Below are 72,089 nucleotides of genomic sequence, written 5' to 3'. Positions count from 1 at the left end.
CTTCTTTATTGCTCCTTACTGCTCCATCATTAGTTTAACGATTTATTGCATTTTTAATTAAAAATTATAAATTTCATAATTTATACCGACGCCATCTATTGACTGTCTACGAAAACTTATTAATTAATTGTTTAAAGATATTTCTCAAGGTTTTCTACAATTATATTACTATTGAACGATTGCTCCTTGTTGCTTCATCATTATTTTAACGATTTAATGCATTTTTAATTAAAAATTAGTATTTTTATTAAGCCCGTATCAGACTACACGCATTGAAGATTAAGGACCTTATGGCCAATTTTTAACCTTTGGATAACTTCCAGATAAGTATATCTGTAAGATATCTCTCAGAATCGGTTTTCTTCACCTCTAGATAGTTCCTATCCCGCGGATAAAGTTATCTTTTAAAAAGTAACGGAAATCTGGCAGATTGGATATTTGCACTAGCTGTATACCACAAACTTCGATTATATATGTCAAATCTTTCTTGACATAACATAAAATAAATAAAAATAAATAATAAAATAAAAATAAATAATAATAATAATAAAATAATAATAATAATAATAAAAATAAATCCATTTTTGTTTTTGTAAAATTAGCTCCTCTCTTTTCCATTTTATAATAAAAGTAAAAAATCACAATAGCACAAATAGTACAATAGAAAAAAGAGATAAAAAACAGAAATAAAATATCGTGCTTAATGCAAGGGTTAACTAAGGAGATGTAATAATTTCTAGTAAAATTTTAGTACCTTTTGTGTCAAAAGTTAGTATTATGAAGAATAGCTATCTGTCAGATACGTAATCAAATGTTTCAGTGAAGAAAACGAATTAAAAAATATCTGGCGGATATCTTTATTCGGAGGATAATTATCCGAAGGTGAAGAAATCAGTCATTAGCAGAATAGCTGTCTTATATTCTTAAGGCATGTTTTTATGGGTTAAGTCTTCGTCTTAAAGTAACGCACAATGGTCTGGTTTCCACCGAGCGCTTCATCTGGTTTCAATTCAAACCAAATTAAATATAGCAACCAGTTTCCATCGGAAGTGGAAATAAAGTGAATTGGATTTTTTTCAGAGTTACCAACTTTTAAATTGACATGTACATAACCTATTATAAAATACGTCAGAGTGTGTTATTATAAAAATTAATTTTTTAAATTTATTATGATAAAAATGGAAACTAACAAACAGTTATTATTGTTACATTATTATTTTAATGTGTTGCAAATAATAATTAATTGTTATACTGTGACAATTATTCATACATATGAAACATTTTGGCAAATTATGTTAAATTTACAAATTAACAATTTAAATAAACAATTATATATATATACAGGGTGTCCGGTAATAATAGCCCCACTTCTCTAGGGTAGATAGAGCAGGTTAAATTGAACATAAAAGTCCTCTACCATTTTGCGATCTTCGTAATAATCATCGAGAAATTAATTAACAAAGATTGACAAATCCGCGGGAGTATAAGCGCGCGACGAGAAGGCCCATCCCACTGCTACGCGATTACTAGGCGCGCTATTCATACACATCCATTGCCAGTAGATTGCTTTTCCTATCATTCAATGAACGCCTAGTAACCGCGTAACAGTTGATGGGCCTTCTCGCCGCGCGCTTGTACTCGCCCGGATTTGTCAAACTTTGTTAATTATTTTCTCGATAATAATTATTACGAAGATCGCAAAATGGTAGAGGATTTTTATGTTCAGTTTGACCTGCTCCATTTACCCTAGAAAAGTGGGGCGATTATTACCGGACACCCTGTATATACAGGGTGATTCAAAACAACCTAACCTGATGTCCTTAAAATGACATATTCTTGAGTGAACTTTAAGACAATTTTTTCTTAGCTACTGTCACCTCACATGCGTAATGGCTCTTCAAAAGTATAACGACGGTGTTATCGACTTAAAAGGCGTGAAAACAACAAAAGAAGCGCGGGAAAAATTGGAGGCTCTTATTGCTAATCGAAATATTATTTTTAAGGTTCAGACAGTGAGTCTGCAGCTTTCTCAAGCTATAAATCAATTAAATATTCATCAAAAAAAAGAAAACCGAAAAGATCCAGACAAAATCAAAGCTTATCCACGATTTGAAACTGATGATGTCAGTGACTCTTAGACTTGGTCCGAAACCGGCAGCTTACTCAATGTTTAGTTAGAAGACCTCGTTACAAAGGCCAAGGAAACTTTGCATGAGGGAAAAGATTTAAATGCATTTTACCAGCCATTGTTTGTTGAGCTCCTCGTGAAGTTATGCAAAGAATTCCCGTTGTGAAGTAACGTTGGATTGGGACATATTTTCCACGCTACCTCGAGTCATGTGGAAGGATATTTCAATGATCTAAAAACAAGAGTTTTTAGCGGTTCTCTTCCTCTCCGCGTCGACAAATTTATAAAACGTCATGCAGAAGATATAAAAGGATCAACGCTGCTTTTTGTCTCAAATATTATTGCTTCTCGTAATATGCAAAACGTTGAAGATTACAAGACGTGTCTGTACTACGCGGAATAACATTGACAACAATGCTAGAATTGAGACAAATAAAATCAAGTGCAGTCGTAAATCGAAAATTAGCGATAATATCAGTAAAAATTGTAAACTAGAAAGCATTGAGAGGATTTTTTCTGATTTGCATTCCTCTGAAAACATTTTGTGCAATATTGAAATTGAAGAAAACATCAACAAACATGAGGACTCCGATTTGATGTCAATGGAGAATTGGAAGGGAAAAGCATCAGAAGTGTTATATATTGGTCATGAAAGTATATTTGCAAAAGTTAATGAGACTCTCACTGTTGGACAACTAAACGAAAACAATTTCAGCCCGGTGCTGGAAGAGAATGATGATGATCATGATGACGATAACGCTAGCGCTAATGAAATAACTGATTTGCAAAGAAGTGATCACTCTTATTGCAAATCAATAGAACTCGACAATGTAAATACAATGAACGCCACAAGGAATGATTTGTATGAAAAATTTATGTTAGAAGTAAAAGAACATATAACATCGACTCCGAATATAGAGGAAAACAAATGCTTAAAAGAAACAATTATAATGAAACATAATGAAGATAATTTTAAACTACCAAAGAAAGGCAAATATTTTGAAAATTACCCAGAAATCCGACAACGAAATCAACTTCTTAAACTATCGAAGAAACCGTCGCTGTTATTAAATGGTCTTATTTGCGCTCAAGTTAGGCTAGACGGAAAATCATACTTTCCACAAAATACTTGTGCTTTCGATGCGATAATGCATATCTTAATGACAGGTGGAATGGATAATATCAAATATGCTAACTTTTTACAAAGTTCTGAAAACAGTACTCTACAATTCATTTATCAATTAATTAAAGTTGGGATAAAACCAACAACATTCGTAAATAGAGTACAAATTCTCAAACAATTTTCTCCAATCGATACATGCATGGCAACAAAAGAGCGAATTATTTCATATAAAATAGATGCAACAATCAATGTTGTAAATATGTTGAAACATATATTGACATCTGTTCCTAGTGTTATTAACACAGAAGTATGTTCTCACTGCCCTAGTCGAACATATTCAAACGTTTCAATCGCACCTAATCATTGGGTTATAGCGAGACAAGGATTTAAAGCTTTACAAAAGGCATTGAACTTTCATTCGTTTATTTTTAATATTCGCTGTCGCAATAGATGTCCAGGAAAGTTTATATTAACAAGAAAACTGAATACACATATTTTTATTGAGCTGGATATACGTCTCAATGTTAATTCTAATACAGGTTTACGCTGTAAACTTGATCAACTACCATTAACGCTACAATTTGGACAGACAGAAGAAAATATATATTCTAACTACAGGTGAATTGATTAATGTTTTTATTGAATATTAATTATTTTTTCAAATGAGTTACTAATCGTTTCTTTCCAGACTTATTGGAGTAGTAGCTTTTATACCTGGCCATTATATAGTTTGCTGTTTGCGATCCAATGGACATTGGGAATTATTCGATGACATGAACAAAAGTAGCAAACGTATCGTATGCAAATCAAATACAGAAGTTGCACCACATCTGGCTATATATATTTGTACAAGCAATCAATATTAATAGTAATCAATGGAAAAGCCTGTATCAGACTACGCATTGAAAACTGAGATTTAAGATTGAAAATTGAAATTTGATCAATCAGGATAAAGAAACTCTTGTTTCTTTTATTTTGATTTGCCAAATTCTAATTTTTAATGTTCAATCTTCAATTTTCAATACGTGGTCCGGTACGAGCCATACGATTTAGATTAAGTGATATTAATTACTTTTACATGTGATATATTGAAATGTGATATTGTTAACATTGATAGATGTTTATTGCTCAAATCTGTAATGATAGATTTAGTGAATGTGTGATAGTGAATGTAATAATAGATTTAATATAGAATTATATTATCTATTTTACTTATAATCATTTTATTTAAGGAAAGATTTACTCAAACTTTCTGTTCAATATGTGGTTTTTATGCCAATTGTATAATGCTGAGCTTGTTCTTGTCCAACTGAAACAGATGTTGCGCTAAATAAAAGATACGCAAATGTTTGAATATTACATATTCAATATAGAAATAATTACTTGTGTAACAACCCAGTGAAAAAAGACCTATCAAATCGATATCAAATTGACGTCGAATTAATGTAAATTGCATCAATTCAACGTCAATTTGATGTCAATTCGATAGGTCTTTTTCACTGGGAATATATCAGATGCTTGTGTGTAGAACAAAATAAATGTACAAGCTTAAAGAGATGTTAAGGATTCACTTTTTTTCATTGAATTGCGATAAGTATCTCTGAACTATTGAAACAAAAAATGTTGCGATCATCAGTAGAGTAGATTTATTTCCCTCAATTTTTTTGGATCCTACAAATTGTATATAGCATCAGTAAATTATCTTTTTAATAAACTTTTAGCACGTTTTAAATAAATAAATGAAAATGTCAGGATAAAGGTTAGATAGGATAAATATCGTGATAATACAACTTAAGCCGTGATGACACTATAGGTTGCGGGTTCGGTTGTGGTTGGAGTTACTGTTGGACATTAGGAACCAACCAATCATAGCAAAGGTTGCTTTGATCTATAGTGTAATCACGGCTTTATATTCACTTACGATGTAAATTAAACCGTCAAAAAATTAAGAGAAAGCACTGAAAAATTCAGCCTTTCCGATAATTAATAAATTTTAAATTAAAAAAATAAAAACTGATCCGGATACATGATGTAAGAATACATATGTTCTTACATTATGACCAGATAGATTTAAAATGGTGAAAGTAAAAAGTCAGACAGGATATAGTTATAAAGTATACATATATATATATATATATATATATATATATATAGTCTGAATTATATGAAAAATAAAGCGTTATTTTCATCGCAAAATAAATTCAGTCGATAAAGTAGAAAATGTTTTTCGAATATAGTAAAACTAGATAAATAAACTCTGTTTATTTATGATTGGTCTAGAAAATTTAGGTCTGCGAATCATCGATCGAACGCGGAGGCGCATGCGCGCACGAATCACCGCTAAGTAAATTTCTTTTTTATTTATTTTATAAAAAACCGAGAACCGACAAACGTTTTAATTATGATAATCGTAACCGATAAACGATTGCGCTTGGATTGAGCTATAGATCAATTAAAAATAATCAAAATTTAAAAAATTACCGCTAACTTCACCTTGAATTTTTTTTTTTTTATTTCTCCTAAACGAAAATCCGACAAACGTTGGAATTAATCCAACAAACACAGACAAACAACCGACAAACGATATAATAAGAGAAATTATTAAAAAATCAATTTCGGGGAGCCAACTTCACGGAGGTCTGTTTTCATCGACTTCGATTCACTCCTAAACTATTGCCACTCTCATGAAAGAAACGGACTAAAGTAAGGCCCGAATTTATAGTCGTTTCTCAAATCTTAGCATAGAGATATTATATATAGAGCACGGGAGTGCTATGCATGCCCGTGAGTGGATGCGATAGCGAAATAGAAGGAGAACACTGCATATGGGCAGAGAGAAGCCTGAGAGGCGCCATGAAGCCGTTTTTGAGGGAACCCATTCTCACCGCCGTACAATGGCGCTAACTGGATCGATTTTAGAGCCGGTGGAACTACGTAGCTAAATCGACTTTCCAGCGGTTCGCGTCCGTGCTAGATCCACAAATTATGGTTCGTGTCCGTGCTAGATCCATAATTGTGGATCTCTAAAGTACGAAACATATACATTCATTAATATTTTATTACATATTATTAACTGCAACTGCGCGTGATCTTTTTTCACTTTAACATATATTATAAAGTAACCCTGTATATATATACACGTATATATATTATACGTGTATACACATATATACAGGGTGTCTCATAACTAACGAGCCAACGCTCGTGAACGGATAGAGTACAGTGAACTGAACAAAAAAGTATTAGATCATTTTGCGATTTTCGCAATAATTATTAAAATATTAATTAAAAACGTTTAGCGAACAATATTATACATATGTAAAAGATGTCCGGTAATAATCGCCCCACCTCTCTAGGGCTGATAGAGCAGATCAAACTGAACATAAAAGTCCTGTATCATTTTCCGATTTTCGCGATAATTATTAAAATATTAATTAAAAACGCTCAGCATAGGAACGTGCGCCGCATATAGCGCTCAGCATACCCTGAACGTTTTTAACTAATAGTTCAATAATTATTGCGCTAATCGCAAAATGATACAGGACTTTTATGTTCAAATTGACTTGCTCTATCTGCCCTACAGAGTTGTGGCGATTATTACCGGACATCTTATAGATATGTATAATATTGTTCGCTAAGCGTTTTTAATTAATATTTCAATAATTATTGCGAAAATCGCAAAATGACTTAATACTTTTTTGTTTAGTTCATTGTACTCTACCCACTCACAAGCGTTGGCTTATTAGTTATGAGATACCCTGTATATACAAGGTGGACAATTTTAATCCATCCAGTCGAATATCTCGAAAACCAAGCCCAGGAGAGAAAAATGTTTCAGACAAAAGTTGTACGGTTTCAAGTTTTTTAAATGGAGCACCCTATATATTTTTACATATTCTTGTAGCTCATCTCGAGAGCTTTCCAAAACACTTATGACAAAGTATTTTTCATTAAGTATTTTTTGAGTTATAAGGCTTCAAAGTTGCAGTATTTTGACATAAAATACAAGATATCTCGTAAAATATTCATTTTTTGATTATCTTACTCTAATACTTTTATGCACAGAATAATGAGACGAATCAATTGGTGTAAAGAAAACACATAATTATGTTAAAGTAAAATTGTGTAACTGTTAGTTACAAATTCAGAGTTTTACTTTAACATAATTATGTGTTTTAATTATGCCAATTGATTCGTCTCGTTATTCTGTGCATAAAAGTATTAGAGTAAGATAATAAAAAAATGAATATTTTATGAGATATCTTGTATTTTATATCAAAATACTGCAACTTTGAAGCCTTATAACTCAAAAAATACTTAATGAAAAATACTTTGTCATAAGTGTTTTGGAAAGTTCTCGAGATGAGCTACAAGAATATGTAAAAATATATAGGGTGCTCTATTTAAAAAACTTGAAGTGACCTTCACGTGACCTTCAAATGACTTTTCAAGGTCAAACCAATGGTACCATCTTATGGCCCCCCTCGAAACCATACAACTTTTGTCTGAAACATTTTTCTCTCCCGGGCTTGGTTTTCGAGATATTCGATTGGATGGATTAAAATAATTCACCCTATATATATATATATATATATATATATATATATATATGTATAGATAGATAGATAGATGAATATATTTATTGCATTCCCTCAGGTTTACAACCTATTTTTACAAAAAACTTATTCTACTTACATCCTATGCACCTTAAAACTACTTAAAACTATTCGCCTCATCTTACCCCTACCTATACACACACACACACACTTCATGGACTTCCGTTTCCGTTTACAAACGCCTTCAAATCTGCCAATTGCGCCTCATTCTCTCAATCATTCCCTTTCCCTTCCCTGATCTTTTCCAAACCCCTCAACCACTCCTGCCCCTGCCCCCCCTCGCACAACACTTCTCTCACTACTTCCTGCCACCTCCTCCCGTCCCCCCAACCTCCACATTCCTCCCATGCATGTTCCCATATTTCTTCACCCCATCCACACATTCTACATTTTTCCCTGACTCATCTTCCCAATATCTGCCCCCCTTCATCTCATTCCCCAATCTATACCTCGCCAATCTCATCCATCTACTTCTCCCCAATTTTTCTTTAAATATTCCGGTACCCCCTTCCCTTTAACCACCCCGTATCATTTATTAAATTTTGATTCCCTAATCCTTTCCCAGATTTCCTCCCTTTGCTTCCTTATTTCCCTCTCATATATGTCTTTCCCTCTCAGACCTCTCTCGTCTCTCAAACTTTCCGCCTCCTCCATTCTCCATGCTCTTTCTTCCCAAAATTCTTTTCTTTCCTCTTCTCATCCATTCCCTGCTCTTCCCCTTCTTGTCCTCTCCCTCATTTCCTTCAAACATTCTCCTGCCAAGACTCTCCCCTCCCCTCCTCTAGCCTTCTTTCGTACTTCCAAGCTCTCATACCTGCCCTTCCCCTTAGCAAATCCCTCTAAAATTCCTCTCTTACCATATACCACGGTACACTCCTTCCTACCCCTATCATCCACCTCAGATATCTATCCTGTATTCTTTCAATTTCCTTCCTTTCCCCTCACCCCCATATCTCTACCCCATAACTCACCACCGGCCATACCAACCTGTCAAATAACCATAACCTCCTCCTCCAATCTTTCCCAAACTTCCTTTTCCCTAACCCCCAAACTTGTCCTAAAATTGCCGCCGCCTTCCTCACTCTCTCCCTCACCTGTCTATCCTGTTTCCCATTACCCCTTATTACATACCCCAAGTAACTGAATTCCCTCACCTCCTCTACTTTCTTCCCTTTCCATTTCAATTCTATTTTTTCCATCTTCCTCCTCCCTTTCTACACCTCATAATCTTTGTCTTCCCCACGTTCAGCTCCAAGCCCTTCCTATCCAGATACTTTTCTAACTCCTTCATCATTCTTTTCATTTTTTCTTCACTCTCCGCCAGCATTACAATATCATCCGCGTACGCCAGCGAACATACCCTCCTTCTTCCTAGCCTCACCCCTTCCCATCCCTTACTTCCTAACTCTTCGTCTAAGTCCGCCAGAAGAATTGTGAACAACGTCGGACTCAACGGACATCCCTGCCTCACCCCCCTTACTGTCCAAAATCTCTCACCCTCTCTGTCTCCCACCTTCACCCTGCTAATTGTTTCCCTCAACACCTCGTCACACCTCTCTATCAAACCCTCCCTTACTCCTCTTTTTCTCATCATATCCACTAGAATACTTCTATCCACCGAATCAAACACTGCCTTCATATCCACAAACAATAATACTAACCCCATATCTCAAATATCCACTCTTCTACTTCCTCTCCTCCATATCTCCATATCTCATTTGGAATCCCATCACCCCCTGTCGCTTTCCCATCCTTCAGTTTTTTGATTACTCTCCTTACCTCCTCCCTATTCATTTCCTCCTCCATCCCCTCCTCTCCCCTTCTCCCCATCCCTCTCATTACCCTCCATTCTACTCCTCCCAGTAGTTCTCTAAAATACCTATCCCATTCTCTTATCTCTATGCTATCATTCACCCTCATTCTTCTTTTTCTTTCTCTATTCAATATGTTCCACACCTGTCCTTCCGATCTCACCCCTTCTATCTCCTTCATCCACCTTTCTTTCTCGTACCTTTTCTTCTCCTCACATAATAATGCATACCTCCTCTTTTCTTCTCTATATCTACTCCCATCCTCTCTCCCTTTCCTCCATCTCCTAAGTTCCTTCCACACCTTCCTCTTTCTCTCTCTACATTCCTCATCCCACCAACCTCTTTTTTTCTTCTCCTTCCCCATCTTCTCCAGTGTCTCTTTCACTTTTTCTCTCAATTCCTCCCAATTTCCCTCCATCCCTTTTCCCTGTCCTCCTTTCTCCCCAAACATTCTTCTAAAATCCCTCGTCCCCTCTTCTGTCCAAACTCCCCTTCCTCCTTCTCTTCCTTCCCCTTCCTCTTTTCTCCTTTCCTGAACCTTCCTTCCTTTCTCTATCCCTACCACTGGCTGATGATCCAAATCTACTTTTTCTTCCACTACCAACCTTCTCACTTCCTCCCTTGTCCTCTCGTCTCCTTTCACATAGTCAATAACCGACTCACCTCTCCCCCTTGTATACGTTAACTCCCCTTCCTCATCCCCTCTCATATCTCCATTAAAAATCCCTGCTCTTCAAGAAACCTACACAAAATTTTTCCATCTTTATCAATTGTTTTATCTTTCGACTTTCTCCTATCCCCCTCATCCTCCTGCCCTTCCTCCTCCCTCACCCTTCCTCCCTCCCTGCTCGTCTTTGAATTAAAGTCCCCCCTATCAACACCCTTATTCCTTCTCCTCCCTCTTCCATCCATTCTCTTAAATACTCCATTTTTTTCTCTAAATCCTTATTAACATATACCCCTATTACTCTCCACCACATCCCTTTCAACCATACCTTAACCATCATTATCCCCTCCTTTCTTTCCTCTTCCTTCCTCTCCTCTCTTTTAATTCCTTTTCTCACCCCTACTATCATTCCCCCTTTCGCCCTTTCTTTTTTATGCTCTTTAACTGCCTCTTGTATCTCCCAAACGTAATCCTTAGGCATCCTGCCCTTTATCCTCTCCCATCCTTTTTTATCCATCCACATCTCACATAACACCATTATATCCCAACCACTTAATGCTCTCCAAAAATCCTCATCCTTATTCATCAGACCTGCCACATTCCAAAAAGCTAACTTATACACCTCCTCTCCCTTCTTTTTCACCTCCTTCCTTTCTTCCCTCTCTCCTCTCCCTCCTCCATTTCATCCACACCATCCCCTCTCACTTCTACCCCTACTTCCTCCCTCCTACCCTTCTCCTTTCCTCCTTTTCCACCCTCTACTGCCCTTTCCTTTCTTCCCCCTTCTCTCCCTCCCAAAACCTCCCGCTACACTCTCTCAACTTTTCTTCCTCATCATCCCAATACCACCAAGCCTTATCAATCCAAATTTTATCAAATCTAATTCTCACTATTTTCCCTTCTTTTTCCTCCTTCATCGCGATCTGTCTTAAATTCCATTTCATCTTTCTCTCTCTAAACGTCAGATCCTCATCTATCCATACATCCGTCACTCGTAATACTACGTCTACTTTTATTCTCCATAATTCTCCTTTTTATTTCCTCTGTCTTCAAAGTCACCACTATCATCTCACCTTTATCTTCCCTTTTCGTATTAATCCTCTTCATCTCCTCAATTTCTACTTCCTCCCTAAATCGCTTCCTAACTTACTTAACTTCTCTTTCACATCCCCTCTCCCTTTATTCCCTTTATAATGTTTCTCCTCCTCCTTTCTTTTTCTCTTCTCTCCCTGTCCCTATCTAGCTCTCTCACCCTTTCTCTCAGCCACCCTTCCTCTTTTACTCCCTCACTCATCCCTCTCCCCTGTCCTCTCCAACTACCTCACTCTTTTCTCTACTACCTCTCTCCAGCCTCCTTTCTTTCTCTCCTCTCTTTCACTCCACCTCTTCTCTAATTTCTCTATCCTCCCTATTAGCTCCTCTTTCTCTTTCCTCCACTCCATTTCTTTTGCTCTCATCTCCTCTTTTATTCCATCTCCCTTTTCAATTCCTCTATTCCTCCCTTTAACTCCTCTCTATCTTTCCTCTCTTCTAACCTCAAGGCTCTAATTTCCTGCAATATTAACCCTATATTCCCCTCCTCCCTTTTCGCTATTAGTGGCGATCTCTGCACTTTCTTATTCCTTTGAAAGGCTTTTACCCCTTCCCTTTCCTCTTCTTCCCCGTCCTCTTCCCCGTCTGATTCATCTCTTTTCCTCTTAAACCATTCATCTATCATTCTCACACTTCCCGCCCTTTCCCTTCTCACTTTTGCCATTTGATCTTGTTCCTTTTCTCCCCTCTTCTTTTCTTCCCCTAATCCCATGTCTAGTTCTAGACCTACTTGCGAACCCGCCAATATCTTTTCCCCGTCCGCCATTTCCTACTGCTCCTATACTTTCTCCTGGTTCCTTCTAGGTAGCGCCTCCCTACTCTCTCCTTTCTATACTCAATACCCTGCCCGAAATTCTCACCTGTCAAAACCGCCTGTCATCCACACTTACCCTCTTTTTATCCCTTTTCCCCCTTTCCCCGCTCTTTACCCCTTCACCCTCATTTCTCACCTATCTCTCTATCGCTCCCTCTCACTTCTTTTCACAACTCTTTCCTCACACACTCTTTTCTCTAACAATAAATCTCTCTTCACACTACAACATTTCATTCACCTATCCTACCGGAAACAGAAGTTATATATATGTATATATATATATATATATATGTGTGTGTATGTATAAAAATGCTCATTTTATTTCACATAAAATTTAATGTTTTAATGATTTCAATAAAAGGTATTTTAATAAAATATACAGGGTGTCCCCGAATTGCCGGATCAACTCTCGTGGGTAGATAGAGCGTGTTAAACTAAAGAGAAAATTCTTATGTCATTTTGCTAAATTCGCAATAATTAATGAAATATAAACTAATAAAGGTCGGCCAATCCGAACCAGTATAAGCGCGCGACGCGAAGAAACCTCCTCTTGTCACTTGATACTAAGCGCGCGACGCGAAGACGCCTCCCACTTGTTATCTGATACTAGGCGCGCGACGAGACAGAGGCGGAGTACTCTACAAAGGACATACAAAGGACGTACTGAAAGAGACACATACAGTGCGCGCTGCGTTTATATGCATGTGATTCTTTCAGTTATCATACACGGCAAAAAATTAATATGACTTGATTACTCGAATAATCAGTAATCAATTATCTAAAATTTTTTTATTACTGTTGGAATAATTAACGTCGAAAATTATTTGATTACTTGGATAATTACAGTCGAAAATTATTTGATTACTTGGATAATTATAGTCGAAAATTATTTGATTACTTGGATAATTATAGTCGAAAATTATTTGATTACTTGGATAATCAGTAAATAAAGTAGAAAATTTTAGTAATCGAATCTAAAAATTTTTCTATTCAGTCATTTTCTATTAAGGTCAGATGCTTCTTATTTAGTTAATTGAAAAAATTTTAGGTTTGATTACAAAAATTTTCTACTTTAATTACTGATTATCCAAGCAATCAAATAATTTTTTTCTCGCATCGAACTATTCTCTCTCAACTTCTCTCTCTCTCTCTCTCTCTCTCTCACGAGAGCGCGACATATGAAATGTGCTATCGTTTCCACACCACCTTACGGTAGATAGCATAGCGCATTTTTTTTATAGTGATATTCTCAATTGTTCTAATCCACTCTCATAATTTAATGTAACAATTGTTCGAAGTGCCTTCCTCTTTCTTGTACACAGAGTTCGGCCCTTCGAATAATATTGCGCGTTGCACGATACGCCATTTCCGGCGTGATAGTATGAAAAGCTGCGAGAATTGCTTCTCGTACTTCAGCTTCTGTACCATCACGCCTCTGTTCAACTAAATTTTTAATATAGCCCCACACAAAATAATCAAGAACATTTAAATCTGGCGATCGTGCCGACCAGATGATTGGGCCACCTCGACCTATCCACCTGTCCGGATAATGCGCGTTTAAAAAATCGCGTACCTGCCGCGAAAAATGCGCAGGAGCCCCATCGTGTTGATAAATTAATTGCGCCCGTGCGCGTAGAGGAATATCCTCGAGAAGTGTGGGCAAAATATTTTCTAAAAAATTATAATATATTTGCCCATTTAATCGGGGCGGTAGAAAATAGGAGCCAATCTGAAAATTGCCGAAAAAAGTAATTTATTGAAGCTGTAAGAGAAAATTTCTTGAGTTACTTAGTAAAGTTATTACTTACGATTTGGTTTGCAGTTATCCCTGCCCATACATTTATTGCCCAGCGATATTGGAAGGCCTGTTCTCGTATGGCGTGCGGATTTTCATCACTCCATATCAAAAAATTATGCCTATTAAATATCCCATTTGGCGTAAAAGTGGCTTCGTCGGTCCACAAAATCCGGTCGGGAAAAGAATTATCCCGCCGACATTGTGCAAGAAACCCTGTGTATGTTTCGCCGATTATTATAATATTTATTAAAAATAACAAAAATATTAAATAAATTATTAAAAATACCTTCACAAAAAGAGATGGAAATTTAATATCCTTGCATTCGGCCGCGAGTCTCTTACATCTACGGAATCGGTCGGCGAAGAGATAAGCCGCGGCACAAACGTTTGAAAAAAATTAATTTACCGTTCACTTTTTCAATTTATTATTTAATCCACATCAGTAGATGCCCAGCAGTCTGCATGTACGTTTCGTGAAAAAGTTATTGAGAAATGGAGTACACTGCAATAGAATACACGGATATGATTATTGCATATGGAATGGCCGGCGAAAACGCTCGCGCAGCGGCTCGTTTATACGCGGAGTGATTTCCTGATCGCAAACATCCTAATTATAATGTCATCTTAAGATGCATACGACGCGCAAGGGAGTCAGGAACTCTGATGCCAGATCATTACACTGCTGGTGTACCAATGCGTATTGGTGTAAATGAAGAGGAGAGAATTTTAAGAAGAATAGAAGGAAATCCTCAAGACAGTGTGCGCGGTGTGGCAAGGATGCTCGGTTTATCGCGACGCGTGGTACACCGTACATTACGTTTAAATGGTTTGCATCTTTATCATTTTCAGCGCGTTCAACAACTTTTGCCAAGAGATGAAGAACCACGCATCTCTTTTTGTGAAGGTATTTTTAATTTATTTAATATTTTTCTGTTATTTTTAATAAATATTATAATAATCGGCGAAACATACACAGGTGTTACGTCCAGACTCGAAAAAAAAAGAAAAGAAAGAGATAATGAAAGGACAGAACTTACCCTTGTCGAAACGCGTAAAACCTTAACGCTCTCGACTCAAACGAACTGTACAAGGCCGGACCTGGTCAAAGACCTCGAGGGTCTCTTTTACTAGGTCAGCAGGCCGTTCGTTCGGTGGTCCCTTTTTGGTAAAGGAAGTTATAATCCCTGTTACGCGGGACCGGACCTTGTGCGATCTGGGAGTCAGGGAATGTGTTAGAAAGGATTAATAAATTTGATTAAAATTTTTAATATTTTAAATTTTTAATCATTTATTAAGTAAAAATCAAATATATATATGTATAAGATTCAAAAAATTGGCATTTTAATTAAATTAATTAATCTTATTAATTACTTAAGTGTGTGTGTGTTCGCGGGTGTTACATTAGTTCGGAGGGACGTCAGTCAGGTAAATTGGAAATGGAAAAATAAAAGGACTTGTTACTTGACTGGTATTTATACAATAGTATTTAAATTCTAAGGGAAAGGGCAGGAAAAGAATTATGCTTCCTCGAAGGTAATCATGGAAGAAGGGAATTTCTTCCAGAAAGCCTCTATCGGAACGGCGAGGGGATATCTAAGACCAGGGAGGAACCATGGGATAACGGATCCCGACGGGTTGGTTGCAAGGATAGAGTGCAATGTTGTCAAATCAACAGGACCAGGCCCGATTGTATACGAGCCTTTTGGGAGGGGATGTCGGATCCTTAGGAGATTATTTATTAAATATTGGATAGGATCTTGAGACGGAGAACGAGGAGATTGTTGATGTTTAGAATTTTCAGCTTGACTCGCGTTTTCTTTCTCGAGGTCTACGACGACCTCGGCAATGTCACGAAGGGCCTCCCAAATTTCATCCGATTCCTCTTGAAAATCAGGTGAATTGCGGGGGGAAGATGGGGGTGAATCTCCCAGGACGATGGTAGAGGCTGGTGATGGTGGACGCGGAGGGGGTTCGGAAGTAGAGCGAGTTTTGTTAGAAGGCCCCAGTAAATCGAGAGACAATGGGTAGGGTTGCTCGTGCGAGGATGATACTACTGGATGTGAAAGGGGAGGGGGGTCGATGGGGGTGCGAGGAGAAGGGTCAGGTGAGAAGGGTGGTTTCAGCTCTTTTGAATGAGGAAGGGGGGGTGGGACTCTGCGTGTGTGTGTGATGACTGTTCGCGGAAAATTTGACCCTTTAATTCTATCTTAAGATTAGAAATATCGTTCTTAAAATTATAATTTGCTGTCGCCTGAGCCAAAACTCTTCGGACACGTCGGTTCTTACGGTTGCGGAGACGTTTCGCTTTAGCCTTTAGGCGTTTCGGATGAACGGGCTCCACTATGAACCCACGCAAATGTTTCAGAAAACTTATCGTTTATTTTCGGCGAGACAGTTCTAATTAGTACAATTTATAGTGTTCTTAATATAATTTAAGTCAGGAAATTATATTCTTTAAAATGCATAATATAGAGAGGAGAGAGGAGGGAGAAGGAGAAAGAAATGGAGAGAAAAGAAGGAAAGAAAGGAAATAAATAAAAAATAAAAAAAGGAATAGCACAAAAAGAAAGAGGTAATGAATAAATTGTAATAAATAATTAAAGGACCAGAGAAAAAATGGAATTCAGGAGAAATTTGCTTCCGTAGAGAAAATTGAAGGAATTTGCAGGTTCTGCCTAATTATATTTTGTACCAGTACACGAGATACCGGTTCCGCAAAATACATAGATATCCGCAGAGAAATAGAAAGAATTTGCAAGTTCGACCTAGTTATATTTTTGTACCAGTACACGAGATACCGGTTCCGCAAAATACACAGATACTTGCAGAGAAAATAAAAGGAATTTGCAAGTTCGACTTAGTTATATTTTGTACCAGTACACGAGATACCGGTTCCGCGAAATACACAGGTACTTGCAGAGAAAATAAAAAGAATTTGCAAGTTCGACCTAGTTATATTTTGTACCAGTACACGAGATACCGGTTCCGCAAAATGCACAGGTACTTGCAGAGAAAATAAAAGGAATTTGCAAGTTCGACCTAGTTATATTTTGTACCAGTACACGAGATACTGGTTCCGTAAAATACACAGGTACTTGCAGAGAAAATTGAAAGGCTACGTGAAAATGAAGAGGATGGGAAATAAACATAAACAACGAAAAGGGGAGTTAATTATAATGACAAAGGTAAAATGAGAAGTATCTGGTCAAACAGTAATAATAAAATGAAGAACAACAAAAATAAAGAACTGTTTCACTATAATTACTATAACCGAATTTTAAATGGGGGAGGTGAAATCAACAGAATAGGTTATTTGGTCGGTACTCACTACTTATTGCATACGCTGTTGGTTTTAAAAGGACCTCGGCAGTGGCTTTAGCGGCGTCGGGTTGAATTTCACAGGTGCCCCTGGTTAGCGATAGAATTTTTCGTGTTGAATGGCACAATCACTTACAATGTTCAACACTCTTTATTGTTTTAAACTTTTAATTCGCACGCAACCACTTACAATGTTTGACGTCTTTTATTGTTTAAATTTTTAATTCGCACTACACAGAGAGTCTGTGTTAAATATTAACCACTCGTCGCGAAATCGGAAGTATTAATATTCGAACTTGTTAACACCCGAAGGGTTAAACGTTGAGATCGAGCGTCTCGAAGCCGAGGTAGAAGAAAATAGTTTGTACCGTACGAATAATAGTGATGGAGATGATGATGAATATACTGATACTGATTCTGATATCGAAAAGAACTGAAAAACTGATGTCGCGGCGTATTGCTTCCGCATTATATACTAGGATTCGTACCTCCTCTCCATTGGACAATTGGACGAATTAGAATTTTAATTAACGCCCCCTTATGCTTAGGGGGTGTTTCCTTCGACTTCGAGTCTCAAAAATTTCTTCTCTATTGGTTCAAGAGATTTTTCCATTTGGCCAATGAGGAGTTTGGTACCGTTAGAGTCGCTTATCGCTATTTAGAAATTTATAATAAACAGCTGTCACTTTAGATGGTCCGTCAGGCGAGCTCTCTTATCAAATGCTTCTTAAGTTTTCGTCGCCGTTTCAAATTTATGATTGCAGTTCTAAACAACTGCCTCGAGTTACGGCGACTCTGTTTTATTTAAAATTCTTTTGAAATTTAGAGAGCCGTTCGAATGTTTATTCTTTATTTGATTTCTAAGACTTCTTGGGTTGTCTTATTTATAGTTGGTCTCGCCTTTACGGAAGTTTATTAAAATTTTTATTATCCACGTAACGTAATATTCGTGGAGTGCGACTAAAGTGACGGCTCTCACGGTTTGATATTTCCCGTAGAGTTCTTAGAATCATTATCTCTGATTGTTTATACATTCCTCTCGAAAAGAACGAATCGTGAAGTATACCGGACGTAACACAGGGTTTCTTGCACAATGTCGGCGGGATAATTCTTTTCCCGACCGGATTTTGTGGACCGACGAAGTCACTTTTACGCCAAATGGGATATTTAATAGGCATAATTTTTTGATATGGAGTGATGAAAATTCGCACGCCATACGAGAACAGGCCTTCCAATATCGCTGGGCAATAAGTGTATGGGCAGGAATAACTGCAAACCAAATCGTAAGTAATAACTTTACTGAGTAACTCAAGAAATTTTCTCTCACAGCTTCAATAAATTACTTTTTTCGGCAATTTTCAGATTGGCCCCTATTTTCTACCGCCCCGATTAAATGGGCAAATATATTATAATTTCTTAGAAAATATTTTGCCCACACTTCTCGAGGATATTTCTCTACGCGCATGGGCGCAATTAATTTATCAACACGATGGGGCTCCTGCGCATTTTTCGCGGCAGGTACGCGATTTTTTAAACGCGCATTATCCGGACAGGTGGATAGGTCGAGGTGGCCCAATCATCTGGCCGGCACGATCGCCAGATTTAAATGTTCTTGATTATTTTGTGTGGGGCTATATTAAAAATTTAGTTGAACAGAGGCGTGATGGTACAGAAGCTGAAGTACAAGAAGCAATTCTCACAGCTTTTCGTACTATCACGCCGGAAATAGCGAAAATTTTTTCAATTAACTAAATAAGAAGCATCTGACCTTAATATTGAATAGAAAAATTTTTAGATTTGATTACTAAAATTTTCTACTTTAATTACTCTATTTGATTATCCAAGTAATCAAATAATTTTCGACTATAATTATCCAAGTAATCAAATAATTTTTGACTATAATTATCCAAGTAATCAAATAATTTTCGACGTTAATTATTCCAACAGTAATAAAAAAATTTTAGATAATTGATTACTGATTATTCGAGTAATCAAGTCATATTAATTTTTTACCGTGTATGATAACTGAAAGAATCACATGCATATAAACGCAGCGCGCACTGTATGTGTCTCTTTCAGTACGTCCTTTGTATATCCTTTGTAGAGTACTCCGCCTCTGTCTCGTCGCGCGCCTAGTATCAGATAACAAGTGGGAGGCGTCTTCGTGCCGCGCGCTTAGTATCAAGTGACAAGAGGAGGTTTCTTCGTGTCGCGCGCTTATACTGACTCGGATTGGCCGATCTTTATTAGTTTATATTTCATTAATTATTGCGAATTTAGCAAAATGACATAAGAATTTTCTCTTTAGTTTAACACGCTCTATCTACCCACGAGAGTTGATCCGGCAATTCGGGGACACCCTATATATGTGTATATTACTCCAATAATAAATATTAAAATGAAAAAAAGATCATACGCAATAATGTGTTGTACTTTATTGAGATTTACAATAATTAATATGGATCTAGTATGGACATATACATACGGTCGTTTGATATACCAATAAAATATAACATATATCGGACATTTTTTTCTAAACCGGTTCACCCTTTGTTCCAAAATTGTATTCGACGTAAAAAAATCTCCTTGCATACAAATGTAGTTGCAGGCATATAAAGCTATCGAAAGCCACGTGGGATTTTGAAAAATTCAAGACGACAGATCTAATACAGCGGGTTCAATATCATTGTATAAAATTGAATCTTGTTAAAATCAGCTGATTTTCTCATATATTTATGATATACCGAATAAAAAAATGTAATAACGAGATTTAATTTTATACAATGATATTGGACCCGTTGTATTTTAGATTTGTCATTTTGAATGTTTCAAAAGCTCACATAGCTTTCGATATAGCTTATGCCTGCAACTACGTTTGTGTGCAAGCAGATTTTTTTACGTCGAAGACAATTTTGTAACAAAGAGTGATTCGGTTTAGAAAAAAATGTCCGATATATGTTATATTTTATATATAAAACGACCGTATGTCCATACTAGATCCATATTAATTATTGTAAATCTCAATAAAGTACGACACATTATTGCGTATGATCTTTTTTCACTTTTTCATTTTAATATTTATTATTAAAATGAAAAAATGAAAAAAAGATCATACGCAATAATGTCCTTCCCACCGAACAACTTACTGACGTTTTTAATAACAAACAATAAGTTATTGTTACACTTGACACTTTTACACATAGCTAATTAACATTATCGATATTCTTATCAACATTAACACATTTATTGACCTTCCATTTGACGGCTAATTGAACAGATGGCATTCTTAGTCATAATACAACAATACACTCCATACTGACATAATAATAGATTTTTAGTCCTAACTATAATTATCTCAGTCCCACGGGTTTTACTTATATGCATGTCTCTCTGAAATGATCGTGAAAAATTACAATTTTGTTTCTAATTATACTTTTACTAGCAGTCTGTAAGAATTACTCTTTTAAATTTCTTAAATCATTTGCCTCTTATTCTTATGGACGCGTTTTACATTTTTACTATTTGACAACCTTCATTGGAATCTACGTTGCACGCGTGTTGGTTTTTGCGGCAGTCAACCGTCACAGTTTTCAACTTTAGGCCTTTTAACTTCAAAGTGGAAAATGGTTTAACATTGTATTGATCGAACCATGAAATTACCAACGCCGCTTACTATCCACCGACTTCTTTGACTGTTCTCAAAAATATGTTTCTGAAATTAACTCAACGCACACCGATTAATTAAATTAAGACCCGACCGACCTAAATAATATCCTTACGTATAATTTGCGAGTTACACATGTCACTTCTTTTCTATTTATATTTGTAATTTCATTTTTGTTGCTATTATTGCGCTGAAGACGACTTAAAAAAGGAGTCGAAACGTCCGCACACTCTTTTATACACACTATCATCAATTTTTTTGTTATCCAATTATAATTTTCATGTTACTCGATTGAGCAAAATATACACTCTTCTAGTATTAGACTAACTCGTTAACTCCTAAGTTATTAACATTATTCCGCTTTATCGTTCGAAAATTTTTTACTGCTTTTATAAATTTAATTTAATCTAATTATGTTTATTTTTACCAATCTGTTGTTCTTTCAGTTTTTTTTTTTTTTTATTTTGTATCGTATAGTTAATAATGCCAATAAGCTCTTATGGCTTTGTTTTTTCTTATTAATTATTAATATTTATTATTGAAGTAATATACATATATATTTTATTAAAATACCTTTTATTGAAATCATTAAAACATTAAATTTTATGTGAAATAAAATAGTAACCGCATAGCGGTGGGACGGCCTTCTCGCCGCACGCGCTTTACTCGCGCGGATTTGCCAATTTTTTAAATTAATTTCTCGATAATTATTTCAAAAATCGAAAAATGGTAGAGGACTTTTCTACTCAGTTTGACCTGCTCTACCTGTATATGAGTGGTGAGGCGATTATTACCGGACACCCTGTATATATATATATATATATATATATATATATATATATATATATATATATATATATACACACGTATATATGTTACTTCATAATATATGTTAAAGTGAAAAAAGATCACGCGCAGTTGCAGTTAATAATATGTAATAAAATATTAATGAATGTATATGTTTCGTACTTTAGAGATCCACAATTATGGATCTAGCATGGACACGAACCATAATTTGTGGATCTAGCACGGACGCGAACCGCTGGAAAGTCGATCCAGCTACGTAGTTCCACCGGCTCTGATTGATTATATTATCATTCTTATCCACTTCGAAATAGTTCGCCGAGCATCATTCCTTCGTCTTTTATATTAATAAATATAGTTACGACTTGACGCTACCAATCGATAATATAAAACTGTAATTTTTTATTTTCTTCATTTCTAACTGAAAATTTAACACCGTATACGTAATCCATCTCGTTATTTACATCTTGGCCCAAAATTGCTCCGATATATCTTTGTCCGAGCGGACCAAGATGTTCTCGCAACATATTCTGACCCTCGGATGTTTGTAATTGACGTTGAACCGACGTCACAACCGCTTCGGGTGTAGTCTCAAAAATTTGTTCGACGAAAGGAGACGAGATTATTTGAAGTTGTTGTACAGCTTTTATCGGAGTCGATTGTTTCATTCGCTTTGATTGATTTGGTGTAGAAGTTATCAATGAATCGTTTGATCGTTTCCGTCCCCCATTTGATATTTTTTCATAAGTCAGTGAAATATTTGATCGTTTTTGCTTTATGCTCTCTTGTTCTTCTCTGGGTATACCAAACGACTCCACTTTCCATGCATCAGATTCTACATCGATGGTATTCTCAACAATTTGTTTTAGAGGTTCAGTGATTGGCTTAAAATGTCTCTCCAAAGCGACATCTTCCTCAATTTTACCAGTTTTTAAAGCGTGATATTTTTTGCGAATTGATTCGCTCATTTTTGCAATCTTTCTCACAATCTTCTCACGTTCATCATCAGCATCATTGTTGTTTATCATGATGGATATTTTGTAGACGTTGTTAGACTGATGTGTCGACAGCGACTAACCTCTCTATGGTATCGCAAACTCATTAAATCCTTTTCTATATTGTCCATTGGTCAGCGAGCTGTCTTTATCAATAACTACGAATCCATACTTGTGCTGCCAGCATTTCTGGCATAATGCGTGAAAATCGTTGTATGACATGTCAGTATTTACATGATCGTTGTACACATGTTTCAGGTTTGTACTATCTTGTTGAAATAAAATCAACAGATTTGCATTGTCGCGTATAAGATGCTTGGGTATCTTGGCATACATTTGACAAAAATAAAAAAAGTCGACGCTCGAGTGTCGACCCATTGCAAAGTACTCTCTTATCGTATCTTGTTTATCGCACGCCACGTCATCAAAGATAAAAATGGAATTCAGAAGCGCCTCGCTTGGAGCAACGACTTCACTATTATTAGAGAATGTTAAATAACCAATTTCGTCTATCGGTGTCAATAAATTTTCCAAATATTGATATTTCGGTTGTTGAAGCGATTTTGAGTATACGTACAGGTTCTCAAGCGAACACCGCGTACGGACTTTCAATTAGACTTATCAATACATTAGTCTTACCACAATTTGAAGGACCGCAAATAATACCGCGTATAGTAATTGGTAACATGTTTCCATGCTTGCGTATTTCTTTTTCAAGCATTAGTCTATTATCAAAGTTTATAACTTTGATTATCGTCGCTTGCCGCACAAACCGCATTTTGAGAATGAGTCATAGGAGGACCTATTTATAGATGTGCATCGAATCGAAACTGCTCAGTATTGAAAATGTTTTTTCATCTGTCGGACGACTGTCATATTCTTGAGCTTACCTCTGAACAGTTGCAATATATACCAAAGATTATTTTATTGAGACAATTTAGCCGCTACGTGGAACGACTGTGGGACAAACTTCCCGAACATATAAAGGCTGATTCTGAAGTACAACGGTATCGTAGATGTTTGCGATATTATAATGTACCGTGGCAGCAAACACATATCGATGGTCCAACACCATTTATTAAAGATTGCTACGAATGTCAGCGAGAATTATAAGAGGTAGCGGTCTATTGAATCGTGCGATAAACGCGCTTCCTATCGAATTACATATTCCTGGATATCAGTTTTGCGGACCGGGAACTCGTTTAAAAGAACGATTGGCTAGAGGCGATCGAAGTATTAATCCATTGGACGCTGCGTGTCGCGAGCACGATATAGCTTACTCGCGAAGCAACGACCTCGGCGAACGAAACGTTGCGGATCGTATACTAGCTGTGAAGGCGCGGGAACGTATTACCGCGAGGGATTCGACTCTTGGTGAAAGAGCGGCTGCTACGGCTGTTTGGACGGTCATGAAGGCAAAAACGAAATTTGGTATGGGAATGAAGATGAAAAAATCACCGAAAAAGAAAAAGATGTTGAAAAAACGAATACTTCCAGTAGCGAAGCGTGGTGGTATTTTACCGATTTTACCATTGTTGGGAGTAGTCGGTTCTTTGGCTGGTGGAGCAGCGGGAATCGCAAAGGCTGTAAACGATAACAAGGCTGCGCAACGCCAATTCGAAGAAATGCAACGTCACAATCGTGCTATGGAAGGTCGTGGACTTTATCTCGTTCCATACAAACGTGGACAGGGGTTCTCAACGACTGCTAAGAAAAAAAACGTTAAAAAAATGTTAAAAATGCCGGCGGATGTAACAACTAACGTACAATTGGAACAACTTGCAAGACGTATGTGCATACCTTTCTTTAGAGGCGTTTTCATGCGCAATAATTTACCGATAAGCGGCGTGCGACGAAACGAGAGCTGCATTGTCAATTTGGACGACGTTGAGGGTCCTGGTACTCATTGAGTAGCATACGCAAAGAGGGGAGATAATGTTGTGTATTTTGACAGTTTTGGAAATCTTCGACCGCCCGAGGAATTGGTATAAATATTTTGGACAGAATGTAACAAAAATTGAATATAATCATGCTTCTTATCAAAATTATAATCAGAGTATTTGCGGACAATTGTGTCTACAATTTCTTCAAACGATTAAATTTAAAGCTTAACACTCTACTGTCGTGACTCAGTATTCAACATGTCACTGACACTTACGTTGACTGGTAAGAGTAGCATTCTGCCGTAAGCTACTTTCCAGCCATAGATTTGAACGATGATGATGACGAACTTGGTTTAACGGATTTTGAAACTTATCATACGATAGCGAACGTGAATTCCTCGAATAATAAATTTTACTTTGACAACGACGACAAGGAAATTACGATTCCCGAAGGATCGTACGAATTGCATGGTATAAATGAATATCTAACGCATGCAATTTTACAATACGATTCCCACAATATTGTTAATAACAATGATGAGAAATATCCAATAGTGATTCGCGCTAATCATAATACGTTGAAAAGTGAAATTAAATGCATATAAAGAATAAATTTTAATAAGCCCAACAACATAGGATCGTTGTTAGGATTCTCGAATCGTGTATTGCAGCCGCGGAAATGGTACGAATCGGATGTGCCGATAAATATTATTAACATAAACATTATTCGTATAAAATGCAGTGTGACCGCAGGTGCATATAGCAATAGTAAGCGCGTACACACGATACATGAATTTTCTCCGAGCGTACCACCGAGATATAAGATATCGGAAACGCCCGCGCAAATCATTTATCTACCGATCATCGTGCGAAGCATTACTGATTTAACGATACGTGTTGTGGATCAGGAGGGTCGATTGCTCGATTTTCGAGGAGAGGAAATTACCGTATGATTGCACGTACGACGACGTCAAAAATAGTATGCTCGTGTTGAATGAAACGGAGCACGCGAGAGACAATATTTCTTTACAATAATCTTTACAAGGGACAATACTTTTGCGAGGAAGCGAGCGGTGTCTGGTGACAATAATCAGGTGTCTGGTTACGCTAAAAAGAAACTCAGCGCGTTGAATCGTGAATTTTTAAAGTCTTTGGGATTTGTCGTACGAAATAATTGAAAGAATGATTGACATTTTGAACATTAAAAGCGAACCGATCTCTGACGACCGTATAGTAAAGATTGAAACTCATACGTACAATCCACATGCAAATACAACACTTGGATATAGCGAGATACGGATACCTATACAGCATCAGGATTTATACACGTTGCCGTGCGAAAGCTTCCTTTACGTCGAAGGAAAATTGACGATAAGAAAAAAGGATGAACTAATGATATTGGGAAATAATTGTGTTGCATTCATGTTTGATGAACTTTGATATGAACTCAACGGTGTGGAAATTGATCGTAACAAAAACGTTGGAATAACTTGCACGATTAAAAACTACATTTCCCTTACACACGAGAGAAGTAAAATCTTGCATAATGCTGCGTGGAATATAGTTGTAAATAATGGTGGCGAAAGTTACTTCAATTTTTGCGTGCCGCTCAACATGTTGCTTGGATTTTGCGAGGATTATAAGCGCGTTGTGAAAAACGCTCGTCATGAATTGATTCTAATACGTTCACGCAACGACAACAATTGTCTATTTGGAGCTCAGGCTGCTGAAGCTGAGATTGAATTACACAAAATACAATGGCGTATGCCTCACATAATATTGAACGAAATTAGTAAACTGTCCTTGCTACGAGCGTTGGAGAGCGGTAGATACTTGAACATGAGTTTCCGTTCGTGGGATCTATACGAATTTCCTTTGCTACACAGTACGACCAAGCATTTGTGGACTGTGAAAACTGCCTCTCAGCTGGAGAAACCACGATACGTAATCTTTGCACTACAGACTGATAAAAAAAATGTTGCGTCGAAAGATATTACCAAATCCGACGACTGCAAATTGACAAACGTTAAACTCTATCTAAACTCTGATTTTTATCCGTATGATGATTTAAATTTGGATTTTGATAAAAAGAGACACTATCCTATTCGACATGTATACGCGTTTTCATAAATCTTATTACGGATGCAATAATGATAATGTATTATTTATGGCAAAATTTCTAGAGTGCGGTCCTCTTACGGTCATTGACTGCTCGCGACAAAACGAGTCTGTCAAAAATGCTACCGTGGACGTAAGAATAGAATTTGAATGTAAACTAGATGTACCCGCAAATAATACCGCATATTGCCTCATCTTACACGATCGCATTGTCGAATATAACCCGTTGACAAATGTTGTCCGCAAAATTACATGAATCAGGAATAATCCCCTCCAATGTTATAACATTATAACATTATAAAACTAGCGATACTCGATGATTGACATTAGTCGTCCGTCGTAGTTCTCGCCAATATCATTTCATTATGGTTGTGCCAACGTTTGTGGATCTGCAAGGAATTATTATCGATAAAAAATTTATCGTGAAAGAAATTGCGATTCTGACAAAGAGCTCTGTATTCTCTCATTATATTTTTACGAGTCTTACACCATTCCGTTTGCTCACGAGATCTGAGAGATCTCAAGTTGCATGGTTGATTGGGAAACATCACAATCTGCAATGGGAAGATGGAAACATTCCGTACTACAGGGCCAAACGTTTAATCACTGACGCCGTGACGTTGAAAGATGCTTCTTCTCGAGTGTACGTCAAAGGACATGAAAAACGAGAATGGTTGGCAAATTTACTGCAAGACGATGAGAGAATCGGTCTTATTATCGAGATATTGGATAACGACTATGATGACGTTCCTGCTTTAGATAAATTAGATGCTACTCTGCGTTGCGATAGACATGTACGAAATTATACTTTACAAAATGTATTTAAATTATTCAATTGGTGGTCGAATCATCATCATAAAGATTTGATCAATCCATATTTATAATAAACTATTGTTACAATACATGTGTGTTATTATTATTATCTTTTTTTTATCCTCTCCTTGTAGCATGTATTATATTACAGTACGTGATGCATTTTTCTATTAATCTGCATTTCAGCAGACAATGAACATGGAATATTTGACATCTTTAAACGTAAAAAATATCAAAATTCATGTTGTTCTTGGTTCACTTGATGTTGATCGACGTTCGCTTGATGTTGATCGACGTTCGTTTGATGTACGATAGTGGTTCGATAGTGGTTCGATAGACGTTCGTTTGATGTACGATAGTGGTTCGATAGATGTTGATCGACGTTCGTTTGATGTACGATAGTGGTTCGATAGATGTTCATCGCGGTTCGATAGTGGTTGAATCAATCTGTAGCAAGTATTATATCTCTTAGCCATGTATACATCTATGTGGTGAATATTACATTTCATGATGCAGCTGCATCTGGTATTTCAAGTCATGATATTAAGATATTTATTTGATGTATAATAAGGTTTAAACATGTTTAGATCGATGTTGATCAATGTTTAGATCCATGTTGATCAATGTTTCAATAGATGTCTGATGCTTATTTGATTGTGTTGCTATTCAATTATAATATTATCTGTATGAATGCTGTGTGGAGCGACAGTCTGCGTCAGCTTTTAATTCTTTATCAGCTATAAAGAGTAAGCATTTGTTGCTAACTCTTTGTCATGCACATCCCCTACCCTATTTTATTTCACCGAGACGTTACCTAGCTCTCGCTGGAGTTAGCATAAAGTGTTAGACTGTGATCCAGTACAGTAAGAACATTTGTGATTTGTGAAGTGAAGATTTTAAAATGTCACAAATTATGGCATTTCTCGACGCGATGTTCGAGACAGGGTACCGTCGCCTTCAGCTTTCCGAAAGGGTTGGCAGGCGAAGCCATCGCCGTGCACTTCGCTGGGTTAAGAATTTGGCTCGCAACCTATTCCGACCGTTGTTGGATGTACTGTTCGAGGATGTAAGTAGTTTTTATTATTTTTATACGCTTTTTTATTTATAATATATTTATATTTATATGTTACGTCCTGTCGGCTCCACGTTTTTCCTCCCACGAAATGAACAATAATCGTCCGATTGGTCACAAAAACAACGGGTTGCGCAATAGAAAAGAACCGTTATTATCAAATAATGTTTAGACCTACTAAAAACGATATCTAAACAAATACCGGAAGGGATCAATAACGAAATTCTCTAAACAACGAAACAGACAAACACAGCTGCATAATCTTAAGAAAGAAACAAATAATGCCGCTACGCACTGTCGGCTCCACGTTTTTCCTCCCACGAAAATGAAGCAAAAATCGCCCGACTAATCATAAAAGGGATCGCGCGACGAAAAATATTTTAAAACATTGAAATCGATGTTCAAAGGAAACGACCGGAAAGGATCGATAGTGAGATCCTCTAAATGAATAAATCAACAAACACAGTTGCATAATCCTAAGAAAGAAACAAATAATGCTGCTACGCACTGTCGGCTCCACGTCTTTACCTTCTATAAAGATAAAGCAATAATTGCCCGACCAGTCATAAGAGGGCCGCGGAACGAAAAATATGTTTTAAACATTGAAATCGATGTTCAAAGAAATGACCGAAAAGGACCGAAAGCGAGATCCCCTAAATAAATAATGGATAAAAACAGCCGCATAATCCCAGGAGATAACCAAATGAAGAATCTCCAAATTTCCTAAGAGGCCGTACAGAGCCCACCAATCAGCAACAATCAAAAATAAGGAGGAGAAGGATCTCACCGAACGACAGCTTTTACACGTCAAAATCTCAAAAATATTCCCGCCCAAATTGTTAACACGCCCTCAAGATTTAATATAAAAAGGGAAGACTCGCGCATTACCATGATTCCAAAATTTAAAATCAGTTGACAGTACATCAGATTCATTTCGGTCGCTCGCTGACTCAAGCAATTCATCTACACTACGGGAGTTCCGTTTACGTCTCAAAACTATTAGAATCAGTGCTCAACAAGACGACCCGCCGAGTAAGACCACAACTACACCAGCAGCTAGGACGCAACCAATCTGCCTAAGTAGTAAGTTTAATTTCCTTCTCTTTTGTTTTTTTTTTCCTCTCATTGTCTCCTTTCCCCTTTATTCAACCTTATTCTTTATTTAAAATGCCTAAAATCGCGCCGACCCCCCTGATTCTCGCGAGCCAACCGAGACCATAGATCGGACGACACGACCGTGTGCGAAATCGCGCCGTAACACATATTACATGTTCGTAAATCTTTATTATTATTTTTTTTTCTTATTATAAACTATTGTACAAATACCAACCAGAATAAAATCTTTAGACTCGCACTCGTTCCCCTTCTTTTCTGGTTGATGACCTCCGTACTTTTATAACACCCGCGATCCACACACACAAACACACACACACTCATACAAATAATTTTAAGGCGGATTTGATAATATCAATAAAGTTATATGTATAATGGTAGGGATCAATTGAATAAATGTTAATTTAAAAATTAAATGATCGGTAAACTTATTTAACTCCCTCACTCCCTCCACGCGAAAGATCACACAAGGTCCCGTCCCGCGTAAAAGAGATTCGATTCTCTTACCAAAAAGGGACCACCGAGAGAGAGCGTTCGCATAACAGAGTAATAACGACACCCGTCGTTTACCTGTTTGCTAACCTGCAGCTCGCTCGACCGAGTCACTCGTCGATAAGACTTTTGACATCGGAACAGTTCCTGTTACGCCCTTCCTCTGACCCATCCTTTCTACGGGCCTGGACGTAACATATATTTATAATATATTTATATTTATATTTATGCGCTTTTATTTTTTACAGTGTTACCAATATCGGTACTACCACATCCCACTTGGTGATGTAAGTAATTTTTATTATGATTATTATACGCTTTTTTTATTTATAATATATTTATGTTTTTTCTTTTACAGGAATATCTATGTTACCACAACCTCATCCCGGGGTATATCAACATCGCGCACATAAAAGAGGTGCGTCGGTGGCGGACCTTCAACCGCGAATATGTGGAATATGAGGATTTGTGGGGCGATGGCCCCCGTGCTCGCCTCTTAGACGGGTTCTTCCCTTACCTGTACGTGGACATTTTCTGTCTCCGCAGGCTGTTCGGAGAGAAGCCCCTCGTACTGTAAGTATCTCTATATAATACGCTCAAATTTTAGATATTTTTTTAAGGTACTAATAAAAATGTTCATTTTTCTGTTACAGAAGCAGCCGTCACGAGTTCCCCCTCCGCCTCTCTCCGACTAATTTTTAATTTTTTCTTTTTTATATATTATAATTTTATATTTTAAATTTTATATATATATATATTATATTTTATATCTTTTTATATTTTATCTTTTTATATTTTATATTATATTTTAGACTTTTTATATCTTTTTATATTTTATATTATATTTTATATCTTTTTATATTTCTATATTATATTTTACATTTTTATATTTTATCTTTTATATTTTTTAAAACGCGCACACACACACGCACGCACGCACGCACGCACGCACGCACACACACTATATGTATACACATACACATTTTTTATGATTAAAAATTTTATTAATGTTAAAATACGTGTATTGAGTTTTGCGCCTTCTTCGTCAATCCCATCCTTCTTCCTCCTCCACTTAGTATTAATTAGAAAATATTTAATATATAAAAATAAGATATAATAATAATAATAATATATGTAATAATATAAAAAAAAATTTAATGTGCGTTCTCGCGTACGCCTTAGCCTCCGTCTTATCGCGCTCCCGCTATCCTTTCCCCTCATCCTCCTTCTTTTTCTCTCACACTATCTTCCTATTGTAATCTTCTCCTTTTCCCACCACATCATGCTCTCATTGTCCTACGCTATGTACAATGCACCTAGCGCTCTCCTTATCCTATCCTATACCAAGCGTCTCCGTCTACCGCGTTGCGAACGCCTATCGCTCTGTCTCCGTCTACCGCGTTGCGAACGCCTATCGCGCCGTCTCTCTCTACCGCGTTGCGAACGTCTATCGCGCTGTCTCTCTCTATCCATCTCCCTACTCGCGGACCCATCGGTTACGCCGCGGACCTCTTCCCCTCCCTGCATATCTCTCGTCAACGACCGTGTCGCGGACCTCTCTCTCCTCTCCGCAAACCCCTCGCTTATCGACCGCGTCGCGGACCTCTCCTCTCCGCGTACCCCTCGTCAACAAACCGCGCCGCGGATCTCTTCCCCTCCCCGCGTACCCCTCGTTTACAAACCGCGTCGCGGACCTGCGTGACATCATCCCCCCCGCGCCCGCGGTTTCCTCACCCCTCCCCCACTCTCCTCTCGAGCACCAGGGTTAGAACCCTCATATACACACTACTGATGTCTAATAAAAATAATTTCAGTCTAGTACACTTTCGTGCATATGTATCATACGAAATCGAGGATAAATAAGTAAAAAAGAGCAATAGATTAGTACACCAGCAGATTGACTGGTGTCGCGATAGTCAGAGCTATAATCTTTTTCTGTGACAAGGAAACACAATAGTACTATCCTTGTCTGTTTCATGCGTTCAGAGTAACAAACATACACGCCGGTGGTGCCGAACCGGCTCATGGCCCGTATGACGCACACACAAGCGTGAGCCGTTTACATATGAGCTTGGCACATGCGCGGCGCCACATATACACGACTCGCGCTTGTGTGTGCGTCATACGGAAAGTGAGCCATGCATCTGATTCGGCATCACTGATGCATGCTCTAATATCGTTTAGTGTAGTTTTGTGTAGTGAAGTTATTTGTGTAGTGTTAGTTATTTGTCTCTAAAAATGGGTCAACAGTACGATTGGAAACATTTGTCTCTCTGTCAACGTAGAGTTTCCTTCAAGAAAGGCTGGATGAAAAGGTTAGTATTTTCATTTATATAAAAGGAATTGTTTTAATGTTGTTATGTCATATGTTGTTTATTATATTGTTACCCAATTATGTTATGGCATATCGTTTTCGAATGAAAGATTTCATTACTCAAAGGGCGACCTTATTTTCCAATAAATTTATATTTTTTGTCAAAAATGAATTTTGATTCATAAGTTATATATAAATAATATATACATATAAAATATAACAATATATAATATTATTTAAATAATATAATATATATAGAAAGAGTTACGATGTCCCATTTGACACTTTCACTTTTATAAAGCACATACTTTATTCTCTAATAATCAAATTATCAAAATAATAAAATAATATTATAATGTTCTTGAAATTGTCCATTGATTTAAAAATTCAAATATTTCTATTAACACAAGACGGATTTTTGACGTCATTAATCACACTTTTTGAGTGATGACTCGCATCATTTGAAAACGATAATATTTGATAATTTGGCTTCCATAAAGTCCATTAAAACATTAGTATTATGAAAATTATTCTACATTTTTTTTCAAATTATATCTTTAAAACAATTTCTAAATAAAAAATATAAATAGTACATAAAATTTATTATTAAAATGCGGTTTGCATGTACGCATTTGTTAAAAAATAACCCCAGAGACGATTTATTCGTAAGCTGGTTGTAATATTTCGTACTAGATGCGGTTTGCATGTGCGCACTGGTTAAAAAATTATCCCAGAAGCGATTTAGTCGAAATCTGGTTGCAATATTTTATGCTAGATGCGGTTTGCAAGGCGCACTGGTTAAAAAATTATCCCAGAGGCGATTTAGTCGTAATCTGGTTGCAATATTTCGTACTAGATGCGGTTTGCATGTGCGCTTTAGTTAAAAAATAATCCCAGAGGTGATTTATTCGTGAGCTGGTTATAATATTTCGTACCAGATGTGGTTTGCATGTGCGCACTGGTTAAAAAATTATCCCAGAGGCGATTTAATCGTAATCTGGTTGCAATATTTTATGCCAGATGCGGTTTGCATGTGCGCTTTAGTTAAAAAATAATCCCAGAGGTGATTTATTCGTGAGCTGGTTATAATATTTCGTACCAGATGTGGTTTGCATGTGCGCACTGGTTAAAAAATTATCCCAGAGGCGATTTAGTCGTAATCTGGTTGCAATATTTTATGCCAGATGCGATTTGCAAGGCGCACTGGTTAAAAAATTATCCCAGAGGCGATTTATTCGTAAGCTGGTTGTAATATTTCGTACCAGATGCGGTTTGCATGTGACATTTTGCGCTGCAATTGTAAAGAACATTTTATTTCCTCTCTCTATCGATACCGCGGCTATGAAATATACTTGCGAGAGGAAAAAATAGCAAAAAAGGAATTGGACAAAAAAAAAAAAAAGAAAAAGGAGAATAAACTTGCGGATTATTCATTAATGTTAAAAATCCATGCTTGGGTGCTTCTCCTGATGGGATAAGATAAAGATGCTCATAGATAAAGATGGCCTGGTAGAAATAAAATGTCCTCTATCAGCTGAACATTTAACAGCGGAAGAGGCTATAAAGACGCTGCCTCAATTAAAAAGATTTTTGATAAGAAAAATCTAGATAAGATGAATCCAAAACATCGATTTTTCTATCAAGTTCAAGGCCAGTTAAGTGTAACGCAGCGAGAATATTGTATTTTCACTGTGTGGATGCCAAGAAGCTTAAAAATAGCACGTGCTAATAGGGACAATGTATTTTGAAATACTCAAATGCTGCCCTTTTTAACACGTTTCTATTATGATTGCTTGCTGCCCGAAATCTTGGATAGTCGACATAATCTCGAAAATGGTCATTTGGATCGCAAAATTGTTTAAATGAAAGTTGTAGAGCACTAAATTGCAAATAAATTGCGTTTTTTTTATTCCTATGCGATCAATATTTGCGGAGATACGAATATTTAAAAATTTTTTGAGTACGCTGTTTGTGGCTAAAACTACAATTTTCGTGTGAAAAAGTCGATTATAACTCAAAAAGTACTGTTCGTACGCATATAGCATGTATTATAAAAGTAATAGGGAATAAAATTTTGAAACTTTTTATGTATATTTAAATTCATTTTGGTAATGAGTGTATGAGATAAAGGCAAAAAAGTTGCAAAATTTGTATTTTGAAAGGTATTTTGCAAAATAGCTCACTTTCGGTTAGCTGTAGGTAATAATAACATTTACATTAATTAAAGACAATTAAATTATCTTTAAAATGAGCCGTGGCAGACCCTTCTACGATAAGTCGTTTATGAGTTATAGGTGTTTAAAGATAAAGGCCAATATACATTTTTATTAAAAATTATATTGCAAAAACGTATGCGTAACAATTTTTTAAAAATTAGTTTTAACCTATTTTTATTAGTTCATATACATATGAAAATGGTCCAGCTGCGTAAGTCCATCACGAGATGTGTTTTACTAAAAAAACAGACATTGGAGAAATGCTGTATTTCGGATAAATTATGCCAATTTAGATCCTGTGCATTTTCTTCGTAAAGTTGACAGAAATTTTGTTGAAGGTAACAAAATTTCCTACAATTTAGGTCCTGTGCATTTTCTTCGTAAAGTTGACAGAAATTTTGTTGAAGGTATCAAAATTTCCTACAATTTAGGTCCTGTGCATTTTCTTCGTAAAGTTGACAGAAATGAAGATATAGACAAGAAAAGGAATAAAAATGCAATTTTGGCATAATTTATCCGAAATACAACATTTCTCCAATGTCTGTTTTTTTAGTAAAATACATCTCGTGATGGACTTACCAGCTGGACCATTTTCATATGTATATGAACTAATAAAAATAGGTTAAAATTAATTTTTAAAAAATTGTTACGCATACGTTTTTGCACTATAACTGTAATTTTTAATAAAAAGGTATATTGGCCTTTATCTTTAAACACCTATAACTCATAAACGATTTATCGTAGAAGGGTCTGCCATGGCTCATATTAAAGATAATTTAATTGTCTTTAATTAATGTATATGTTATTATAGCCTACAGTCAACTGGAAGTGAGATATTTTGCAAAATATCTTTCAAAATTCAAATTTTGCAACTTTCTTGCCTTTATCTCATACACTCATTACCAAAATGAATTTAAATATACATGAAAAGTTTCAAAATTTTATTTCCTATTACTTTTATAATACATGCTATATGCGTACGAACAGTACTTTTTGAGTTATAATCGACTTTTTCACACGAAAATTGTAGTTTTAGCCACAAACAGCGTACTCAAAAAATTTTTAAATATTCGTATCTCCGCAAATATTGATCGCATAGGAATAAAAAAAACGCAATTTATTTGCAATTTAGTGCTCTACAACTTTCATTTAAACAATTTTGCGATCCAAATGACCATTTTCGAGATATTAATGAAAAATGCACGACGCGTGGGCGCGTCGCCAAATGACCCATATTTTAAAAAATTCTATCTCGGCTTCTATTGGTCGTACGGAGTTCTATAAAAAACCAAATTGTGCGGAATTTTATTAACTACAATTTTGATATTCATGTTTTTGTTCGTAAACTTGATACTTTTCGAATTATTTACGAAAAACCGTTTTTTTGAACCTTTTTGTCACCACTGTGAGTTTTCCGTAGCTTCCACGCATGGGGATTTTTGATATATCAAAAAGCACCCCAAAACACACCTCCACGAAATTGCAGCATTTGTTCAATTATTTTTTCCAAATCGTGAAATATCGAGCAATTTTACTGGACTATAAAAGGAATAACCTGTTTATCGAGAAATTCTTTATATCTCGCTATATCATCTTCAGTTAGTTCTTCTTTATTTTGTGAATAACTAACAATGATGCAATCGTCATCTTGTTCCGCATTTGTCAGAACAGTAACAGTAGTATTAGTTGCTTTCATTGGAAAAATATTGGATTTGCAACATTGACTTTCTTTGATAATATTTTCGTCTAAATTATATTGTCGATGACTTTTTCGACCAATAAATTTTGGACTGCTTCTTGAGCTCATATTATATATTTAGGATTTCTAATAGGCATATGTCTATTATGTCGACTATCCAAGATTTCGGGCAGCATGCAATCATAATAGAAACGTGTTAAAAAGGGCAGCATTTGAGTATTTCAAAATACATTGTCCCTATTAGCACGTGCTATTTTTAAGCTTCTTGGCATCCACAAAGTGAAAATACAATATTCTCGCTGCGATACACTTAACTGGCCTTGAACTTGATAAAAAAATCGATGTTTTGGATTCATCTTATCTAGATTTTTCTTATCAAAAACGCTTTTTAATTGAGGCAGCGTCTTCATAGCCTCTTTTGCTGTTAAATGTTCAGCTGATAGAGGACATTTTATTTCTACCAGGCCATCTTTATCTATGAGCCCATCAGGAGAAGCACCCAAGCATGGATTTTTAACATTAATGAATAATCCGCAAGTTTTAATCTCCTTTTTCTTTTTTTTTTGTCCAATTCTTTTTTTGCAATTTTTTCCTCTCGCAAGTATATTTCATAGCCGCGGTATTGATAGAGGGAGGGAACAAAATGTTCTTTACAATTGCAGCGCAAAATGTCACATGCAAACCGCATCTGGTATGAAATATTACAACCAGCTCACGAATAAATCGCCTCTGGGATTATTTTTTAACTAATGCGCACATGCAAACCGCATCTAGTACGAAATATTACAACCAGCTTACGAATAAATCGCCTCTGGAATAATTTTTTTACCAGTGCGCACATGCAAATCACATCTGGCATAAAATGCAACCAGCTCACGAATAAATTGCCTCTAGGATAATTTTTTAACCAGTGCGCCGTGCAAACCGCATCTGGCATAAAATATTGCAATCAGATTACAACTAAATCGCCTCTGGGATAATTTTTTAACCAGTGCGCACATACAAACCACATCTGGTACAAAATATTATAACCAGCTATCGAATAAATCGCATCTGAGATTATTTTTTAACTAATGCGCACATGCAAACCACATCTAGTACGAAATATTACAACCAGCTCACGAATAAATCGCCTCTGGGATAATTTTTTTACCAGTGCGCACATGCAAATCACATCTGGCATAAAATGCAACCAGCTCACGAATAAATCGCCTCTAGGATAATTTTTTAACCAGTGCGCCGTGCAAACCGCATCTGGCATAAAATATTGCAATCAGATTACGACTAAATCGCCTCTGGGATAATTTTTTTACCAGTGCGCACATGCAAACCACATCTGGTATGAAATATTATAACCAGCTCACGAATAAATCGCTTCTGGGATTATTTTTTAACTAAAGCGCACATGCAAACCGCATCTAGTACGAAATATTACAATCAGCTCACGAATAAATCGCCTCTGGGATAATTTTTTAACCAGTGCGCCTTGCAAACCGCATCTAGCATAAAATATTGCAACCAGATTACGACTAAATCGCTTCTGGGATAATTTTTTAACCAGTGCGCACATGCAAACCGCATCTAGTACGAAATATTACAACCAGCTTACGAATAAATCGTCTCTGGGGTTATTTTTTAACAAATGCGTACATGCAAACCGCATTTTAATAATAAACTTTATGTACTATTTATATTTTTTATTTAGAAATCGTTTTAAAGATATAATTTGAAAAAATGTAGAACAATTTTCATAATACTAATGTTTTAATGGACTTTATGGAAGCCAAATTATCAAATATTATCGTTTTCAAATGATACAAGTCATCACTCAAAAAGTGTGATTAATGACGTCAAAAATCCGTCTTGTGTTAATAGAAATATTTCAATTTTTAAATCAATGGACAATTTCAAGAACATTATAATATTATTTTATTATTTTGATAATTTGATTATTAGAGAATAAAGTATGTGCTTTATAAAAGTGAAAGTGTCAAATGGGACATCGTAACTCTTTCTATATATATTATATTATTTAAATAATATTATATATTGTTATATTTTATATGTACATATTATTTATATATAACTTATAAATCAAAATTCATTTTTGACAAAAAATATAAATTTATTGGAAAATAAGATCGCTCTTTGAGTAATGAAATCTTTCATTCGAAAACGATATGCCATAACATAATTGGGTAACAATATAATAAACAACATATGACATAACAACATTAAAACAATTCCTTTTATATAAATGAAAATACTAACCTTTTCATCCAGCCTTTCTTGAAGGAAACTCTACGTTGACAGAGAGACAAATGTTTCCAATCGTACTGTTGACCCATTTTTAGAGACAAATAACTAACACTACACAAATAACTTCACTACACAAAACTACACTAAACGATATTAGAGCATGCATCAGTGATGCCGAATCAGATGCATGGCTCACTTTCCGTATGACGCACACACAAGCGCGAGTCGTGTATATGTGGCGCCGCGCATGTGCCAAGCTCACATGTAAACGGCTCACGCTTGTGTGTGCGTCATACGGGCCATGAGCCGGTTCGGCACCACCGGCGTGTATATTTGTTACTCTGAACGCATGAAACAGACAAGGATAGTACTATTGTCTTTCCTTGTCACAGAAAAAGATTATAGCTCTGACTATCGCGACACCAGTCAATCTGCTGGTGCACTAATCTATTGCTCTTTTTTACCTATTTATCCTCGATTTTGTATGATACATATGCACGAAAGTGTACTAGACCGAAATTATTTTTATTAGACATCAAATTCATTTCTACAAGTTTACATATATTCTGTCATGCATTTCCTTACACAAAGTGAACTTATTTTGTACGTGCAAATTGCAAAACTTTTATATTAATAAATATAGTTACGACTTGACGCTACCAATCGATAATATAAAACTGTAATTTCTTATTTTCCTCATTTTTAACTGAAAATTATACTACTTCGTCGATCGTTGCTGTATATACTTTAATCATGGAGAGGCATTTTTCATTCTGTACAACCAATAAAATAATTTTGGTCTAGTATTAAACAATCGTTTTGATCGGTAAGGTAGGAGGGTACGACATCCCCTTACGTCTTACGGTTAAGTTTTTTATGTGCCCAGGCCTTTAAACAGTTATTGGTCTAGCTTCCACCGACTACTTAATCTGGTTTCAATTTGGAGCAAAATAAGATTGAAATCGATGGAAACTCGCCTAATTGCACTGAATACGCTCTTAGGTCTGAATTCATAGTTATTTGTCAAATCTTAAGACTTGAGAATTTCTTAAATTTATCCTAATACAATCATTTCATTGATTGAATAGAATAGCTCAACCAATGAAGTGGTCGTATTAGGATAGATTTAAGAAATTCTAAAGTTTTGAGATCATAAAGATATTAGATATAGAGCACGGGAGGGGGCTGAGAACGCGATAGCGAAATAGAAAGAGAACGCGCGTTATAAAAATATTACTCTTGTTATTCTGTGAGCAAAGGAGAGAGGCACTCGTATCAGCTTGCACATGCGCGATAGACAAGGACAGCAGGGGCCCATATCAGAGAGAAGCCTGAGAGGCGCCATGAAGCCGTTTTTGAAGGAACCCATTACTACCGCCGTACAGTGGCGCTAACTGGATCGATTTTAGAGCCTGTGGAACTACGTAGCTGGATCGACTTTCCAGCGGTTCGCGTCCGTACTAGATCCACAAATTATGGTTCGTGTCCGTGCTAGATCCATAATTGTGGATCTCTAAAGTACGAAACATATATATTCATTAATATTTTATTACATATTATTAACTGCAACTGCGCGTGATCTTTTTTCACTTTAATATATATTATGAAGTAACATATATACGTGTATATACAGGGTGGACCATTTTAATCCATCCAGTCGAATATCTCAAAAACCAAGCCCAAGAGAGAAAAATGTTTCAGACAAAAGTTGTATGGTTTCGAGGGGGGGATAAGATGGTACCATTGGTTTGAGCTTGAAAAGTCATTTGAAGGTCACGTGAAGGTCACTTCAAGTTTTTTAAATGGAATACCCTATATATTTTTACATATTCTTGTAGCTCATCTCGAGAGCTTTCCAAACCACTTATGACAAAGTATTTTTTATTAAGTATTTTTTAAGTTATAAGGCTTCAAAATTGCAGTATTTTGACATAAAATACAAGATATCTCGTAAAATATTCATTTTTTGATTATCTTACTCTAATACTTTTATGCACAGAATAATGAGACAAATCAATTGGTGTAAAGAAAACACATAATTATGTTAAAGTAAAAATGTGTAACTGTTAGTTGCAAATTCAGATTTTTATGTATATACATATATACAGGGTGTCCGGTAATAACCGCCTCACCGCTCATGTACAGGTAGAGCAGGTCAAACTGAGTAGAAAAGTCCTCTACCATTTTTCGATTTTCGAAATAATGATCGAGAAATTAATTAAAAAAGATCGGCGAATCCACGCGAGTAAAGCGCGCGCGGCGAGAAGGCCGTCCCACCGCTACGCGGTTACTAGGTGCGCTACTCATACGCATCCATTTTCAGTCGTAGACCGCTGCTCCTATCATTCAATGAGCGCCTAGTAACCGCATAGCAGTAGGATGGGCCTTCTCGCCGCGCGCTTGCACTCGCCCAGATTTGTCAATCTTTGGTAATTAATTTTGCGATAATTATTTCGAAAATCGCAAAATGGTAGAGGACTTTTTTACTCAGTTTGACCTGCTCTACCTGTATATGAGCGGTGAGGCGGTTATTACCGGACACCCTGTATATATAGATATACAGGGTGTCCCAGAACAACCTTCCGTCCGTAAAATGACGTATTTCTGACACAATTCTAAGACAATTTTTCCTTTACCAAAATTTTATTTGAAGCTTAGTTTTTGAGTTATAAGTAAAAATAGTTAGCAAATTACACGTCGAGTACAAAAGGCAGATAGGAACGGCGCAGCACACCGCGAGCGCGGGCGCAGCTGACCGTTCGACGAGTGATTACCGCCGCATGAGTCGCTAACTATTTTATCTTATAACATAAAATTATGCTTTAAATAAAATTTTGGTAAAGAAGAAAATGTCTTATAATTACGTCAGGAATAAGTGTTCCTTAAAATAACGTTGGACGCTGCGATCAGCTGATTGCTACACGCGATGTGTCTCTCAGCTGAGCCGGAAAATCAATATATCGATCAGTCTAAAGTCGTTGACGACAATATCGATGACAATCAAAGGAGCGTCGCCGTCGCGGAGGCGGTTATTTCTCTCTCTCTCTTTCTTTCACTCACTCTGTTCCTTCCTTTTACGCACACACTCAGACATACACACATCGCGTGTATGCTGAGTAAGCAATCAGCTGATCGCAGCGTCCGACGGCCGGCGATTCGGAACAACTTTTGGTCATTAAAGTAATGTTATTTTAAGGAACACGCATTCCTGACGTAATTATAAGACATTTTCTTCTTTACCAAAATTTTATTTAAAGCATAATTTTATGCTATAAGATAAAATAGTTAGCGACTCATGCGGCGGTAATCACCCGTCGGACGGTCACCTGCGCCCGCGGTGCGCCGCGCCGCTCCTGCCTGCTTTCTATACTCGACGCGTGATTTGCTAATTATTTTTGCTTATAACACAAAAACTACGCTTCAAATCAAATTTTTGTAAAGGAAAAATTGTCTTAGAATTGTGTCAGAAATTCGTCATTTTACGGACGGAAGGTTGTTCTGGGACACCCTGTATACACGTATATATGTTACTTCATAATATATGTTAAAGTGAAAAAAGATCATGTGCAGTTGCAGTTAATAATATGTAATAAAATATTAATGAATGTATATGTTTCGTACTTTAGAGATCTACAATTGTGGATCTAGCACGGACGCGAACCGCTGGAAAGTCGATCCAGTTACGTAGTTCCACCGGCTCTAAAATCGATCCAGTTAGCGCCACTGTACGGCGGTGAGAATGGGTTCCCTCAAAAACGGCTTCATGGCGCCTCTCAGGCTTCTCTCTGATAATACTAGACTGCTAACTCCTTATGAACTACGTTTACACGGCCCGATTTAAGCCGAAGTTATAACATCGATGTTATAACTACTGACGTTAGATGCCGTATAAACGCTCTTTTATGATGAAGTTATTACATCGATGTAATAACTCAAAGTCATTTGGTGAAGAGGTTACTACATCGACGTAAAAAGGAACGGTCGCAGAGTAATGATGGCAATAATGCCAACCATATAAAAATTAAACATTAACTCTCCATTACGGAGTTGGTTATTCTGTATTCCATACTATAGTACAGAAGGCAAAGAAAAAGTAAAAAAAATGGAAATAAAAAAGCGTGAAGGTTGGGAAATCGAAGAAACTCAATATTTTTTCAAATTGATGAGAGAACGGCAAGTGATGAAAAGTTTAGATGGAAAAAGGTTTCGAGCAGATGAAATTTTTAAATATTTAGAATCGCCCATGAAAGATAAAGATTATATCAAGACGTCAAAGCAAATGCAGACTAGATTTAGAACTTTGAGGCGTAAGTAAAAATATATTTTATGCGAAGTAAATATATGTAACGTTAATAATGCTTTTGATTTATTGAATGATAATTATAAAGAATCTTTGAATACTTGAACATTTTAAATTCTGCGAGTCTTGCAACGTTACGATGAATAATGATTGTACGAGAATAGGCTTTTTATTTCAATTTGTAGATATTTCTTTACAGTAATAGTTTGTTGAACACTTGCAGCTGTTGCTCTCACCGAAACTGGACTTTTTAAACTTAGTAATACTTTAGGAAAAGAGCTTGAAAACTTAGTTTCATATTGTAACGTTACTTGCAATTTTCAGTTCAATATAACAAAATCCGAAGACAAATGGGAAAAAGTGGATCTGGTAACTGCATGTCTTCATTTCCATATACTGAAGAAATGAGCCAACTTTTGGATTTCCGTCCCATTGCTATAGGGGATGTTGTAGACAGCATACCATTACAAGATTTCCCTGAGAGCAATAATAATAGTTGTAAGTGATTTTCTTACAAATGTAATTTTATGAAGTGTAGTAGATAAGAATCTATATAATGACAGTATATATTTAAGATAATATAAACAAATTATTCTATACTAGATTCAAGCAACAGCATCTATGAAGATGAACCAGATCCACGAGACGGCGCAATCCCAGGATGTTCGTCGACATCGGACAATTCGACAACAGACTGCCTGTTACAAGAAGATTCGTCAAGTGAATCGAATACCGTAAATCTAGTACAGTTAATAGTGCTATTCCAGTAAAAAAGAAACGTAAACTGAGCAGATCAAATGAAGCTATTACCTTGAGATACGCGGACAAATTAAAGGAAAAATGAAGAAATTCAAAGTAAGATTATGACAGAGAATCGATGCTTCATTGAACGGTTAATGGAATCTGAAAAAAAAATAGAAAAAGAAATAGTTAATAATATGCTTGAAAGCCAAAGAAGTATATTAAAAGAAACAACTAATCAATTATTAAATGGCTTGCAAAACATTTTTGCTTCTAAGAGCTCAACTGTTTACCCGGCTCAACTGTCCACAATTTCAGTTCCTACAGTCAATCCAATCTCTCAAAGTCTCTTTGTAATGTCCTTAGTTCATCATTCCCCTTCATTTTCATCATCTAATCTTGATTCGCAAGCCTTTCGTTTTTCAAGTCTTTTCCCTAAAGTATTATTAAATATGAAAAGTCCAGCTCCGGAGAGAGCCACAGCTGCAAGTGTTCAACAAACTATTACTGTAAAGAAATATCCACAAGCTGAAAATGAAAAATCTATTCCCGTACAATCACTACTCAACGTAACGTTGCAAGACTCGCCGAATTTAAAATGTTCAAAAACTCAGGATTTCTTACAATTTCAAGACATTAAGGATTCTGATCAAATTTGAAAATCATTTAGTGCCATCAAACTGTATTTGTATCACTTCATTTCCGTGAACAAAGTGCAATTACTAATTTAACTTAAGTATTAAATAGTATTTAAATAGTATTTTAAATAGTACTTTAAATAGTATTCTTTAATGTGCAATTAAAATGAATACATTATTATTGATTAAAAGCTAAAAGCTAAAAAAAGTTAAAAGCTAATATTTGGTTAAAATTTTAAAGATTTTTACTTACTTATTTTTATTATTATTATTATTATTATTATGGATCTATAAAATATTTTGTTTTTATTTATCGCAGTTAATTCAAATGTCATTCCTGCATAAACTGACATTCATATCTTTTTGTGATGCTTAAAAATTATTTTGTTATCTCATTATCTTTCTTTTTTTGCGATATATTTTAAGTTGTATTGACTGTACTGTGAATTTGATAGGATTATAGATAATAAGTTGTGATTGTACTGTGATTATCATAGATATATATATATATATATATATATATATATATATATATATATATATATATAATAATTGTACTGATTGTATTATGTGATTACTATAATAAAAATAAATAAAAAAAAGTAAATTATAAATTAATTTAAAAATTACAAATGAAAATTATTTTATAAATTATAAATTACTTTAAATACCGATAATCACATATGAATAACATTGTACAATTTTTTAATAATTATTTTATTATATTATAATTTGTGCTATAAGATAGGCAGCGAAAAAATAACTCATGAAGTGTACAAAATTTTTTTATATTATATAAAAATTAAATAAGTAATACAAGTATTTACATATAGTTATTATTAGTTATATTATCAATTATACATTATTAGTTATTATTAGTTATTTACATTTTATTATACAAGTTATTTTTATATATATTATATTATTTATGTTATAAATGTTCTTCGGAGCTCAAAATTTTCATTTAAATAGTTTTTTAGGGTATCCCTTATCTGACTGGCAACAAAGTTATCTAAGTTTCGAGTTCTTGTTAGTTCTGGTTGCTGAATTTCGGTTTGTACATCTGTTACTGCATGTTCGCAGATAAAAATGTTTCGTTTCGCGTCTCGACTATATTATGTAAAATGCAGGCAGCTGATATTATATGTGGTACATAAGTATAATGTACGTCAATTCGTTTAAGTAATCGTCGCCATCGAGCTTTCAGTCTTCCAAAAGCTATTTCAACACATACACAGGCAGAATTCAGATATACATTGAAGGATTCTTCCTCAGGAGTGAGACGAGCACTTTTAGTGTATCCTTTGATGAGCCATTCCAGTAACGGATAAGCAGGATCTTCTATTATAAGATAAGGCACTGACACATTTAATACCGTTTTCGTTTCCTGAAATATAAGTTTTACGTAAATTTTATGAAATTATAATATCAACTTTAGTAAGGAATGAAACATTTGTTACCAATTTTGGGAATTAATAAATTATAGTTTTTGTACAATTTTGAAGTTTGAAAAACCGCAGCATCATGACATGATCCTGGTGAACCACAATAAATATTACGAAACCTGAAAAATAATAGCGTTAATCAATCATTCTATTAAAGACAAAAATAGTGAGATGATATACTTGCACATACCTATAGTTGTTATCTACAATCGCTTGCAATATCATAGAGGGCCATCCTTTTCTATTAATATAGTCTCTGTATCCATCGCTAGGAGGAAGAATAGGAATATATGTTCCATCAATTGCTCCAATTAATTGTGGAACATGCGTTTTTTTCTCAAAAGCCGCAGCTATTTCATGGCACTCATCATTGCCAGGCATGGTTATCCACGAACTCATTAGTTCTGCATTAATTGCATCAATTACTTTATGAATACACTTCCACACAGTTGCCTTATGAATCCCAAAATTATTTCTGACTATGCGATATTCACAGCAGCTAGATAAGAAATACAGACAAACAGTCACAAATACAGACCTAACCTGCTTTTCCACCGATACTGGTTCTTGGGTTCCTATCTGGTTTAAATTTGGAGCGAGTTTTTCTCGTAATTGATCACATAACCAGAGAAAAGTTGCTTTTGTCATCCGAAATGTTTCTACCCAGTTTTCCTTAAAATGACCATTAACAATTCGATGCTACCAATCAAAACTTCGTTCTTTCATCCATATTTCTTTTTCTCGTGAAAATTATAATATAGGTCCGAGGTCAAGCAAATGATTTGGTGGCGTTGAATTCAACAAGTGTTGTAATATAATTTCTTTCAGATGTCTTCGCCGTTTAATCAAATTATTTCGGACATGTAATGTACATTGCACGATCATGTTTTCTACAGTTGTCAAATACACGGCAACAAACGAGTGAATGCTTTCCATCCTCTCCCCGATTAATTGTTTCCAAAATTGATAACCTAAAATTTTAATTTCACTTGTTAGTTATATTACATTTTACTAGACAAATAAATATTTAATGATTTCCAAATTCATAATGTAACCTAAAAGTTCACTTCGTTTACAAACATTCTTTTCAATTCAGATTCTTTTACATTTAGATCACAATCTTACTACAAGCAAGCATTTAATTTTTCGTACTTTTATATTGGTACTCATGGATATCCTTGACTCATTTCACTCGAAAGTTATTAAGCCTGAACGTGTAAACGCAACTCATCTTAAGTAGGAGTTATAACATCAGCGTTACTAAGTCGAAGTTGGAAGCCATGTAAACGTAGTCTATGACATTCCTTTCTGCGCATGCGCTGTGAAGGCGCGTGTTGCACGCATACATATACATACTAAGTATGATAAACAAGCTTATATAAAAGATATAAAATAACTGCACATTTGTATCTCATAATTTAATATTTATATTTCTTACTTTTTTTACTAACACGACATGTGTTCTGACAAGAATTAAAGACCAAAAGCAGGTTAGAAGTACATGTACTGATCATAATGACGTCGGCACATGTCAGCGCATGCGCAGAAAGGATCACCTTAGCGCTAATAGTATCTCCCCGAACGCGCTCTTAGTACATAAAATTCGAGGACACTTTATGGACGTTTTCCAGCAAGCGACACAAACGACACGGTGTCTATTAGTGTGAGGAACATTCGTTGTGTCTCACTTACACTAATGGACACTGTGTTACACTCATATATGTAATACTACTATATTGCTAACACCCATAAGAGGAAAAGAGAAAAAAGATACGCTGAAAAGAGACAAGTATAGCAGGAATTTCTGCCGTGCTACGCATGCGTGACGTCTATAGAGGCGTGGTTTATTATACGCGGCTTGTTCGAGAGATATGAATAGGGGATACAAAATTTTTTATTAAGTATTATAAAACAGCAAAAAAAATTACAACTGAAGAAAACAACCTTATCACATTCTAATTAACGATATATAATATAATTTAAACCAAAATTATGAATAATTATGAATTATGAAATTTATAAGACTGAATTTTGAAAACTTGCGAAAAAAGTTTTAGAAATGTCAACATTTTTTTTAGCAGCAAGGATGTAAATATTTTAAAGGAATTATCAGAATTATTACAGTAAATTACAATCAAATGAAGATTTAAACAATGTTTTTATTTGAAAATATATTATAATGTTATAAACCTATTTAAATATATTATAATTATTACGTACTACTTATGATTAATATAATATAATTATATATTAGTTATGATTATATATTTATATATACTTATATATTATGAATTATATAATTTGTTTAATAATCAATAGTATTAAATAGTATAATATATTACTGATTATTAAACAAAATTAACTTTGTATACTTAGCGCGAAGGTAAGTATCTTTTTCAGACATTTTTTTGTTTCATCAAATAATTTTGTGTTAACATATAATTCAATTGTATATTTACATAATTGGTTTTGATGATTATCAAATATATCTTGGCTCAAAACATGTTCGTTCATAATTTTATTATCAAATGGATTGGTTATTTGATTTAATATCTTACTAATTAAAATTGTTTTAATATTTGGGCTGAACAATGTGTGGGAATACTGACGGATTATTCTTTCTAAAATTTTGCAAATTGAAATAACATCTTTTGATGGTGAAATAAATGGACCTCTATTTTTCAATTTTGACAAAAGTGGCATACTTGTACCTAGTAATTGTTTTTTGCATATGGAGCAATCTATGATGGCCATAAGCTTATGTGATATAACCCCGAAATATAAGAAACAACTTCTTCTATAAATGTTGATAATGCAAAACATGTGGAGACATAATCATGATCAAATTCTGCTGTACTTTGCAGCATATCGAAGTTACCAATCGGACATTTAAAATTTTCCTTTCTTGAAGATACGCTTAAAATCTCGACATTATCAAAAAGACAATTGCCATTTTCAAATTCCTTATGTTCATGTCTTATTAACAAACGTTTGTAAGACGTTTGAAATTGAAAAGTGTTTGGATTGTTGTTAAAACCGTTACGGCTTCTAATAGCTGAAAAAAACGTTTCTAAATAGTCTTGCGATAACTTATAAGTAAGTAAATATGTTAAGCCTAACGATTTGAATTTTTGAAAAAGAGGAAAAATATTTCTCAAGCATACAATCATACCCAAAAAGCCAGTTTTACGTTGTGTGTTCAAAATAGGCTTTCCTGTACTATCAGTCAAATTAATGATTTATTTTTCAAAGTTTTCGGCATGCGCTTTCAATCTTGAATAATTGCTATCGGTCAATGGGCAATTAAATTCTTGTTTTGAAAATTTATTTTTACAGTTAAGCATATCGGCCATATCATTAAAATTTTGACAGAATTGCGCAGTAGGAATAGATTTAGAAAATTTTTCTTGAATTTCTTTATCTGGCAATTGACTTAAGAAAATTAAAGACTTGCTAACGCTTTCACTAAGAGTTTGCATCGCTAACTTAACATTCATTTTATTATTTTTATAGTATGTGTTTCTTCGTTAATTTATTGCCCGCTCTAAGATCTTCGCTACACTGCAATTTATATGATTCTTGAATATAATACCATTTAATTTTTTCGTCGTTTTCTAAATCTGTAATCCCTAAAATTTCGCAATCTCCTAATACGTTTCTAATTAATTTAATTATATGACATAAATCTAAAAACACATAACAAGACTCTGTTGTAATCGGATTTATAAAATATGGTTTAAAACTCGTTCCATATTTGAAATTTGTACCTAGTATTTCGCACATTCCAAGATTGGTTGCTGCTCCATCAAAAGTAATAGAATACACGCAGCAATTATGTGAATGCAAAGTTTCAAGTGCTAATTTCAATACATTTGCACGTTCAAAACTGCTCAATCCTCGAACAAGGAAATACCCTATCTTCCAGCTTTCAGTTTGTGAAACTGTCATGAAAACTAGTGCATTTGTGGCCATTATTGGGTTATCATTTTTGCATGACTTGTTTCCCTCTACATCTTCAAAATTGCCTAAATCGATGCCACCATAATACTGTCCACTATATTTATTGTATATAACTTCCTGCTTAATAGACATTTCGTCGATAACAAGATTTACTATGACCTTTTTTTTGCGAAGCTCGCGTAATAATTGCTATTAATGCTTCTTTTGTAAAACCAGGTGATCCATTAATCACTTGATACCACTTTCTTATGGTTGATGAATGTGGAAGAAATTGCTTTCCCCACGTTTTTCTTATATAATTATATGCTTTAGGAGAATAAAAGTGTAACGTCAAGGCAAAGCTACGAATCTCTTCGGAATACTTTCCTATACGTTTCTTTAATAGTTTCACCAATTTATTATTTGTTGCTTGGGACATCATACTCTATATATATGGGGAAAATACAAGAAAATTGATTAATTTAACAAAATTTTAACGACTTTGAATTTTCAAATAATTGTGGCAAGATGCCACAATTATTGTGAAGAGTATTCCTGTAATTTACTATTGTATGTATTATATATATATATACACAATATACAGTAGCAAATTATAGGAATACATATATGTATTCCTGTATACAGATTCAAAAAACGACTACAAAATTAATACATTACATATATGTATTATTTATAAAAAATATGTAACTATTTTTTTCAATGATTATAATAAATTTTTCCAATGATAAAAATAAGTACCTTCAATGATAATAAGTTTTTTAATAATAATAAGAATGTATAATCTAAATTTATTATGATCCATATTTTGAGCTGTTTATTATAAATTAAATGTAATTGTTAAATGTATATAATCGTAATTTTGAGCTGTTTATCGTGAATTAAATGTATATGATCATTAAATGTATATAATCATAATAGTCGACTTAATGTATATAAATACACAAGTATAAAAACACATTTAGAAACATATTTTTAGAACTCGGAATATGGGCCTGCATAGTATTAAATATATGTGTGTAAAATGATTGGAATATAATTTAAAATAGGAAATTATATCAGTGTATATAAGTTACCGTTAATGCATCTCCTGCATCGTGGGACACCAATCCTTTAGTATTTAAATGTTTTACCATTTCTTTTAAAGAGACGATACGTTTCTTGTAACGTTTGTTGACGTCATGCAAGCGTTTCATTTTCTTTTTTCTCTCTTGATCCTTTTCTTTTATAAACTTTAAAGTTCTTCCAGCTCTTCTCGGAGTGGAAAAATCAGATAATGTAACTTCCGAGATAAAGCGTGGTTCACAAAATCGACGTTTCTTGGAACTACTATTGTAATTTTCATCAAGTTCATGAAATCGACGTTTCTTAGGAGTACTGTCAAAATTTTCATCAGAACCTAGTAGAAGTAAAACAAGTTTATAATAAAAAAAAGCATATGATTCTGGATAACTTGATTGCAAATAATTTGCTATATTGTCAATAATAAATAAATAAATAAAATAAATAAATGAATACATAAATAAATGCCTTACAATCATGATTGGTTTGATTGGAAGAAGCATCATTACCACAATCTATATGTTCTTCATTTTGAATAACAGTATTTTCTTCAATAATGTTGACACTTGTTAATGCATCTTCAAACTGAGATGAAGTGTGAAGAACTGACTTATATTTTAAAGTTATTCTTAGATTACAAGATTGATTGGCTTCATTAGAAGAATCAACATCACTATGTTTTTCGTCTTCTTCCATATGTTTTTCGTCTTGAAGAACAGATACACAGTCCATTGATGACAAAACAAGCATTAACATTTTCTGATGTTGCACTTTTGACATTGTTGTCACTTGTTAATAAAACCTGAAATTGAGGTGGATTTGGGACAGATACAGAAGGAACTGATCCAGGTTAGTTTTCAAAATTATTCTTAAATTATCATTAACTATTGATATCTTTACATCTTCAGAGGTAAAGTGAGTTGAACAAATGTAATTATTAGATACATTATCGACTTCGGTTAACCCACAAGCATCCTTCCATTTCTGACGAACACTTATATCCTTTGGAAATCTAATGTAACAAAACATAAAAAATTAAGATTTTATGATAGAAAATTTTAATTCTTATAATTTATAAGACTTATGTGTTTGAGACTTATATTTATGAGACTTACTTATGTATAGAAATGTTTTTATTTTTTGACGTCTTGCGGTTGCACAAATAACACCTTTTATACATTATTTATTATTATTGAATTATTATTATTTAGATATTACAAATAACCTAACAATCATGCTAAATACACATATACCACAGTAATTCTCTCCCCACTTTTGATCCCCACTTTCAGTTTCAGCATATGCGCACATCGCACAATATTCCTTGCTAGAGCGAGACACGAAGTATCGTCCGCACCGTAATTTTGGCTACAGTTTCTCGACTTCCGTTAGCAATATAGTAGTATTACATATATGATTACAGGCGCGTTCCGATATTCACTGCCAGTACTGAAAATCTATAATTTACGTCACGTACACTATAGATTTTCAGTACTGGCAGTGAATATCGGAACGCGCCTTACATATATGGTTACACTGTGTCGTCTGTGTCTTTTTCTGGAAAACGCCCTACATAAGCAAAATCTAGGGAGTTAGCAGTCTAGTATTATATAGAAGTCTGTGCGCTCGACGCTCATTTTCAGCGTCAAAAGACATCACGTGACCAAAAATAAAAATACCAATTCGTCAATTTTGATCACGTGATCTGTTTTGACGCCAAAAATGAGTGTCGAGCGTCAGCATGAAAAGGCACCTTTATTCAATGGGACATATCCATAAAATTAAGAGAGAGCGTAAATAAAAAGGAACTGAGACAGAAGATTTCTCTCTAATCATGATTGATTACCTACCAAGTCCGTGCATGTGCAGTTCATTTTTACGTACGCTGTATCAAAGATGCCGACATAGTTGCGCTACTGTATATCGTATATACTGCGCTTACGCCTTGTCGTGTAAACGAGCCTTTAGACTCGTCGTCAGGTTAAGTCAGATCAAGTGAATTATCTGTAGCACAGAATTGATTTTTATATAAAATTTTATTTAATTATTTTAAGTGTGCATAAAAATGTTGTTATTTAGGAGTAGATTTAAGATAAATCTTACTTCAAATTTAGTAAAACCATTGAAACCTTTCGCAACGCATTCGAATGTCTTGGAAGCGAACAGCAATGAGTTGGAACGTTAGTATCAATTATTTAAATATATTCTTTATTTTTTAATTAGCTACTACTTTTAATTGTCTTTTTAATTACCTACTCTCTAATCTGTTGGAAACACAAAGATAATATATAGTTTTTCAGAATTTCGCATACTGGAACTTTACCCACAAAAGAGAGTTATGCAGGAAAAACGAAAAACCCGAAAAATTTCCATATCACAACCAAGAATTACAGACATGCCTACCGATCAGAACTGGCCATCAGTATGGCCAAGTGCGCGAACCTTTCACCCCTCCACAGTACCTCTACCATTGCGTCAAGGATATAATGAAAAAGGTGCACCACCCAGCAAATATGCTAATGCAGAGCTGATGAAAATACCAAACTTCTTGCATTTAACACCACCAGCAATTCAGAGGCATTGCGAAGCATTGAAACAATTTTGCACAAAATGGCCTAATAATTTGGAAAATGAAGTAAAATGTAGAAAACATTTTCCCATCGAGATTATTACATCTGACTACTGTTATTCTTCACCCACAATTAGAGATCCGCTTGCTAGGATTGTGAATCTGCAAGTAAAACTATCCTCGCTTTGTTTAGACACTCATGCCAAAGATAAGTTATCAAGATTATTGGGAAATAAATACAATCTAGAAACAGATATAATAACAATTACAACCGATAAGTGTCCAACTAAAAAGCAAAATTTAGAATATGCTTTGTATCTTCTTACAGCAGTGTATCACGAATCTTGGGTAAATTATATTAACAACAATCAAAAATAAATACAAATAAATATACAGTTTTTTCATTTATTGAATTCTCGACTATTTTTATATTGCAGAGAACAGAATCATGGGAAACTGAGAAATCTATTGCAGATATGGAATATTTTAATTGGGACACTAGTCAGAGTCATACAAATCTAGTAACTCTGTATACATGGCCAACACTACCAGTTGATTACGATTATGAGACTATCCCGCACGCGATGGAATATAAAATTGCCGTCTCAGATCTTACAAACAATGGTGAAGATCAATATTCGATTAATAAATACAAAGAAGCCGTCAAAAATCTGTTAAATCTTAAATGTGATAATAAAGTGACATTAAACTAGAGTAATAAAGCGAATTGAATTCATCGTTTTATTAGCAGTTAGCGGTACCATCGTTCCTATGATTTCTATAAACGAGATGTCCTATTTTAAAAATCAACTTGCCGTGCACAATTTTACGCTTATTTTATGCTCAAGGCATGCATATATAATAGTATAATGATATGCATATATAATAGTATGATGATTGGAATTATATTATCTGTAATTGTATTCGAATTTATCATAATTTAAGTTACTTCAACAATTGGAGCGCGTACAGAGACTCGGAATAAGACCGTTATTTTTTACATATATATAACTCGTCTGTCATCGTTAAGATATCTTATTGTTGAAATGTGAGGTAAACAGGCATAAAAAAAATGCTGAAAATTTCGTTGTTGCTCGGTGTATTTGACACGATTCTTTGTGAAATTCATACAAGATTGGAGACAATTGCAAGCCAAACACCATCTTGCAAATATCCACCCTTATGTTACTTATCGGAGACATACAAGTCGGAATCAAAGAACATGTTTTTACCTTACCCAAATTCTCAAAATTATGGCAGACAACAGTCGAATCTTCAACGTAGTTACTATAGTGGATTCGACTCATCTACGTTACCAGCTTATTACTCGTAGGTATTTTTTAAATATACATATAATTATATTAATTTTTGTTACAATCATGTATCGATAACAATAATATTACATGTATATTTTAGGGCTTTCGATCCCATAAGTGTGTTAGCATCATTAGCTTTTTTGGCATTTCTATTGCAATCATTTGCTTCACTCTTTGATCGTTCGAGATCAATTTTGCCAACGATAATCAGTGGTCGACAATCAACTACAGACTTGTCTATTCCAGAAATTTCGAAACATGTGTCACATGCCTTGCAAGAATATGTAAGTATTTCAAATTGAATACACAAGATACAAATAATAAAGCAGTAAAATATTATGATGCATTTATTTTCAGGAAAATCTCAATGAAGATTTAGAGAAAAAGTAATTGATAAAAGCAACTTTTTGCCATTTATATGTAATTTTACACAATTTATGTCGTTACTTATTGTAAAATTAGTTATTTCTTAGCAAATTTCATAATTTTTTTTTCTTAAAAGTAGTCGACACTTTGCAGACAATAGAAACTCCATTTCAGGTAAAAATCTATTTTAATTCAATCTATAACTTCTTAAAAATATAATTACATCATGCACAAATACATAATGTATAATTAAAGTATAGTTAAAGTTATACAAAAGTTTTCTTTTTAATTTATTGTATTACTATATTTATATATTTTTTTTCTTTTCAAGTTAAAAAACATGGAATGACATTAAAAAATAATTTTATTATATAATTAACTTTAAACATATAGTCAAAAAATCTATTCAAGAAAAAAGTGACAATATCCAGTTTTACATATAATTTAATCTTGATAAATGTTTGTTAAATTACTATTATTTTGTTAAAATAACTATTTATATAGTACAATATTCATAAGTCTACTATTTTCCCAATATAACATTAAAAACATAGACAGCTCATTTTAATTTGCTACCATGGAACTCTAGTAGATGGTAGAGCTGGAGTAGGTCTGTAATAAAAAGTTTTATTTATTAAAATATTATTCAAATATTATTGAAATATTATTATATTAAAATAGTTATTAAAATAATATACACAAGATTTCCTAAAACTACTGAATGTTTTTTTTAATAATAAATTCTCTAGTCCAAACAATTTGGAGGCAATTTTTCCTCAACGAAAAAATGCCAAGAGAGGTCATCATTTTTTATCATATATTTTTATAACTATAATAAATAAGTCTTAAAATTGTATTAAAGTAAACTTTATCTGAAATTAATTGAAATATGTAGTTTTGTTAATTTTTTAACTCTTTCTACAATGTTTAGTTTTGCAAAAACTTTTCTTTTTTAATTGTTTATAACTCGAAATCGAAAATTATTAATGTCAGCATTTTCATTGAGGATAATTTTCAAGTTGATCAGAGAATCTGTTATTAAAAGAATATTTGATTTTGAAACATTTTATGTATACATATATATGTATTTATAAGTGTGTGCATGTGCCTATGTGTGTTTAGTCTATAAGAGAATAATTAAGATATGCAGATTTATTTATTGCTTAGAATTAAATGTAAAATCAAATAATGTTACTAGTAACTGAAAAGAAAAATTTACCGCTGTCTGCATAATTACTTAATTCGTCCAGCAGGTCAAATAAGTGAAAAAATTGTTAGTGTTAATGTTTACAAGAATCCTAAAGTTATTTGTATTGCTGACCAAAATCTAATCTCACACAATAATATATTTACTTAATATAAGTTTTGCTATTTATACATATAAAATAAGATGGGAAAAAATTTTTTTAATACTTTTAAAATAAATATATTTTTACTAGACTTTCAAATTCATTTATAAAAGTTCACAAATATTCATTCATGTAATTCTTAAATGAGAATCTATCTTATCTTATATGTAAACTGCAAAAGTATATATACAAATATATAAATATATATATAAATTGTTAAAGTAGTAGAAATTTTGCATAAATTTAGTTCTCAGTTTAGAAAGAGTTTTATTCCAAAATATATATCAGGCAAAATCTTTCAAAAAAAAATAAAAATGAAAAATAAAAAAATTATATTATCTAATTATAAAGTTCACATTCAAAAATTTCTTTCAATTTCTTCCAAATTTCTTCCTTATTTATATAATTTTTATAACTATAATTTATATATTTTCTATTTAATTTTTATTTGATAAAACTTGAAAAGATATTTTTATTTTATTTAAATGATCCAAAGATTAAAAGCATTACTTTGAAATACATGGAAATTATATAAAAAAGTAAATTCAATTTTTTTAAGTAATTTATCTTTAAAAATAAATATAAATAAATTTCAATTTTAAATCGAAATTACCTTATATTTTGATGATATATGTATTTGGAACATTTATCTATTTTAGAAATACATAAAAAATTCTTAACTCTGAAATACCTTACTAAACACATGGAACTAGCATAATTCAAAGTTTTTGCTTATAATTTGGAATTTAAGGCTTTGATTTTTAAGTTTCCTTTTTTTTTCAATTGATATTCCAGACATTAAGAAAAGAGAATACATCGCTGAAAAATGTCTAATACTCCAGCTATTTTTACAAAAAGAAGAAAAAGTCTAAAGATTTTTTTAAATGTAGCTGGATTAGCATAACCCAAGGTGGTGCTGCGTTTATTATATACGTATATATTATTATATAAAGATATTAACTTTTAACATTATAAATTTTCTCTATTATTTACCTCTTTCCAATAGTAGATTTATGATATGGATGTGTTGTCATAAGACCGCGCCTCTCTTTATTACGTATCATCTTAAGCATCACATTCGTTCTTTCTTCGGCATTATTGTGTCGAGATGGAAGTGGTGTAAGATTAGTTGTACTATTCTTTAGCTTATTTAGAATGGCAATACTCTTGGCGCTCATTTGAGTAGGTTTCTGCTTATTCTCCTTATCTATTCGACCATTATTCTGTATATTTTTATTATTCATTAATAACTTTTTCATCTGCTTCAGGGGTGTGCTGCTGTTTTCGCTATTTTTATCAGATAGTACACGTTTCCTTGGTATTATTTTTACAATAGTTTTTTCACGTGGAATGTCTTGCACAAATTTATTATTCGGCACATTATTTTTATGACTATTCACGTCATTCTCTTCACTTAAATTAAAAATATCGATATCGTTACTTTCACTTGCAGTAGTGTCGAAAGTAGAATTCAAAATATTGTTGATGGTGTTGCGATTGTCGCATTCCTCAACAATTTTTTCCGATTTTATCGAAAACGCTGGCATAGAATTATTTAATGGATCCATTCTGATTGTACTTAAACAAGTAAATACATTGAAATTTTCTTCATTGCTTATTGTGTCCGAATCAGACCATTTAATATTTCGGAAACCTTCAAGTAATTTTATCAATTCTTTAAATTCTAGTTGCATTTTATCAGTCATTGTTCCATAACCTTTTACTATATTATAATAATTTTGCAATGTATTACTCATTATTTTCATTATAGTGTTAATCGATTGCCTCTCACATTGCAGGAGACTGCAAAATTTCTTTATGTGTTGCTGCATATTGGGAATCCAACATTTCTCAATGTCGGAAACTTGTAAAGATAGTTTAATCTGTAGATTCTCATCAAAAGGTTTAATTTTTAGTTGAGTAGTTATTTCTTGTATTTCTGTCTCAACTGAACATAATTTCTGCCATGTTGCTTGCATTTGTGCTTTAAGGGAATCTCTTTGTCTTTGGAAGTAGTGTAAAGATTTGTTAATACGAGACTTTCCACTTGCATTTTGTTCTTCCACTGACAAACCATTGGCAGCTGTTGTTAAATTATGTAGTCTTTCATCCGCATCTTTCTTATAAAGTATCCTGCAGGCTAAAATCTTATCAGAACTTTCCAAAGTCAACACTTTTTCAATCAAATCCTTCTTCATTTCATATAATTTTGTAAGCTTGCAATACGTTTCTAACATCAATTTATTTGGTTTATTTGCCAGCAATTGTTTTCCGCTCTCAAAAGTTGCTAATCTCGATTTCAAAATATCTATTTCCTTCTTCTGTTCTTCCACTATCTTGATGTAACCAGCAATATGCATTTCGCAAGATACGTTCTTTTTGGCATACGATTTGATTTTCTTTGCACGATTTGCATATCTTAAAGTATTATATGTATCTTCATAAGTAAGGCTAGAGGGACCAATATTGGCTATCATAACAGTATGGCAATTACCACCAAGTGAATCTTTCAGTAGTCTCGTGAGTTTAGAATCTCTATATGGAATATGTTTTATACCATCTGCTAGATTATTTATACAATTCCCAAGGGCCAGTAAAGATTTATTAATGTTAGCGCCTTCCTTAAACCTTACACCTTTACAACCAGTAACCGAAGCTCTTTCAGATCCTGCTAAATCGATCATAGATAGCTTGACTCGCTGCACTTGACTATCCAGCTTATTAATTATCTTGATATACACTTGAAAAACTGCGTGACTTCTACTACTTTCTTTATTTGCATCTGTTGGATGTTGAGTACGGTTCTTATTACCCTCTGCCAATAGTAATAGTAATTCCTCAGCATTTTGGATAGCGATTGGTTCTAAACCAGCAACTACAACTCCGCATCTACCATCTTCTCTCAAGTGTAATTGGCCTGACTTATGCAACAAGTCTTGTACATTCTCATTATATATTTCCAAGTAGGATACACCTAAGTGAAATTCGCGATGATTACTTTGTTTCTCGATCTCGGAGAAGAGTTCTGCTACAGTACGATATGTAATACCAAGATCTTCTTCATTGCCCAGCATAGTATGAGTTTTACCAGCACCAGTGGCGCCATACGCAAACACAGAGCAATTGTAGCCATCAAGAAGACTAGTAATCAAGCCCTTGGTGCTTCCTTCAAACACATTAGTATTAGTAGATGTTGAACTAAAAATTCTGTCAAAAATGAACTGTAACTGTTTGTTCTGCTTCTTCAGCATGTCCCTACTTTTTTGAGCTACATTGTGAAAGAAAAAAGGCGTCTCCTGCTCTTTTGGATCAAAAATCAACATCTTATCGTCAACAACTTCAACTACAATTCTGCTATTATCCTGCAGCTCATGTTCATTTTGTGGGCGAACTCTCACAATTACTTTGATGGATATCTCAGAGGTATCCTCTGTTTGTATGATTGTGGTGTCACTTGTGTTCGACTTGGCTGATTTGCCACTTGATAACTGCCTTTTTCCTATTACTTTCATAGCTTAGGTAAAAATGCTTCACTGAGATCCTTCTTGTTAAAAACTATTGATTTTATGCTTGTAGGCTACGAAATATTAAGTTTTTATTAATCCTTATAAGTCACACATTTTTGTTGCTCTGTTTTAGGTCATATATAGATCGCTACGTCTTGTTAGTTTTAGCAGTCCCAAATGCTTGAAAAAACCTATAAAATTTTATATATTCCTTAATATCTGTAAGAAATTATGTATAATAAAAGTTAAAAAATAAATTTTAAACACTTTCTTTATTATTTAAGGTCTTCAGAATATATTAAAATATTGAGAGTAAAATAATCCATATGTGACCTTTAAAAGTTAAATAAGATACACTTATTATTTCGGCAAAATAATAAAAAAACAGAATTAAAAACATATTTACTCAGAATTAAATATGCTACATAATCATTTTCATCAATCATCACATAATGATACGGTTATGTATAACAAACTGTTATTGCAACTTCGAAAACGTTTCGTTGATTCCAACAACAAATTCCTCTTATCCGTGAACAGTCTATTCGAAAAAGTTTTATTGCGAAAAGAAATCGTCATCAAAACTGACGCTTATCAATAATAAGTACTCAACACTCAACATCGAGCAAAACATGCGAAAAACCGTTGGCGTTTATATGTTCAGTTTTGAATTTTAAACTGTTTTAAGGGTCTACCGGACCGACGAGAAAATTCCAGCGTCACCAACATTAAAAAATGAATTCTTATTCAATGTATTGGTGTATGTCTGTGTACGTACAATATTATTACATTTCAAGAGAGACAAAGACGACATTATTGTCTTTCATTCTCTCTTCTTAGCAAGCGGTGCTACCAACATCGATTCGTTAGCTGTATTTTAGGTACAGATAGCCATATTCTAATTTTTCGTTTTCAGCTTCGAAAAAGTTATATTTCTTTATGAATTTTTTTAAATATATTCTTTATAAAAATTAGAAGCTTCGTAAAGAGCCGGATTTTACAATTTGATTCTTAAAAATTTATAATAAATTTAATTCGAATTCAAGAAGCAGCTACACCTGATCCGCGGGTAGCAGCACATTTTTGGAAATTTTATTTCGACCTTTTTTCCAAAAAATCGCTCTTTATGAACCTGCAGACAATGTTGCTGATTAAAAATATCATAATTTTATTGCGATTTTCTCTAAATTTTAGCTGTAATACGACAAAAACGAATCCGTAGTTCGCAGCCGGCCGATAGGAATCTCCACAGTGCCTCTGGTAGACCCTTAAGAAAGCTCCGTAAAGTTAGCCGAACCACTTTGATTTTTTTATAATTAAAATTAACTAATCATTTGGTCATCGTTTGTTCATGATTGGTCATCCAATTAAAATGTTTAGTCATTTATCGTTTTTTTTTAATTAAATAATTAAAATTTCGAACTAAAGTTAGCCGAACATTTTTATTTTTCGTCCAATCAAGTTAAACAAGAGCTTATTTGATGCAGAATCGTAATATATGTAAATAATTATATAAAAATATAATTATAATTCGCTATTCTGTTTTACGAAAAATGTGTTAAAATGAAAGCATTTCTGTATGCAAGTCCTACTCCATTTTGTTCTTGATTTATAATGTCTTCAAATTGTATATTCTCATACAACTCCTCTTCGATTACTTCCTCCAGATTATGTTGAATAGATATATTATGTAAAACTGCAGTGGCACAAATAATTGCCACCGATGTGCTCAACTTTGTTCTTAAACCATAATGCAGACATGAAAATCGACGTTTCCAAACTCCAAACAGTTGTTCAACGATAACTCGTATTTGTTTATGTGCAATATTATACCGAACTTCTGCATCTGTCTCAGGTCTTAAAACAGACATCAGCAAATAACTGCGGCATGCATATCCACTATCACCAAGTAAAATTCCGTTTAGGTGTCCCAACTCGAAACGACAGTGCAAACCGCTTCTATCAAATATTACAGCATCATGAGTTGAACCTGGATATCTAACAACTATATCGAGAATTTCTCGTTGAGGAGCAGCTACAGCCTATAAAACAAATATATCATAAAAATTAACTTCATATAAACTTCATGATTATTTAGCAAAATAAAACCGTTGAAAAAACCTGTACATACCTGTTTTAAAGAAAACCATCCTTTTCGATTTCGGAATATCTCTCCATTATTTCCTCCAGGATTCGCAATACGTATATGGGTGCAATCGATACATCCTATTATAGATGGAAAGTTGGCCATTTCATAAAATTGATTTTTATTCCTTCGACGTTTTTCTTCGGTGGAAAAATTAATATATACACTTAAGTGTGACGCTAAAATTCTGGAAACTCGTGCAACAATTCTCGATACTGATGCTTGACTGTATCCTCGTAAATCTCCATTAACAATCTGCAATTAAAACAGCATATAAATAAAATAAAAATAAATTATCTATTTTAATTTATATATATATATATCATAGTGTCGGAACAAAATTTACAAACCTGAAAGCTACTCGTTGCATAAAAACGCAGTGTTATTAAGAGCTGTATTAATGGAGAAATCGGCAGTCCTCGATTATTGAACCGTCTTAACTTATCATTCACTAAAGGTAATAGGATCTCGATTATGGCTCCTTTGTTGAATCTGTATCTTTTTCGAAAAGGAACATCTTCGAAAAATTCTATGAGATTTTCCCAATCACGAATATATCTTTTCGCAAGTCGCAACAAAATCCGATCCTCTACATTTTCATCTTCAAATCCTTCGTCAGAATCGTTAAAAAATTCATTGTCCATCATGCACGTTTAATGTGAATGCGTAACATCACAAATAATAACAAATTGAAATGTGACAGCTAATTTGAAAAGGTTATGTTTGCGCATCATCCGCTAAAAAAGGTTAAAATCTCCTCCTTAAGGAAGCTCGTGACCTTCCTTGAAATAAGGGAGCTAATAAAGTTCCTTGTTTGGTCAAGGAAGGTTTATGAAACGTCGAATGAGAAATAAGGAATCCTTATTCCTCAAGGAAGGACTATGAATACAGGTATTAGTACATAAAATTCGAGGACACTTTATGGGCATTTTCCAGTAAAGACACAGACGACACAGTGTAACACAGTGTCCATTAGTGTAAGTGAGACACAACGAATGTTCTCCCTCACACTAATAGACACTGTGTCGTCTGTGTCGCTTGCTGGAAAACGCCCTATATAAGCAAAATCTAGGGAGTTAGCAGTCTAGTATTATATTGAAGTCTGTGGTATACAGTCTCGCAAACTAAAATCACTAATCTAATGACTTTACTCGCAAATTAAAAACTAGAGAATATGATACAGTCGGACTTCAGCTTCGTAAAGTTAGCCGAACTACTTTGATTTTTTTATAATTAAAATTAACTAATCGTTTGGAAATCGTGTGGAGATGATCGGAAGTCTAATTAAAACGTTTGGAGGTTCATCTTTTTTTTTAATTAAGTAATTAAAATTTTGATATAAAGTTTGCCAAACATTTTTATTTTTCGTCCAATCGACTTAAACAACAGTTTATTCGATGCAGAATCGTTAGGTGGTCACGAATAAATTCTTTACAATGTTTGGAAGTTCAGTTTATCCGAAAAATGAAAAAATCATGTGCGGTAAAATTCTAAATTTTTTTAAGGCTCATTCACACTTTGGCAGAAAAACAGAAAGCAGACAGCAAAAGCCAATCAAAACTCGCATTGGCAATTGAGTAAAGAATTTCTAATGTTTTTATATGATAATATGATTGCGATCCAGGAGACACGTCAGATGTTTCAAAACATTTGATTGATCAATCAAAATAAATTGAGTAAAGATTTCTTTAGCCTGATTGGTTAATGCAGTACTTTTTAAAGCATCTGTAGCAATTTTTCGACTACGGCTTAAGGCCAGTCTACAATGGCAGTAAGCGATACAGAGTAACAACTGACGAATTAAAAGCCGGGAGTAACGAAATGGACAAATCCTATTTCATACTCCTTATTTCTTACTCCTTACTCTGCACCGCTTACTGCCATTATAGACCGGCCTTTATGGGTACGTTCGGGGCGACACTATTCGTGCAATTTAGTACTATCGACTGTTCACAGAGATAGGTAGTAGTGCTAACAAACGCAATCGTGACGTCATTAATGATGGTGTGTGACGTCATAATTCTACGCTACCAATGCTATTCCTTCCGAGGTAGTGTGTCGATAGCGTTTGCGTTGGTAGTGCGATAGCGAGTTCCCCGAACGCACCAGTAGTGTTCAGCATAACCAATTATTATAACTGACCGGCATAATACGTAATAAAGAAAAATTCAGCAATATATATACATCAATATTTAGATAAATATGACAATATTGACAATATTTATAAAATATTTACAAGATATTTATAATAATTATTTAAATATTTTATAAATATTTATATCAAAATATAACTTTTTTTCTTTCAAAAAGAAAAATCATTAATATTAGTAAATCATACCTAAAATGTGAAATAGTATTGTATTTAGTTAGGTTTAAAATTGGTAATATGCTACGCTATTGCTGTTCATAGAGCTTGCTACCGCTATTACGCTATTGGCTTCGCGAACATTTTTGGTAGCGTTTGCGTTGGTAGTGTGATAGCGAGTTCCCCGAACGCACCCTATATGTCATGCACACACTCTTGCATAACGCATAATGGGTCATCTACAATGGCCGTAGAATGTAAGATCGCAAGCAAATTGACCAATAGTCAAGCATTTTCGAAAATGCTGGGTGGACCATAAACTGGACACGGATCAATTTAACACACGTGCCTACGTGCGTGCGTATGTGTGTGCTGATTCCCTGATTGTCAAGAGTAAGAACATACGAGTAACATGATCTATCATCAAAGAATTCCGAAATTTTGTCGGAAATGATTCGCGAGCTTGCTTATCTTTTCGAATCGTTTATGACTTGCCGAACGCATTATAAGAGCAAAATATAACAGAGAGTAAGCTAGATGAGCTTTATCAAAGAGTTCCGAAATTTCTCTTACATACAATGGGAATTTTTTTTCATCTATATATAATTCGCAATTGAGTATATGTGCGTTAATATTTAATAAAATAAAAATTAAAATTAAAGGTCAAATATAATTTTTGAACATATATATATATTAATTTATTATAAAACGTATACGTAGTATTTCTCTCGGATAAAAATAACTATAGAACAAATTAAATTAATTATAAAAAAAATTAAAAATTAATTAAATGACTGATTTAGGTGATAATAATAATAAAACATTTTATTAAAAAAACAGATTTAATAAATAAAGGTACATCCCAGGTAGCACTGTTCGTTTTATAAACGTTTTCTAAACGTATCTAATACGAAAAGATACGTTTAGAAAACGTTATGAAACGTTTATTAAACGAACATGTGCTACTTGGGATGTTATATATAACATATATAGGGGTCAGGTTAATTTTTTATTTATTTATTTATTTATAATATCATGAAATTCTGTCCTTTCCGAATTACACGAACGCTACACGTAAAAGGTGAAACCTCTTACTTGTCGCCGAACGAGACACTCATTATTAGTAAGACAAAGCCAGAGCGATGGATTTTTTATCCTTGTCTGACTCATCTATTTACTTTATCTTAGGAACGTAGTTACTGCATTGGCCACTATTACAGTATGGCGCTGAAATCAGTGAGAATTGCCGGTCTCATCTTTATATAGGCCTTTAGCTATCTATTTATTAATCTGTGTTACAAGTATCTCGCGAATTAACATTCTCGTGATTGTGATGAAAAAAATACTGGCGATATTTTCAATATTTCGAAGAATCAATTATATTTGCATTTTTTAACGCTATTCTTCATATTCTCGAATAAATTAAAATGTCCACGCGATATATGAAAAAAATTTATGGTAGCAATGTAATTCTTGAAAAAGATAACGACATTGTAAGTGATACAGAAATTTCGGTGACCAATGATACTAAGTCCAAGACTTTCAACGTCTTTGATGTGGTATGTATACAGATGAATGTATTATATTGTCGTCAGTATTTATATAATTTCTCTTCTTCGAATGATGATGATGATGATAAAACTTGTATGTGCAGTTAAATCAATATTCTGACACTGATGAACAAGATACCAACGACAAGCAAGATAAGGATTTGATCACAAATTGCAATACAAGTTGCAATGATATGAAATGTAGTAAAAAGAAAAAAAAGCGTAAGAAATTGGATAATGAAAAAACTAAGAATCAACAACATGATATGGAATGTGATGAAGATGAGATTGAGCGAAGCATATGGGAAGTAAACAAATTACTTGGAGAGCCACTGCCAAGTTGTAGTAATCAAGTTTTAGAGCCACAGTGGGTTAATCAAAAATCTAAAGAAGATATACTGACCATACAACATAAACACTTGAATCCATATAACGAATTAAAGAGAATCTTTGGTAGCAAAACTGTACAAGCTGAGCGAAGGTATATACCTATAATTATATATATTTTTTTTTACATGTGCATATGTATAATTTCTAAATTATTAAGTAAAGAAATTATTATTCTTGTAGCAAAAGAAGAAGTAGAGGCCATTTTGGACACTTGAAAAAGACCTGGTTGGTTTATTCACGAGATAATTGGCCACCAATTGGTAAATCTGGATTAACAATGTCCTTAGATTATTCTATAGAGAGGAATGTACAATATTTTGTATATGAACACAGTACTTCTTACAAACAAATACAACTTAAATTTTTGCAAGCTGTTGAAAGCTTAAATCCAGAGAATATAATTGTAAGTGAATGTATAGTATAATGAGAATTAGATTAGAGAAGGGAAAGAGAGAGAGAGACAGAGAAAAAGAGTCATTATATATTTTTAATTATTTTTTATTTATTAAATATAGTATATACTGTGAAGAATTACAAAAAAATATTTTTTATATATTAATACAGATATCCACAGTACATATATATATACACACACATATGCATGTAAATGTTAATATAGATTATTATATTTCAGAGCATAATAAACATACATTCTTACCATGTAGACGCTCTCCTACAGTTAGCTGAACTATGCAAATTGAGTGAGGATTTACCAATGGCAGCAGAATTTATAGAACGAGCTCTGTATTGTTTAGAATGTGCATTTCATCCATCTTTCAATGTAACAACTGCACAGTGTAGATTAGATTATAGGAAACAACAGAATCGTGCCCTTTTTATAACACTTTTTAAACATCTTGGATTTGTTGGTGGACGAGCTTGCTACAGGTAAACATCATAACATTAAATTTAAGAGAAGCTTAGAGTGGAAAAATAAATAAAATTTATATTAAAAATTTTAGAACAAGCTTGGAATTTTGTAAATTACTTTTATCATTGGATCCTGAAGGAGATCCATTAGCAGTCGTCTTAGCCATTGATTTCTATGCCTTAAGAGCTAAGGAATATGAATGGTTCATAGAATTTTGTAATCTGTGGGAAAGTTCCAGAAATCTAACTCAATTACCAAATATAGCTTACAGCTTGGCATTGACTCATTTTCGTTTGAGAAATAAGGATAATGCTGATATGCTTCTTCAAAATGCTCTTATCATGTTTCCAGGTGTATTGATACCTTTACTTGAGAAATGTAGTATACAAACAGAGCCCAAGGTATTATAGATTTTAAAAAATTTGATTAGAGATTATATATTTCTTAAGGCTCCTGAGTACTCGCCGCGGAACTTCGATGTCGACGGTGGCGACATATAGTTCTGTCTCTTTCTCTCTTTTGGGAAATATGTCAGAAGCGAGAAATGACAGCCCAATTTATGTTGCGACCTACGTCGTAATTATTTGCTTTTTGCTAGTGTTGTGATGTGCAACGTATTTATGAAACTTGTGAAAATGGACGGCTGCCAAGCTGTGTAAGGAATAAACTGTGTAAAGTAACATTTTCCTCCTTTCGACAGCTGTCAAATCGCGTGTTTTTCCGTATTTCAAGCGTTCATTTCGGACTCAATTTACAGTTATTTATCAATTGTCAGCAGAAAGGATTACCAGCCGTCCATTTTTACAAGTGTTCTGAAAAGATTGATAGTATTATTTCGTTGAAATATGTTTTTATTTACATGTCGCAACATAAATTAGGGTGTCATTTCTCGCTATTTCTCGCTTATGACGTCACGATTTCAATATGACCGCGGCGACTACTCAGGAGCCTTAAAAATCCAAAATAACATAAATGTGTGAGTTAAAAAATAAATACTTCATTTATTAGGTAATGAATCATGACTTCTTTAACTCTCAAGCTCAAGCTAGTACATCATCAGCTCTAGAGAAGCTACAGAATTTGTACATAATGCGTAGTTTTCATCTTTGGAAAGAGACAGATATCTTACCATGGTTAGAAGAATGTGTGCATGCTGTGCTAAATCGAATTAAGTCTAAAGATGATTATGTCAAGTATTGTCAAGTAAAGCGTAGCAAACGTTATCAAGGAAGGTTACCAAAAAACATTTTAAGACACATTATATTAGCAGATATGAAGGAGATCATAGTTAATGTCCAGGAGGTAATGTTCCATATTATGCAAAATATTGTGAAATATTAATATAAAGTTATTTTATTAAAGCTTATATATGATTCACTACAGATACAGAATGAGGGTCCAGTGTTGTCACATGATCCATTACCACCAATAGACAGCATTGATATTTATAAAAGACCTGCAGCAAATGACAGAATAGCTCAAAACAGTTCGAATTTTCTTTCTCTCTTTTTTTCTTCATTATTCACGGACGTTGACGGCGCGACTGCTGCTTTAAATGGTTTAAATATATTGTAAGTACATACATAAAAAAAGTAAAAAATAATAAAGAATAAAATTGTAATATTTTTATTATTTCATGTTATAGTTATCTATTTTCTTACAATTAACCTTTATAGACTCAATTTTCACCATACTATATTAAACAAATTTGCGGCAGATATGATTAAAAAATGTTAGATTAATATTATTTATAAATATATTGTTTGTTTAGCGAAGAAAATGATGACCATGCACAATAACTTTTCCTTTTGTGTGTCAACTTCATAATGGTAAGAAAATACACAAAATGTGCAGTTTCAAATAATATATAAAACAAGTTTTAAATAATATATACAAAAAAGAATACAAGTACTTGATAACATGAATAACTCGATAAAAAGAAAAGTTTGGAATTATTGGATTTTTTAAATGTATGTATAAAGAAATATAATTTTTTTTTCTTTTGAATAAAATTGGTTATTATTTGTAATTCATTATGATGCAGACATTAAAGAAGTAATCATTGTTATATTATCACAATATGTACAAAATATAATATCACAAATTTATTAAATTTGTGTTTTTAAGATTTGTGCAAATAATATAGCAAAAAACTATATATATACATATATATATATTGCAATAAATAAAATACATAGTAAATTCTGTGTGCATTTTATGTGAACTGTATACATGTATATACCATATACATTTATAAATGATCATTATATTAAATATAAAAGAAAATATGCATAAACATTTTTCATTTCTATAATATAGTATCATATTCTCAATAGTTATATAATATCACATTAAGACTTCTGAGTAGTCGCCGCGGTCATATTGAAATCGTGACGTCATAAGCGAGAAATAGCGAGAAATGACACCCTAATTTATGTTGCGACTGACATGTAAATAAAAACATATTTCAACGAAATAATACTATCAATCTCTTCAAAACACTTGTAAAAATAGACGGCTGGTAATCCTTTCTGCTGACAATTGATAAATAACTAAATTGAGTCCGAAATGAATCCTTGAAATACGGAAAAACGCGATTTGACAGCTGTCGAAAGGAGAGGAAAATGTTACTTTACACAGTTTATTCCTTACACAGCTTGGCAGCCGTCCATTTTCACAAGTTTCATAAATACGTTGCACATCACAACACTAGCAAAAAGCAAATAATTACGACGTAGGTCGCAACATAAATTGGGCTGTCATTTCTCGCTTCTGACATATTTCCCAAAAGAGAGAAAGAGACAGAACTATATGTCGCCACCGTCGACATCGAAGTTCCGCGGCGAGTACTCAGGAGCCTTAAGGGAATGCCGTACTGTCCTACCTTACCGATAAAACGCTAATATTTTTTAAACTCACCGATATCTTTGTTAATTAAAATGATTGATAAATCCTTTTCTACGATTGAAGTATTTTTAATAACAATGCGTGATAGCTATATTTCAAATAAAAAATCAAACATTTACAATTTTGTTATGACTTTCTTGCGTCAAATCACAAGAATATTTATCTGATGTAAAAGTTCTGCAGCTTATTCATGCAGCAATTGTAGCTGGCTCGATAGGGATAACATAAGAGAGTATTAGTGAGCTTTTAGAAATGAGTTCGAAAGTCTAATAAAAAAGATAAATGTAGTTGAACTTTTCGTGTATGTCACTCCGGGATCCCTTTATGTGTGCGTGAAATCAAGGCAAGAGAGATCCCCTTAAGGGGATCCCGGAGTGACAGGCGAACTCCGACGGATTTGCGCCCTCTTCTTAGTGGAACTAAAATTGTCGATAATACCGATCGATTATTCTATCGCTCTGTCTCTCTCTCTTGCTTTGATCTCACGCACACATAAGAGGATCCCGGTGTGACATACACGAAAAGTTCAACTACATTTATCTTTTTTATTAGACTTTCGAACTCATTTCTAAAAGCTCACTAATACTCTCTTATGTTATCCCTATCGAGCCAGCTACAATTGCTGCATGAATAAGCTGCAGAACTTTTACATCAGATAAATATTCTTGTGATTTGACGCAAGAAAGTCATAACAAAATTGTAAATGTTTGATTTTTTATTTGAAATATAGCTATCACGCATTGTTATTAAAAATACTTCAATCGTAGAAAAGGATTTATCAATCATTTTAATTAACAAAGATATCGGTGAGTTTAAAAAATATTAGCGTTTTATCGGTAAGGTAAGACAGTACGGCATCCCCTTAAGTATCAAGTATCAATAGATTTAATATGTTGTATAATAAATAAATATATAAAATCGCTCTCTTGGTCTTAAAATTAAAATGAGAGGCTTTACAGAGCAAAAATATTATCAAAAAATCAAAGTACAGTATTAATAACAAAAATGAATAGATGTATTACAAATTTATATATTTATACAATCTAAATAAAAACAAATAAAGGCGAACGTTTCGGACCCATTTTTGGGCTTTCTTTAGCGCAAGGAAGTGTTGTATAACATAATGTTAAAATTAAATAATAATATAAGTTTGAGTCATGATACAAAGATAGCTGTTAAATTTAATTTGACATAAACCGAATAAGGATAATATAAAATAAAAAATAAAAAATCGGAATTTTATAAAATCGATAGAAAAATACTTCGTAGTTTATAAGCTAGAAAGTATATTGAGAATAATGATTTATAATTATCAATTCCAATTCAATCCTGGACTTAAATTTATGATTTATAGGCAGATGATAGTTAAGTTGCATATATGTAGTCAGAGTCACTATGCTGTATAAAAGCTTTACTTAAAAGTTAGGTTTAAAAAAAATTCAAGAGACCTCATTAGTTAAGGGTCGACCTCTGTAAAGTTAGCTGGTCAATTTTCACTTTTCTAATTTTTTTCTTTACCAATCGTTTATTGGTCGTTTGTTGGTGAATATTGGTGCGATTTTGATGTTTGTTGGCTGTTAATTTAATTGTTATTAACAAAATAAATATCAACGTGAATTTAGCCAGTTCAATTAAGGCTCCTGGTCCCGGAGCTGAGAACTCTGAGTTGACGACATAGCTGCGATAGGAATAAGAACCCTGTCATTATGGAATCAATCACACTTTATAATTTGCAATATTTAATTATGTACATACAATGTTATATATACATAGTCATCAGTAACGAGAAGGGGAAGAGCGAGGAGGATTCTATATTTGTCAATGCACTTTTTGTAAAAAAAAAGTTAATAAGTTAAACATTT

At 34.0% G+C, this 72,089-nt stretch overlaps 7 protein-coding genes and 1 long non-coding RNA gene across 16 annotated transcripts; 5 read left to right on the top strand and 3 right to left on the bottom strand.

Annotated features, from left to right (window-relative positions):
* The first annotated feature begins 26,327 nt into the window (after positions 1-26,327).
* On the top strand, positions 26,328-26,843 carry LOC140666901 (uncharacterized). The gene has a single exon (XM_072894453.1). The coding sequence runs from the start codon at positions 26,328-26,330 to the stop codon at positions 26,841-26,843; it is 516 nt and encodes a 171-aa protein (XP_072750554.1).
* Positions 26,844-42,826: 15,983 nt separating this feature from the next.
* On the top strand, positions 42,827-44,280 carry LOC140667109 (uncharacterized). Its single transcript, XM_072894798.1, has 3 exons — positions 42,827-43,116; positions 43,434-43,607; positions 43,713-44,280. The coding sequence occupies exons 1-3, from the start codon at positions 42,912-42,914 to the stop codon at positions 43,877-43,879; spliced, it is 546 nt and encodes a 181-aa protein (XP_072750899.1). The 5' UTR covers positions 42,827-42,911; the 3' UTR covers positions 43,880-44,280.
* Positions 44,281-45,348: 1,068 nt separating this feature from the next.
* On the bottom strand, positions 45,349-47,214 carry LOC140667111 (uncharacterized). 4 transcript variants are annotated; one of them, XR_012046942.1, is made up of 5 exons: positions 46,989-47,076; positions 46,472-46,904; positions 46,124-46,337; positions 45,949-46,052; positions 45,350-45,875 (listed from the first exon to the last, which is right to left on the bottom strand). It is a non-coding gene; the product is annotated as an uncharacterized lncRNA (long non-coding RNA). The 4 variants fall into 4 exon arrangements; XR_012046943.1 differs by having other exon boundaries at positions 46,477-46,904; XR_012046941.1 differs by lacking the exon at positions 46,989-47,076 and adding an exon at positions 47,086-47,214 and having other exon boundaries at positions 45,349-45,875; positions 46,124-46,904.
* A 1,078-nt stretch (positions 47,215-48,292) lies between these two features.
* Positions 48,293-52,415, bottom strand: LOC140667107 (uncharacterized). 5 transcript variants are annotated; one of them, XR_012046939.1, is made up of 5 exons: positions 52,068-52,415; positions 51,426-51,964; positions 50,967-51,289; positions 49,701-50,317; positions 48,293-48,988 (listed from the first exon to the last, which is right to left on the bottom strand). XR_012046939.1 is itself a non-coding variant. In XM_072894795.1 (5 exons), exons 3-5 carry the CDS (start codon positions 51,730-51,732, stop codon positions 50,015-50,017), a joined length of 933 nt encoding a protein of 310 aa, XP_072750896.1. In that variant the 5' UTR covers positions 51,733-51,754; positions 51,853-51,964; positions 52,068-52,415; the 3' UTR covers positions 48,293-50,014. The 5 variants fall into 5 exon arrangements, 4 of the variants coding, with proteins under 4 accessions (XP_072750896.1, XP_072750895.1, XP_072750897.1 ...); XM_072894795.1 differs by having other exon boundaries at positions 48,293-50,317; positions 51,426-51,754; positions 51,853-51,964; XM_072894794.1 differs by having other exon boundaries at positions 48,293-50,317.
* A 492-nt stretch (positions 52,416-52,907) lies between these two features.
* Mrps35 (mitochondrial ribosomal protein S35) lies at positions 52,908-54,359 on the top strand. 2 transcript variants are annotated; one of them, XM_072894792.1, is made up of 3 exons: positions 52,908-53,132; positions 53,253-53,869; positions 53,959-54,358. In XM_072894792.1, the coding sequence occupies exons 1-3, from the start codon at positions 53,018-53,020 to the stop codon at positions 54,232-54,234; spliced, it is 1,008 nt and encodes a 335-aa protein (XP_072750893.1). In that variant the 5' UTR covers positions 52,908-53,017; the 3' UTR covers positions 54,235-54,358. The 2 variants fall into 2 exon arrangements, with proteins under 2 accessions (XP_072750893.1, XP_072750894.1); XM_072894793.1 differs by having other exon boundaries at positions 53,015-53,132; positions 53,245-53,869; positions 53,959-54,359.
* A 139-nt stretch (positions 54,360-54,498) lies between these two features.
* LOC140667110 (uncharacterized) lies at positions 54,499-55,555 on the top strand. Its single transcript, XM_072894800.1, has 3 exons — positions 54,499-54,850; positions 54,938-55,121; positions 55,195-55,555. Exons 1-3 carry the CDS (start codon positions 54,594-54,596, stop codon positions 55,225-55,227), a joined length of 474 nt encoding a protein of 157 aa, XP_072750901.1. The 5' UTR covers positions 54,499-54,593; the 3' UTR covers positions 55,228-55,555.
* Positions 55,556-55,602: 47 nt separating this feature from the next.
* LOC140666899 (kinesin-like protein KIF18A) lies at positions 55,603-60,504 on the bottom strand. Its single transcript, XM_072894452.1, is given in 4 exon segments — positions 55,603-55,815; positions 57,546-60,069; positions 60,072-60,129; positions 60,484-60,504. Coding segments are annotated over 4 exon segments (2,643 nt in total). The 3' UTR covers positions 55,603-55,775.
* A 5,279-nt stretch (positions 60,505-65,783) lies between these two features.
* Nulp1 (Nuclear localized protein 1) lies at positions 65,784-69,365 on the top strand. The gene is made up of 8 exons (XM_072894790.1): positions 65,784-66,068; positions 66,164-66,540; positions 66,630-66,852; positions 67,084-67,337; positions 67,412-67,721; positions 68,329-68,622; positions 68,704-68,891; positions 69,092-69,365. The coding sequence occupies exons 1-8, from the start codon at positions 65,937-65,939 to the stop codon at positions 69,117-69,119; spliced, it is 1,806 nt and encodes a 601-aa protein (XP_072750891.1). The 5' UTR covers positions 65,784-65,936; the 3' UTR covers positions 69,120-69,365.
* Positions 69,366-72,089: the final 2,724 nt, after the last annotated feature.

The sequence above is a fragment of the Anoplolepis gracilipes genome, chromosome 6 (assembly GCF_047496725.1).
Source record: "Anoplolepis gracilipes chromosome 6, ASM4749672v1, whole genome shotgun sequence".
Lineage (NCBI taxonomy): Eukaryota > Metazoa > Arthropoda > Insecta > Hymenoptera > Formicidae > Anoplolepis > Anoplolepis gracilipes.
The sequence above is the reverse complement of the archived record's forward strand: the minus strand, read 5'-3'. Positions and strand labels throughout refer to the sequence as shown.

What these genes read in the sequence shown, in the direction of transcription:
- Mrps35 (XM_072894792.1), top strand. Translation starts at nt 53,018, where the DNA reads ATGTTGTTATTTAGGAGTAGATTTAAGATAAATCTTACTTCAAATTTA. An exon ending in GAACAGCAATGAGTTGGAAC is followed by an intron (nt 53,133 to 53,252) that starts GTTAGTATCAAT and finishes ATAGTTTTTCAG; the next exon opens with AATTTCGCATACTGGAACTT. An exon ending in CAGTGTATCACGAATCTTGG is followed by an intron (nt 53,870 to 53,958) that starts GTAAATTATATT and finishes TTTATATTGCAG; the next exon opens with AGAACAGAATCATGGGAAAC.
- LOC140667109 (XM_072894798.1), top strand. Translation starts at nt 42,912, where the DNA reads ATGGAAATAAAAAAGCGTGAAGGTTGGGAAATCGAAGAAACTCAATAT. An exon ending in TAGATTTAGAACTTTGAGGC is followed by an intron (nt 43,117 to 43,433) that starts GTAAGTAAAAAT and finishes TGCAATTTTCAG; the next exon opens with TTCAATATAACAAAATCCGA. An exon ending in TGAGAGCAATAATAATAGTT is followed by an intron (nt 43,608 to 43,712) that starts GTAAGTGATTTT and finishes ATTCTATACTAG; the next exon opens with ATTCAAGCAACAGCATCTAT.
- LOC140667107 (XM_072894794.1), bottom strand. Translation starts at nt 51,732, where the DNA reads ATGTCAAAAGTGCAACATCAGAAAATGTTAATGCTTGTTTTGTCATCA. An exon ending in CAATCAAACCAATCATGATT is followed by an intron (nt 51,290 to 51,425) that starts GTAAGGCATTTA and finishes TACTTCTACTAG; the next exon opens with GTTCTGATGAAAATTTTGAC. An exon ending in ATGCAGGAGATGCATTAACG is followed by an intron (nt 50,318 to 50,966) that starts GTAACTTATATA and finishes CCATATATATAG; the next exon opens with AGTATGATGTCCCAAGCAAC.
- LOC140667110 (XM_072894800.1), top strand. Translation starts at nt 54,594, where the DNA reads ATGCTGAAAATTTCGTTGTTGCTCGGTGTATTTGACACGATTCTTTGT. An exon ending in ACGTTACCAGCTTATTACTC is followed by an intron (nt 54,851 to 54,937) that starts GTAGGTATTTTT and finishes TGTATATTTTAG; the next exon opens with GGCTTTCGATCCCATAAGTG. An exon ending in CACATGCCTTGCAAGAATAT is followed by an intron (nt 55,122 to 55,194) that starts GTAAGTATTTCA and finishes ATTTATTTTCAG; the next exon opens with GAAAATCTCAATGAAGATTT.
- LOC140666901 (XM_072894453.1), top strand. Translation starts at nt 26,328, where the DNA reads ATGTTGCTTGGATTTTGCGAGGATTATAAGCGCGTTGTGAAAAACGCT.
- Nulp1 (XM_072894790.1), top strand. Translation starts at nt 65,937, where the DNA reads ATGTCCACGCGATATATGAAAAAAATTTATGGTAGCAATGTAATTCTT. An exon ending in TAAATCCAGAGAATATAATT is followed by an intron (nt 66,853 to 67,083) that starts GTAAGTGAATGT and finishes ATTATATTTCAG; the next exon opens with AGCATAATAAACATACATTC. An exon ending in GTATACAAACAGAGCCCAAG is followed by an intron (nt 67,722 to 68,328) that starts GTATTATAGATT and finishes TTCATTTATTAG; the next exon opens with GTAATGAATCATGACTTCTT.